This window comes from Bubalus kerabau, chromosome 14 (assembly GCF_029407905.1).
Source record: "Bubalus kerabau isolate K-KA32 ecotype Philippines breed swamp buffalo chromosome 14, PCC_UOA_SB_1v2, whole genome shotgun sequence".
NCBI lineage: Eukaryota > Metazoa > Chordata > Mammalia > Artiodactyla > Bovidae > Bubalus > Bubalus kerabau.
Genome location: NC_073637.1, coordinates 14,876,857 through 14,948,945, shown reverse-complemented (window position 1 = coordinate 14,948,945; position 72,089 = coordinate 14,876,857). Strand labels below are relative to the sequence as shown.

Here is a 72,089-nt window from a genome sequence, read left to right as displayed (position 1 = left end):
CCCATCTCAGAAATCATAGCCTCACTTCTTTTTTTTTTTTAAGTTATTTACTTTTTAACTGAGGGATAATTGCTTTCCAGAATTATGCTGTTTTCTGTCAAACATCAACATGAATCAGCCATCACAGCCTCACTTCTGATGCACTGTGTTGGTCAAAGCCCTTATCCAATTCATCCAAATTCAATTCCCCCAATTCAATTGAACTCTGCCCAAATTCAAAGGGAGGAGACACAGACCTCTCAAAGAACTTGCAGCCATGTTTTGAAATTACCATACTCTATTTTTGCAGAGGGAGGAGAATTAACACCAGGTGCTTAAGTAACTTGCCCAAGGTCATAGAGCTGGGTTAAGTCTATCTGAACTACGCACCGTACTCCTTCCTGATCTCCTCGTACAAAGCAGAAATCCCAGCCCTCTTCCCAAGATTTACCCTGGTTGCATCACTTTTTTTTTCTCCATAGCACTAATCACCCCAGACATGACCTATGATCACGGGGACTTTGTCTCATTTACTCTTACATTCCTGTCTACCAAGACAGTGTCTGGCATGTCTTTTAAAAATGATGCTTTAAAAAAAAGAGAGAGAAAAAAAATCTTTATATTTTACCAATACCAAATATTTAAGGAAACTCTAAAATTCCCAAGAGGTCAATCTTTCAAAAGTAAGTTTTGCTCAACCACAAGCCTTAAAGATAAAGATTATAAGCCCTTCAAACACTCTCAGCTTTATCTCTATAGACTCCTGGACTCATAATACTGGAAGGCTGCATATTTATGGGACATACTTTTTACTACTGATATAGAAACATAGTTAGTTCAGTCGCTCAGTCGTGTCTGACTCTTTGTGACCCCATGAATTGCAGCATGCCAGGCCTCCCTGTCCATCACCAACTCCCGGAGTTCACTCAGACTCACGTCCATCGAGTCAGTGATGCCATCCAGCCATCTCATCCTCTGTTGTCCCCTTCTCCTCCTGCCCCCAATCCCTCCCAGCATCAGAGTCTTTTCCAATGAGTCAACTCTTCACATGAGGTGGCCAAAGTACTGGAGTTTCAGCTTTAGCATCATTCCTCCTAATGAATACCCAGGACTGATCTCCTTTAGGATGGATCTTCTTGTAGTCCAGGGGACTCTCAAGAGTCTTCTCCAACACCACAGTTCAAAAGCATCAATTCTTTGGCACTCAGCCTTCTTCAAAGTCCAACTGTTACATCCATACATGACTACTGGAAAAACCATAGCCTTGACTAGATGGACCTTTGTTGGCAAAGTAATGTCTCTGCTTTTCAATATGCTATCTAGGTTGCTCATAACTTTCCTTCCAAGGAGTAAGCATCTTTTAATTTCATGGCTGCAGTCACCATCCGCAGTGATTTTGGAGCCCAAAAAAATAAAGTCTGACACTGTTTCCACTGTTTCCCCATTTATTTACCATGAAGTGATGGGACCAGATGCCATGCTCTTCATTTTCTGAATGTTGAGCTTTAAGCCAACCTTTTCACTCTCCTCTTTCACTTTCATCAAGAGGCTTTTTAGTTCTTCTTCACTTTCTGCCATAAGGGTGGTGTCATCTGCATAGCTGAGGTTATTGATATTTCTCCTGGCAATCTTGATTCCAGCCTGTGCTTCTTCATAGAAGCCACCAAAACAGAGACCAGTTTAGTTAGCCTTTCTAAGAGCCTGTGGTTCTATTCTACCTGCTAGATCATTTGCTGAGACCCTTTGATCTCTCATCCCTTCCCTGCATCCAGCATCAGTCTCTCATCTGTCCAACTCAGACCCAGTGATCCCCAAGTCCTTATAGTCCCCCAGAGATATCATGTTTCACCTTTACCAGAATGTGTTTCCCTCCACACTTCCTTGCTTTCCTGGCTCAAATGAAGCATAGTCTTCCACAGTGGGCTGAATGGTATCCCTCAAAAATGTTAGTTCTTAATCCCTGGAACCTGTGACTGTTACCTTGTCTGATTAAAAAAAAAAAAAAAATTTGCAAATGAGGATTAAAGGGAAGATTTGGAGACGAAAGGATTAGCCTGATTTATTCATGTGGGCTCTTCAATGCCATGACAAGTATGCTTATAAGAGAGAGACAGAGGGAGAACAGATACATAGAGAAGAGGAAGTGGCCACATGAGCCCAGAGGAGCAAATTGGAGTGATACGTTAACAGTAAAACAAACAAACAAATAAAATAGCAGCCACTAGAAGCTAAAAGAGGCAAGGAGGGATCCACCCCTGGAACCTCTGAAAGGAGCCTGGCTGACGACACCTTGATTCCAGCTCGGAGCACTTGATTTCCAACCTCTGGCTTCACAAACTGTGGACCTCCAACCACAGCTCTGCCAGCCCCCAGCGGCTAGAGTTACCTTCAGCTCAGACTCCAGACACTGAGGAGTGAAGACAAGCCATCCCTTCTGTGTTCCTGCTCCGATTCCTGACCTGCAAAATCTCTGAGCCTAGTGAGATGGTTGCTTTATCCCCCTAGGTCTGGAGACAATCTGTAACTCAGTTTATAAGTGAGAGAACATGCTGCTACTACTACTCAATGCCCTCTATTTCCCCCCAATGACATGAGTGCCTAGATTAGCTAAATATTCTTCTGTAAAAAATCCAGAGCTTTTCTTCTGATTTTTAAATTTTAGTGACTAGCCAAAACTTTTTCTAAAATTCAGCGGAAGGCAGAGACATTCCATCTGCACTTCCCAATTGGCCCATGAGTCACCAATTTTCGAACTCTTAAAGGAAATGACAATCCACTCCAGTGTTCTTGCCTGGAGAATCCCAGGGACGGGGGAGCCTGGTGGACTTCCATCTATGGGGTCGCACAGAGTCAGACACGACTGAAGCAACTTAGCAGCAGCAACAAACTGTAATTAAGTACTACCTGTCATTCCCCCAGAGATTTGTAAGCTCACGAATGTTTATCTTCATGTCCCTCCCACTTTACAGCCTGAAGATGAGGTTAACCAGGGACTTGACCTCCAAGCCCTGGATGATGTCAGGAGACCTAACCAGCAACCCAACCTAGGGCTTCCCTTCTCTTCCCTTAACTGACAAGTGGGGGCACAAGTATCGACCTTCACTGCTTTGTGGGCTGCTGTGAGGTTAGTTATAAACAAGCATGTGTGTATAAAGAAGCAATTTGTAATGGATGATGTGCTAAGTACTTTTAATGGGTGCATGGTGGATCCCAAAAAGACGTGTCCTAATCCCCAGAATCAGTAAATGTGACCTTGCTTGGAGAAAAGGTTTTGCAGAGATCAACCAGGCCCTAAATCTAATGAGAAGTGTCCTTATGAGAGACACAAAGGGAAACATATATGCGCACCGGAAAAGCCCACATGAAAATGAAGACAGAGATAAAACATGCAGCCACAAGCCAAGGAAAGAGAGTGACCACCGGAAACTGGAAGAGACAAGGAATGAAACCTCTCCCTGGAGGTTCCAGAAGGATCACAACCCTGCCGATATCCTGATTTAAAACTTCTGGGCTCCCGAGCTGTGAGAGAATAAATTTCTGTTGTTTTAAGTCACTGTTTGTGGTCATAATTACATCATCTTTTTAGAATACTAATACAGAACATAGCAGAATGGTCATGGCCTCACTATGGATTCCTTTGAGTGTTGCATCTTGTGGGCACTTTGTAATCCATTGGTCATTTGTCTGGCCACCCTAGCTCGAGGAGACTCCTCCCTGAAGTCACCCATCTGGTCATTAATCAGTAATGCCTTGTGAAATCACATCTGTTCTGGGAGGAATTACTCAAATCATGCATTGTTGTTCAGTATTGTATTTTCTCTCCTAGTGAGAAGCTCCTGGAGGTGGTGAGTCATATAACACAGGAGACATCCTAGAAAAGTGGTCCCCAAACCACGCTCATCAGAACTGCCTGGAACAGGTCCTAGAAATGCTGAACCTCAGACCCTGTCCTAGACTTAATGAGTCAACTGCCAGAGGTGGGTAGGATAAGAGAGGGGATTGCGAATCAGTAGTCTGAATAAGCTCCTTAAGTACGTGCTATGCTCACTAAAATTTGAAAAACACTAACATGGGAAGGCAGAGAAGGCAATGGCAACCTACTCCAGTACTCTTGCCTGGAAAATCCCATGGACGGAGCAGCCTGGTGGGCTGCAGCCCATGGGATCACTAAGAGTCGGACGCAACTGAGCGGCTTCACTTTCACTTTTCACTTTCATGCATTGGAGGAGGAAATGGCAACCCACTCCAGTGTTCTTGCCTGGAGAATCCCAGGGACGGGGGAGCCTGGTGGGCTGCCATCTATGGGGTCTCACAGAGTCAGACACGACTGAAGCGACTTAGCAGCAGCAGCAGGAACATGGGAAGGAGTTATCATGGCTTTCAGTCAGACAGCCTGGGGCTGATTTCTAGCCCTGCTCATCACTATCCATAAAAGCTTAGGCTCTCAGGGACTTCTCTGGTGGTCCAGTGGTTAAGACTCCATGCTTCCAATACAGGGAGTCCAGGTTCAATCCCTGGTTGATGAGTTAAGATCCCACCTACCTCATGGCCGGAAAAATAAAACTTAAAACGGAAGCAATATTGTAACAAATTCAACAAAGACTTTAAAAATGGCCTACAACAACCAAAAAAAAAAAAAAAATCTTAAAAAATAAAAGTCTAAGGGTCAGTTTACTCCTCTGTAAAATAGAGATAGCCAGGACGGCCCATCGAAGGCTTGTGCTTGCATAAATCATGCATGCAAATTTCCTAGTGCAGGTGTTTAATAAACTCCAGATATTGTTAGCCATGATGGGGGAGGGGGGGTGATGATGACCCTTCCCCCACTAAGCAAATAGTCTGAGGTCGCCCATATTTAACACCACGTGAGCCTCCTGAGTGGTCCCCTCTGTTCAAATCCACCATTCGCCATCATGAGTCATTCACTGAAAGTTCTAATCTGATCCCATTTAACTGATTAAATTCGTATCACATTCTCCAAGAAAGAGGATGAATATAGTGATGATTCAAATCTCTCTCTTTTTTTATATCTTCTAAGACTACTATAAGTCTTTGGCATATGTTGCTGTGCTTAGTCGCTCCAACTCTTTGCAACCTCAGGGACTGTAGCCTGCCAGACTCCTCTGTCCATGAAGAGTCTCCAGGCGAGGGTACTGGAGTGGGTTGGCATGCCCTCCTCCAGGGGATCTTCTCAACCCTCAGTATATGTTCTTAAGGGTAAAAGAAGAAAATCTTGACTTTGTCAGTCTTTTGCTTAAAGTCGTCTGTCTGAGCGTAGCACACAGTAGCCCATGTGACCCCTTCAAACCACTTCCCCCATCTCATCTCATTCTGCCTTCTTCCTTGAAACATTTGCAACTTCTAAACAACCTGCAACAGTTTCAACCCCCTGTGCCTTTCTGCCTTCTCTCCCCACTGCCTCCGATACCCTCCTCCTTCCCTAGCCCTCGTCCATTCATCTGTAGCATTCGTATTCACTTTGCAGGGCTCAGCTAAACCATCACCTCCTCTCTGAAGCCTTTCCTGATTCCCTTATATTACTCCAATGATCCCCATAACTGAGCTCTTCTTTCCTTCTCTGTTCCACCCTCTTTCCAGCACGCACACTACATAGAACCTAGGGTGTCGGTTCTATTGCATAGAACCTAGGATCCCAGGCTAAAACCACAGACTACCTGTCTTTAAATCCTAGGACCATGACTTAGTAGTTAGTTGTGTGACCTAATCTTTCTGGGCCTCTGTTCCCTGATCCATACAATCTGAATTGTTGCAAACCTTAAATGAAGTGACTCTTGGTAACCATTGAACATGGTGCCTGACACACAGTAAGTAACTAGAAATATTTACCACTCTGGCTATTATACTTTGGCCTCATCTAAAAATATAAGTAAAGTCACCTCTTTCTTTTGCTTTCCAGACACCCACAGAATAGTTTTAAAGACCATCAGTGATTCGATGTGGGAGTCATAGAAGCCTGGGCTTGGAAGGAACCTCAGGGATCATTTGCTCCAACTCACAGCATCACTGTCACTCAGGGTAGAAGCCAGAGGGCTCTGTTTACGTGACTAACAGGCCCAAGACAAAACAAAACACCCTGCAAACTTCACCATCACAACTTCCTTGAGAAACAGGTGTGGAGCAAGAACTCAGAGCCCCAATTTCTAAATGAAGAAACTGAGTCATGGTAAGGTGACCAGCAAAAGGTCACACAGTCAGCCAGGAGGGCCAGTTCCTAGAGAACCTCCTCCACCTATCAGTTGACAATCTCAAGACCAGGAAGTTGTTTGGGTCACAAATAATGTTCTTGTGGGAAACGAATGTGAGGAGATAAACATGAGGTTATGAGAACCAGAGCAATAAGGGAACATTCCGGGTTGTTCTTTATTGAACCTTGCTTTCATTCCAGAAAAGCCTTGTAATGAGAATAGGCGAGGAAGCATCTCAGAAAGCAGTGTGGGCTCAGAGAAAATAGGGAAGAGTTATCATTAGACAGAGCTCTGCCTCAATCCCCACACTGCCTGGCACTGGATGGATGGATTTGGCCCCATCCTGCACGCTCTTAGAGCTTCATCTTCATCTGTAGGATGGCAGTAACGGTAATGCCTCCCTTATGGGGTTGCCAGTAGAATCTTGGATGATATATCTAGAACCCTTGACACATAATAGGGGCTCTAAAAATAGCTACTATTGCTGTGATTGGGGGTGTTAGGACACCTGTAAATGTAAACTCTTTAGAAGGAGGTGGAAAGTGCTTGAAAAGACTGATGAGTGTTAGTGTTAGGGAGTTAGTACGTCCAGGAAGTAAATATTTGTGGAGCACCAGCTATGTGCCAGGAACTGTTCTAGAACCCTACAAGTGTGCCTTCACATTTGCAACCTTCTCCCCAGATACAGTGCCTAGGAAGCATTCAATAAATATTTGTTACTTATTGCATAAGCTGAAGGTATGAATTGAATGAACCATTCATTCATACAATCCTCACAGATCTACTAAATAAATATAATCATTTGCACCTTAAACGTTTAAAGAACAGAAGCCTGGAGCAGAGAACCCACTTCTCCAAAGTCAGATAGTAAGCAGAGGAATTGACCAGGTAAGGCCTCTTTCAAAAGTGTTTTTAACTAAAACCTCTGGTGGCTCAGACAGTAAACAATCTGTGTGCAATGTGAGAGACCCAGGTTTGATCCCTGGGTCAGGAAGATCCCCTGGAGAAGGGAATGGCTATCCATTCCCATATTCTTGCCTGGACAATTCCATGGACAGAGGATCCTGACAGGTTATCATCCATGGGATCGCACAGTTGAATACAACTGATCGACTTTCACCTTCAGAAGATGAGATGGATATAGCTAAGGCAAGAGTACAAGGAAAGAATTGTAGGTAGAGGAAACAGCCCATGCGAAGGCTGTGAGGTAAGCTGGAGACCAGCATGTTGGAGGAGCAAAGAAAATGCCAGTGCATTCTAAGCACTGTGGTCTAAGATGAGTTTGGAGGACTTCTCTCATGGTCCAGTGGTTAAAAATCTGCCTTGCAATGTAGGGGACACAGGTTCGATCCCTGGTGGGGGACTAAGATCCCACAGGCCACGGGGCAACTAAGCCCATGAACCACAACTACTGAGCCCTTGTGCTGCAGTCACTGTGGCCCAAGCGCCCTAGAGCCCAGGCGCCACAACAAGAGAATAGCCCCCGCTCACCATGACTAGAGAAAGCAATGTAGGAGCCCACGAGCCACTACAAAGACCCAGCATAGCCAAAAATAAAAAATAATAAGATGATTTGGGGGAACAAGGTGGAGGTCAGAGCAAGTAGGAGATTATGAGCTTCAGTCAAGACTTTTGGATTTCATTCTAGGCACAAAGGGAAGCCTTGTCTTTAAAGCAGAGAAGAGACATGATTCAAATCTCATCTTGGTGTTGATTAGAGAATGGCCAGGATGAGAGACAGGAATAGACTCCAACAAGTCGTCAGAGCAGAAGCCCAGCCAAGCACTGCTGTGGCTGGTCCCAGGTTGAAGGAGTAGAGATAAAGGGGACAATCGGGAGGAAGCTTTGGATAGTGTACCCAGTAGACCATGCTGATGGTTGGTGTGAATGGTTATGGGAAAGTGAAAAGGGAAACACAATTCTCTGGCCTAAGCCATTTTTTGAGACTCTAAAGTCTAAATGAAAAGCGGATGGAGGGAAGATTAAAAGCCTCATTGGGGCATGTTAGGTTGAAAGGTTTGTGAGACACCCAAGTGAAGGTGATGTGATGAAACCTAAGGGTTAGCTGGAGACATGCCTTAGAAAGTTCTTCACATAGGGATGATATTTAAAGCTGTGGCAATCCATGAAACCACCTGGGTTTGAAGTGGAGGACAGGGGAGTTCAATATAGCATAAGAAGTGGACCAAACCCTGGGGAGATTTCCTGGTGGCTCAGATGGTAAAGAATCTGCCCACAATGCAGGAGACCCAGGTTCAATCACTGGGTTGAGAAGGTACCATGGGGAAGGAAATGGCCACCCACTCCAGTATTCTCACCTGGAGAATTTCATGGACAGAGAAGCCTGGCAGGCTACAGTCCATGGGGTCACAAAGAGTTGAACTCGACTGAGCAACACTTTCACTTTCAAATCCTGGGGAACCCTAACAGGTAGAGGCTGGGAGGAGTGAGAGAAGGAAAATAAGAAGCAATTAATCACCAAGGAGGAAAACCAGAAGGGTCTGGGATGCTTCAGAAACCAGGGCCAGTAAGAACAGCCATCATCAAAAAGCCTACAAATAAATACTGGAGAGGATGTCGAGAAAAGGGAACCCTCCTGTACTGTTGGTGGGAATGTCAACTGGTGTAGCCGCTATGAAAGAGGATCTGAAAATTCCTTTTAAAAAATTAACAATAGAGTTACCAAATGATCCAGCAATCTCACCCCTGGGCATCTATCTGCAAAAGACAGAACTGTAATTCAAAAAGATTCATGCACCCCAATGGTCATAGTAGCAGCACTATTTACAATTGCCCAGACATGGAAGCAACCTAAATGTCCATCAACAGATGAATGGGTAAAGAACATGTGGCATGTGTATACAACGGAATATTAGTCATAAAAAAGGGGAATATTGCCATTTGCCACAATAAGGATGGACCTAGAAATATCGTACCAAGTGAAGTAAGTCAGAAAAACAAATGTTAGATGATATTACTTACTTATGAAATAAAAAAATAACAAATGAACTCATTAACAAAACAGAAGCAGACTCACAGACATAGAAAACAAACTTATGATTACCAAAGGGGAAAGGGTAGAAGGATAAACTAGGAGTGTGAGAGTAACAAGGAAAAACAAGAAAGAAACCAGGAGAAACACTTTCACGGACTCTAAGGACACAGAAGCCTAGAATCAGAAGGTCAGGTCAACTCGCTCAACTGCCTTGTTGTCATATGGGAATCTGCAGTACAGATAGGGGAAACGGCTTGTCTGAGATCACACAATTAGATAACCTCAGAAGAACTTTCTAACAATGATAACTATCACCCTGTAGTGAAATAGACTCGCTCTCCTCAGGCAGTGGACCCTTTGCCACAAAGAGAAGCTGGCTGGGACCACTCGGTGTGACAGAAGCGTCCCATGTCTTCAGGGTAAGAGGTGGTGGTGATTTCTCTCCATTTTAAGGTTGTAAAATAAGTGACTCTCAAGTATAACTGGAAACCCAGAGGTTTCTTGCAATGAATGAAAACTTCAAGATCCATAAATGCAAATAAATGACCTCTATTGATGAGCAATAGAATATTTGCCCAAATCTGTTTGCGAAAAGCATGTACCACAGAAGTTTCTGGCTGAGGCTAACAATGCCAGGAAAGAGATAAAAGCAGGCTTCCTTGTGGTTGTCATAGCAGAGATGGTTGGATGACATCACCAATTCAATGGACATGAACTCGGGCAAACTCCGGGAGATGGTGAGGGACAGGGAGGCCTGGTGTGCTGCAGCCCGTGGGGTCGCAAAGAGTTGGACACAACTTGGCAACTGAACAGCAACCATAGGATTGTCCCCTCTGTTGGGGAATCTCTCTGGACCTGTACTATGACTGAAAAGTATCAAGAGCTTAGACATGGAAGACTGTGCATCTCCAGTGTCCCATGAACTCCAGAGGGGAATCCCAGATCCCATCACTCCTGGGAGCCCTGGTGCACCCTCCCCACCAGGGTTCACAGGCTGGGGGCTCTGCAGGCATCTGGGGCAGAGAGCATGTTGCCTCTGTAAACCTTATCTTCCTAACTTCTTCGTCAGACAAGCTGGTGAAGCAACACCCAACGTTTGGAGGGAAGCAGGTGAAGATAAGGCCACTGAAAGAACCCTCAGAAGTAAATCCCTCAAAAAAACCTTAGAACATTTTAGCCAAGGGCTTGGGGGGTGGAGGGGACTAAGCACCTCTCTCACTCTTCTTGCTTTTGTCACCACGTCTCCAGCCTTCCAACGGGTTTTCTCTTTTGCTCCATCTCTTCTCTCTCCTCCTCTCCCCTTTCCTTCTCTTAGGATCCTGTGCTCATGTCATCTGGCTGCTCTGTTTAGTCCCAGGTGCTAGGAGTAGTAGTTTCTGATATGACAAAGGTGATTTGGTCCCTGAAACTTAAAATAACGAGGCAAAGGTGGGTGTGAATAAAACATATAAACACTCTTGACACTATGTATAAAATAGGTAACTGATGAGAACCTATTGTGTAGCTCAAGGAACTCTATTCAATGCCTTAACCTAAAGAGAAGAAAATTTTAAAAAGAGGGGATATAAGTTTAAGTATAGCTGATCTACTTGCTGAAGAGTAGAAAAGGACACAACATTGTAAAGCAACTCTCCTCCACTAAAAATTATTTTTTTAAAAAACTGTTTAACTGTGCAGGGGATGAAAGAACCAAAGAGAAACCACACTAGGGGCAGTGATTCTATTTTCTCACAAAGTAACAATACAGGATGAGGAAGCTGAATAAGAGCTACAGAGGAGAATAAGAGTGAGAGCGGGCCAAGGGTCACCACGAAGACTGTTAGAGGGCACCGGGCACCAGCTGAGTCACGATGCTGGGGAAGTATGGTGGCACCAATCAGCCTAGTCGTGTATTTTGCTCAATAGTGCTCAGAAGTCAGGGTACAGGAGGCTGTACCCTGATCACAAATGATCAGGCTGGGAGTTTCACTGAACGGTAGTGCCAGAAAACCAAGGAAGTAAAGGTGTTATGCAGAGAATCCTTCTTATAATCGACCAAGTGGTCCAGGTTGAGTGGGCAAGCAGTCAAGGTGGGAGCCACTGACTGACCGAGAGGAAAATGGAGGAGAAACCCAAAAGGGGCCAGACATTTGGAAGCCAGAATCAGAGGAAGAGGCTGATGGTGAAGGTTTCAGAGCTGGAGCCCTTTGGCACTAACATGAGATGAGGTACGACTATGGGGTTGGGATGGAGCAGGTGTGAAGGCCACTGAGGTCAACAAGGTCAAGGAATGAGGAAGCAATGATGCTGAAGGCATTGTTTCATTGCCGCTGAGGTCAGTTGTGATGATGGGAAAAGCGAGATGAAAGGAAAGACTCTGAGCCAGGACCAGTCACCAGTGAATGGGGGGAAGGGGAAACAGCAGATAAAGGCTGGTGTGAGCCTCCAAGGAGAAAGCAGTATGATAGGGGAAGGAGCAACAGAAGTCTGAAAGCAACAATGGGGAACAATGAGGGAGCTGGCCCACAGCTATGAACCCCCCCGGGTGATGGGTTCATGCAGGATCACTATGCGATTAGTCTCTCTGTTTCTGAATACATTGGAAGTCTTCCATAATAAAAAGTTGGTGGAAAATGGATTTTGATGGGATAAGACCAACAGGAAGATATTTTAATGGGCATACATAAATTCTATGTTTGGGCTCAGAATGGGGGAGGGAAACCAGGTTTCAAGAATTCCCATGACTATGGTCTGGAAATTATTTGGCCCCAAATCAAAGGGTCAGTAAAGCGAGGCATCTGTTACAAAAGTCAGTCCCCCTTTTGGCCAAGATCCCAACAGGATCCTCTGGGTCTAGGTTTGCTAAAGCGTGTTTGGGGTAGTGTGCTCAATTCTGGACCCAGAACTTACAGGGGACATTGTCAAACTCAAAGCTACTTACTGCTAAGTTCAGCCTGGAGAAAAGAAGACTTGGTTAAGGACACGTTAGGGCATAGTGGCAGAGGGAGGCAGCTTTGGGCTACGTAAAGGGATTTTTTTTTTCCACATCAGGAAGTAATCTGGGACATCACAGTGCTGCTTGACATTTTCCACTCTATCATCCCTAAGAACAGAGGAGAATAAATATATCCCTGGAGGTAGCAGCACAGACTAGAAATGTCTCAGAAATGTGTCTGGTCTTTAAAAACCATGTGGATTTGCATTCTATTCAATCTTGAAATGGCAAAGATGGTGATCTAGAACCTTGCCTTCACCATGCAGCTTCCTCTGCCACTGGCTCATGATCCCATAATGGGATCTAAGTGGTGATTTACCCCAGGGTTAGATTCATAGAAGTGTAGACAGAGCTCCTGCCCCTTCCCATCTCTGTGCTCTTGAGCACATGAGTTAACCTCTTTGAATCTCAGTTTTACTCTTCTGTAGATGAGATTCTTCACACAAATGTTACCGGGTTTAATGAATGGATGAAAGATACCCGATGGAACAATTACTAGGGTTCTTCATTGAGCACTTACTGTGAATTCTGTATAGTCAGTTCTGCTACAGCACTTTTTTGGAAACATGAATTTGTCTCAGCACAACTGATGTATCAGAGAACCACCAGAGCGTGGGGCAGAGTCTGTTTTCTTATGTGAGATTTAACATAAGCAGCTGGATACACCCAGCTGAACCAGGCTACGTTGGAGTGCGACAAACATCTGCCAGTGATCTCAGTTGCAAATGCAGGGTGTGTGTGATGAGCCACACCTGTGCACATCTGGTATAACAACTTTCCTCTTGACTTCAAATAAGCCTCCTATCGCTGCTCCATGGTAACTCACAAACGGCAGGGCTTCTGACACCCACTTAACCAAGTAAATTCTAGGTCTCTCTTAAGATAAAGTATCCTACTTATTGGGGCTTCCCAGGTTGCCCAGTGGTAGGGAATCTGCCTGCGAATGCAGGAGACACGCAGGAGACACAAGTTCGAAAACTGGGTCAGGAAGATCCCCTGGAGAAGGAAATGACAACTTGTTCTGTATTCTTGCTGGGATAATTCCATGGACAGCGGAGTCTGGCAGGCTACAGTCCATTGGGTCTCAGAGAGTCAGACATGACTGAGCACACACACCCTATTTATTTTTATTTTTTTACAGTATTTAAGCAGTTCTTAGCCATTTAACATGTAAAACTTTATTAACTGTTTTATTAGGTTTGTATATCTATCTATGTATTTTTGAGTGTTTTCCCTTAATCCTATTTTCCCACAGGCCCTGTGGTTTTCATTGTGTGATTTTTTGCATAGCACAGTGATTTTTAGGAATGCGTATGTCGTGTTACAACAAAGCTGGCTGTACTAAGCAATTTGCACGCTTTCCGTTTTCACTAACTCAACGAGATGGATGCTATTATTGTCTTCACATTGTAGGTACTCAGTAAATGACAGCTGCTGGTAGGACTAATAATAACATGAAGTGCATCCAAGACTGTTAAAAAGCGCCCTTGCCAGCTGTCATGGCACTTCCCCTTATTGATGGTCAAGCACTTGAATGATCAATGATGGATGATAATTTGGGTGTTGTGGGCTCTTCCATTGCTCATTCTCCAGTTTTGGAGCTCTCTAACCAAGGAGCCCTAATCAGAGGCCTCGCTGAGCCAGCCCCTTGGCTGCCACTCACCCAACAGACAGGTCAGGCAAGTCCATAGCCTGGCAGCTCTCTCTTGTTCAGGCCTGAGAAATGTCTTCCTAATCTATGCCTTCCTCTGTGATTCAGAACCTGAAAGATCAACTTGATCAATTTGTTGCAAGACCTTATTGCAAATCTGTCAAATACTTTCCATAAAATCTGCATGATTACTTGTTGCCCAGATGTCTGAAACATCTGTCACTTCCTGCCCTGTGTTCTCTGTGAAATGAAGACCCAAAGTGAGCCACTGGAAGATTCATGCAGGGGACCAGGGTCTGCTCCAGAAACCCGCCCAGGACCTGTAATTCTCAATGTCTATGTCTACCGGCCACCCTTCTGTATGGCTCTGTTGGAATAAGTAAACTCTTGAAATCAAAAGCTAAGAAGATCGTTTGTTCATCAGTCAACACATTTGATTGAGAGCCTCCTTCACGCCGGGCTCCATGCAGGGTCCTGGGAATAGAGCTCAAGCAGCACAGCTGACACTGTCTACCCACCTGCAGCATACAGTCTAAGGAGCTCATAGAAATAATTCAGCACAGTCTACATATGTTAGGCATGTTTTCAACTTACTCTGTGGGAAGGATGCCCACAACTCTTCTCTTCACTCAGATTTCTAGGGCAAAAAATTGCAAGTTTTAACTTTCAGATTTGTAGTTTTTCAGATTTATTACCTTGAATAAATATTTGGGTTATTCCATCTAACCCTCTGTTTTCTCATCTGTGAGATGAGCCTATAGTGAAATGCTGCTGTTTGAATTACAAAGTATATGGTATACAAAGCATCCCGCAGGGCTTCCCTGGGGGAATCCACTTGCAATGCAGGAGAGCCAGGTTCGATCCCTGGGAAGATTCCCTGGAGAAGGGAATGGCAGCCCACTCCAGTATTCTTGCCTGGAGAATCCCATGGACAGAGGAACCTGGTGGACTCAATGGAATTGCAGAGTCGGACATGAATGAGCGACTAAGCACGCAGGTGCAAAGCATCCAGCACCATTAGATGACATTGCAAACATGTTAGTTATCCTCCTCTTTCAACACAGTTGGCCCTCATCCTTTAGGGTAGCAGACAATTAGCACAGCGGCCTCCAAGCCGCATTTTCTGAATGTTCATCATGAAGGAGGGCTTCCCTTAGACGGGGAGCCTCAACCCAGCACTGTTTCTTGTGGATTGGGATTCAGAACAAGGAAGTAGCCTCAGATTACATTTAGGAAAAGCAATTGGCCAAAACATCATGGCCTGAGATAGCCTTCCCATTCTACAGCCTCCCCAGCTGGACCCCGGAAGAGCCTACAGTGTTCTGGACGTGATGAAAATCAACCAGTGGCTTGGACGGGAAACGAAGCAGCAGAGGGACTTCCCCAGTGGTTGGACCTCTGTGCTTCCACTGCAAGAGGGTGCAGGTTCCATCCCTGGTCAGGGAACTAAGATCCCGCATTCCACACAGCACAGCCACAAAGAAAAAAAAGAAAGAAAGAAAGAATTTCACGATGGTGACAGTAGAACATTAAATCAAGTGTGGGACTTCTTTTAAAAAAGAGAGAGAGAGAAAACAAATGAAAAGAAAGAAGTAACAGAAGCCATGGCTCTCCCCCTTCCCCATCCGCTTTTGTTCCTCTGAAACTTGAGTTCCCTTCACCCTTCTTAAATGGTTATTTTAACCTGTGAATCCACTTCTTACCTGTTTGCCACAGAAACATTTAGTTGTTGACTCATTTTTCGCCAGGGGCTAAAGAGAGAATGATTCTGATAGCCATCAAGTTCACAAAAGTTTTTGTTTTTCTTTTTCCCTTATTAAATAAATGATACCTTATTTTCCCAACATTGTCAGGAAATAAGTTGTGAGAAATTAACACCTGTTACTTACAAGCTGCGACTTTAGGTTTGGGTCTAGGTCCGCCAACATGCGAGAAAATTCTAACGGCAGCGTCATCCCACTTCAGTCAGTTTTCCTGAGGACTTACCAGTTCTGCATTAGAAGATACTGAGCGCACTATGTTCTAGAAACTTTCAGTACATTATCTGTAAGCTCTCCACAACCCTTGGGAATAAGAATGATTATTTTCAGCTTACAAACAAGGAAATTGAGGTCCAGAGAGGTTGAGATCAAAAAAGAAAAAAATGCTTACCAGCTCACTTCCTGGAACGAGTCAAGAAAGAGATGGCGTTTCTTGACTCTTTTGGGTCCCCAAAGAATTTGGGTCTAGCCCTCCCAAGTATGTTCATATAATTAAACTCATTGAAATTGTGTTCAACAATCCATTTCATCTCTTGTTAAATGCCCGTTTTTCTCCTAGTCAGCAATCTACATGGGTAAGGATGGTGTTTGTTTTGCTCATTTGGTCAACAACTATGTGAGCCCCCTGGACACCAAACTCTGGTCTCATTGCTGGGGGATCAGTGGTGACCATGGTGGGGTTATATCCTCGAGACATTGCAGTCCAGCACTGAATGCTGCAGCCCCAGCTCCCAGCCCAGAACCTGGCGCACTGTAGGCTTTCAGTAAATACCCTTCAATTCATAAATGCCTGGAAGTCAGGTTCCCTGCTAGAGTCCTCATGTGCACACACCTTCACCAACATGCCTCTTGGTGTGTCCTTCATAGTCTTTTGTGATCTGACTACTTCCTCCTGCTTCATTCTCACCCTTTACAGCCCAGTAGTGCCAAAGCAAACAAACCTTAATCAAACAAGTCTCACATCTCTCTGCCTTTGACCGTGCCATTCCCTCTGCATGGACTGCAAAACCCATCTGATCAAAAGTCCACCTAAAGCCACCTCGTCTCCGAAGCTTTCCCTGACCCTATGTTGCAGACCAAGCTTACTCCCCTTCGCCCTCCTGCAGCACCTGCTTTGCACCCGCATTCAGGTGTGTATCACACTGTGCTGGCATCAATTACTGCTTTGCTACTTTTGCAACCAGGCTGTGAGTTCTTGGTGGATAGAAGGGCTCCACATGTTCCTCACTTTTGCATCATCTTGCACGTATTAGAGATAGTGGTTCAGTTGTGTCTGACTTTGCGACCCATGGACTGTAGCCTGACGAGCTCCTCTGTCCATGGAATTCTCCAGGCCAGAATACTGGAGTGGGTAGCCTTGCCCTTCTCCAGAGAATCTTCCCAACCCAGGGATCAAACACAGGTCTCCTGCATTGCAGGCAGATTCCTTACTGTCTGAGCCCATGGAAACCCTGGATGTATTAGAGAGCTTCCAATTATAATAGCCAGTGCAACTAAGTGGTGGAAAAATAAAGACATTTCACAAAATAAGAAGCCTTGCAATAAGAGACAGCTTAATTCAAACTCTCAATGAACCCTTTAGGATCTTCTCCAAAGACCCTCTCTGTCTTCCGTGTCAGAAATAGATCTCCTTATCATTACAGGATGGTGGTCATAGCTTTGGCATCACACAAGAACACAGCAATGCCTGCAAGGGAAAATGTGGAGAAGGGGAAATACCACCCCCACACACCGATGTCTCTAAGACTGATAACTCTTTCTCAGTTATCCAAGCAAATTTCCCCTTATTTATAGGCCATAAATATGTTACATATCCATATCAAAACCAGTCTCTGGTCAGAACAAGACCACTCTGATGGCTGAAATAATTTTTTTCTCTCCTTCTGAAAGGTGAGTGAACAAGATTAGGGCTCTGCTAATAGGGAAGAAGGGATGGGAATGGATTAAGTTGACACACCAGTATGTGTCTGAAACACCCTTTATGACTTTTTACTATACAGATTCACTATTCTTTTAAATAACTCAGGTATGCTGGCTACAATGACTCTTGCTTATGGTGGCATTCATTTAGTCATGAAGTCGTGTCTGACTCTTTGCAACCCCATGGACTGCAGCCCACCAGGCTCCTCTGTCCATGGGATTTCCCAGGCAAGAATATTGGAGTGGGTTGCCATTTCCTTCTCCAGGGGATCTTCCTGACCCAGGGATGGAGCCTGCATCTACTGCACTGGCAGGAAGATTCTGAGCCATCAGGGAAGCCCATTTGCCTATGGTAGACCTAGGTAAGAACTGGCTGGTTTATTGGAGAAAGTTACCCAGTCCCTTCTAGCTAGCCTCCTGTATGCAGGCCCAACTCCATCTAGGTCCTATGGCTTGCTCTGGATTTGTGCTGTGAACTTATTTGTTTGTTAACAGAACTGTGTTGAGTTCCATCCTTGCTCATGAACAAGGTGTTGGGGACTCAGAAAATAAAGTCACAGACTTGTCCTCAAGTAGCTCTGTCTATTGCTCAGTCTCATTTGATTTTCCCTCCAAATTATGAGATAGGCAGTGGAGAAGGAAATGGCAACCCACATCAGTATTCTTAAGGGCAGGGAGTAATTGTGGCTGACAAGACGATGACTCGGAGAAGAGAATAACAGCAGTGTGTAGGGTTATAAGAATGGGCTCGGAAGCCAGATCAACCTGAATTTGAGTTCAGCTCTGCCAGTGATTAGCAGGGTGATCTTGGGGGTGTTAGATAAACTCTAATCCTCAGTCCTTTAATCTGTAAAATGGGAATAATGGTGTCTACCTCATCAGGTTCTGGCAAAGATTTAATGAGATAACTCTTAGATTCTTAGGACAATACTTGATATAGTCAAATCCACAGTGAATGGCACATATAATCACGCCAGAGTTTACTTTGCAAACTAAATCTCATGAGTGCTTCTGATTCTTACCCCTCCTCACACCATTCTGACCTTCTTTGGCAAGTCTGCATCTCCTGGCGTAAAAGAGGCCACTGGGTCCTCGGTGAAGTGAAGGAAGAAAAACAAAGGAAAAGATAACAAGCGACAGGTGTGACAAGCTGTTTCTTTGGGAGCTGCTTAATCATAGACAGGTCAACCCTAGTGACATATGCAAATGACATGCCCAGGACAAGTAAATATACCTTGGCCTCCTGGTATCCAAATCTGGCTTTGGAAGGAGAAAAAAATTCTTTCAGGATTCAAAAAAAAAAAAAAAAAAAATGAGGAAGTGAAGGCTTGCAAGGAGAAGGTTAGTATGGAAGCCTCCATATTCTCTGCTACCAGCCTAGGTTATGGGGAGGACAGGCCATTCTCACCCTCTCTACTCAAGGAGGAAAAGCAGCCTTGTTATCACAGTTCTAATTGTTAGGGGCCCCGGCTGTGTGCTTCTCCTTCCTCTTTGATGAGGGGGGCTGGTTTCAGCAACATGAAGTCATGCACTTGCAAACCACATCAAGGTCATTAGCAATGGAGAGGTTGTCTCACCATATTCAGTGATGACCCATTGAATCTTTGGGGTAATAAGCCATGTAAGAAGCATCTTAGGGAGCCCTGGGACTCAGAGAGAAAGAGCAGGAGGTTCAGAGGAGGGGCTCTGCTTCTCTTGAGAGTGTCTGCATGAGGTTCTGAGCATCAGGAGTCACTGAAGCCTCTGCAGAGCTATTTTTCTTTCTGTGCCCTGCTGCTATGTGTGTGCTCAGTCATGGCTGACCCTTTGAGACCCCATAGACTGTAGCCCACCAGGCTCTTTTGTCTAGGGGATTTTTCAGGCAAGAATACTTGAGTGGGTAGCCATTCCCTTCTTCGGGGGATCCTCCTGACCCAGGAATTGAACCCTTGCCTCCTGTGTCTCCTACATTGCAGGTGGATTCTTTATTCACTGAGCCATCAAGGAAGCCCCATATCCTGCTTCTGCTGCTGCTGCTGCTGCTGCTAAGTCACTTCAGTCATGTCCGACTCTGTGCAACCCCAGAGACAGCAGCCCGCCAGGCTCCCCCGCCCCTGGGATTCTCCAGGCAAGAACACTGGAGTGGGTTGCCATTTCCCTCTCCAATGCATGCAAGTGAAAAGTGAAAGTGAAGTCACTCAGTCGTGTCCGACCCTCAGCAACCCCATGGACCGCAGCTTTCCAGGCTCCCCCGTCCATGGGATTTTCCAGGCCTGCTTCTAATTCTGTCCAAATCCAGAAGACAAGTAATCTCTGCAACAGAGGCATTGCTTAAATGCTTACTGTGTGCAGAGCCCTGGGCTAAATGCTTAAAGTCTACTGTCTACCTGCAACCCCATGAGATGGCTGCTGCTATTGCTCCCATTTTCCAAATAAGGAATTGAGGTTTCAAGAGTTGAAATAATTTGCTCTAGAATGTATGTGTAGTGAGTATCAAAGCTATGATTCAAAGCCAGTCCATTTGACTCTTGCCTGGTGACTCAGACTGTAAAGAATCTGCCTGCAGTGTGGGACACCCGGGTTCAATCCCCGGGTCAGGAAGATCCCCTGGAGAAGGAAATGCAACCCACTCCAGTATTCTTGCCTGGAGAATCCCATGGACATAGGAGCCTGGGGGGTACAGTCCCTGGGGTTGCAAAGAGTTGGACGCGACTGAGCAACTAACACACATACTTGTTGCACTATAAGGACTTGTGTTGTGGAGCCAAGGAGAGCACCAGATGTGAAACCTGAGAAACTGTAGGAAATGCATCTCTTTCCCTGGGACCAGATAAGTCTGCAATCTGAAGGTAGCCCATCAAGTCACATGGCTCATATGAAGAGACCCAAATCACCAGCAAGAGGAACAGATGGATGAGAAGCAGCATCCTCCCAAGTCGTCCTCATCCCTGCTCTATTTGCCATCTTCTGCAGTATCACCTCTGTCCCTCGCCAGCAGCTACAGTTGATACCATAGCCGCAATAGCATCCATCAAGATCACTTAGGCAGGCCCCACCAGGACTGACCCAGATCATAAGAAATACAGAGTCTCAGGTTCTAGAAGAGGCAGGAGGGGTGGAATATAGGCAAACAAACACAGAGATGCTCAAAAGACAAAAGATAACCCTCTGGTTGCCATTCATCCCAATCTCTGTTCTTAACATGTGAACTTTCATCTGTATGAGATGTTCTTTTCACCTCCCCTTTATTACACTATACCTCTATCTCCCCCATTGGACTGAAAAAGTGTGTATTACAGGGAGTATGTTTTATTCATCTTCAGGTGCCTTGAACCCAACCCATTGTAGTACCTAGTGAGTGCTCTGAAACTACACAAATGAATACTATTGTTCAACAGAGTCCTGGAACTTCATATTTCTACAGCACTTTCCTGATGCAAAATGCATCTTTGTGCTTCTCAATAACTCTGCAAGTCAAGCAAGGCAGGTTGTATTCCGCTTTTTCAGAGGAGAAATCAAGCCTCCAAGATGTCAAGTGACTCGGCCAAGATCACCAGTCAGCAAGGTGTACAGCTGAAAACCAGGTCTTGTTAAACACACAGCAGGAGCATAATAAATACTTATTGGGGAGATAAGGAAGAGAAGAGGAAAAATCAACAGAAAGAGGAAACACAGGGGTGATTTGGATCCAACTCCAGTGCAATAGTCTGACCATCTGCCCATGATAATCTGGCAATATCCATGTTGAGAGACTGAATCAATGATTGTTTTTATAGCCGGAGATAAGTGGACACATTTTCACTTTGATGGATTATCAAACGGCAATTTTAGTAATGTCGTTAGACTGCAGTAGAGATAGAATGCAATTTAGATATGCATATCCTCTTTCTAATCATCATTTATCCATCAGCCTTGGAGGTCAAGTTGAGTTTAATCTTCCTCAATGGCCATACTTTCGGTTTCCGTCTCCCCATAGTCACAGAACCTCCTGTAACTTCCATTCCAGCACATAATGGGAAAGGCATGTGTCCAGAGTCTAGGAAGGTAGAATGATTCTTTAAAAAAAAAAAAAAAAAAAGGACAAGGAAGGGTTGTTTGTAACACTGGTTTTCCTCAGATACCCAGCCTTGTCCACACCTCCATAGATCTACCCACTTGAATCTACCACTGTATATTTTAGGAAACTCCTAATGGTTCTGCAAAAGGAGATGGCTGTTTGCATGGAGGTTTTCAGCAGCCTTGACAAGCGTGATGTTGAGAATCTTTGGAATCATCTATTTTTTATGTGTAAATAAAGAGTGGGAGGAAAGGAGAGGCATCCATACAATTTTAATGAACAAGATTCTCATTGGTCATCAAAAGAAAACAAAAGACAGCTTAATGGGCACAAGGAAGCTATTTTTCTCGTAATTTTGCTGCTCAGCTCTCCTGGGATGAGGAGTGGCTTCTAAACTAAAAAGAAAAAAGAATATATTTTTTTTCTGTCATTTCATTGTCTTTGATCTTGCATTTCCTAAGAAAGAGGCACTTAACCTCAAGTGTCAGATCAATGCCGGAAATGCATGCTTTATTTTAAGATCCTCTTCTAGTGCCTAGAGACTCTGTGAATTAGGCCAAATCTGTATCTTCACCTATGAGCTTAAACAAATTCAACAGTGGGTGGCATTCAAACAATCAGTATGCTTCAATCTATTGGCTGAATTCAGGCATATAGCTGGATTTTCCATCCACTCAATGAATTATTTTTGAGATAGTAACTATCTTTCAATAGGATGTATTTAACTAAATTTAACCAGTCAGAATGCTTTAAAACCAGTTCACATGTGAACACTAACCAAGTGGACTCTCTCTTCACCAAAATAGCGGATTCTCCACCGATTTCTCCTGAAGGGAGTGAAAGCCCCCTCCAGTTCCAGCAGTCTATCATGGATCTGTTTGAATTCCCTTTCCAAGTGAATGAAGTGTATTATGTTGCCAGAAGGATACTCCATCATCTATAATAAATATTCATCTGCATGTATCATGCACTTGAGCTGCATGACTGATGAACTCCAGCTCCGGAAATGAATGGGAAACTCACTAAGACAAATGTCACCTTTCAGTACTGTTCTTACAGATAAATTGCAGTTAGATTTAAACAAAGTCAGTAATTTCATGCTTTCCAACTGGTACCTGATTCAGTTCAGGCAGCCCCCAACGTGCTGTATAATGATGCTAACACACAATTTGATCTGTTGGGTTCTGGCAAGCTCTCCAGGGAATGGCCAACAATTTCTTCTCAGTGGTCTTATTATTGAAATACAATTATGTTAAGTACCCCTGTCCATGTACTTATGCAATTTGGCTAGTCTAAAATTTGGGCAGTTTTCATTTATGGCTGGAAGGCAATGACACCCCACTCCAGTACTCTTGCCTGGAAAATCCCATGGATGGAGGAGCCTGGTGGGCTACAGTCCATGGCGTCGCTAAGAGTCGGACATGACTGAGCGACTTCACTTTCGCTTTTCACTTTCATGCACTGGAGAAGGAAATGGCAACCCACTCCAGTATTCTTGCCTGGAGAATCCCAGGAACAGGGAAGCCGCCTGGTGGGCTGCAGAATGGGGTCGCGCAGAGTTGGACATGACTGAAGCAACTTAGCAGCAGCAGCAGCAGCAGCAAGAGTATACAGATGTGCAGCTCTCTTGGAAAGAAATTTGGTCACCATGCCATAAAATTACATTCACACTTTGACTCAGGAATCCCCCATGGGATTAAATCAAAGTATTTCTAATGGGGTCCACTTACTTCCCAGTCCTCTGGGTTCTTTTTATGGAAAGAAATTCTTACCCTAGAAGAATCAGCATCCTCTCCTTTCTCGTGCTCTTCTTCATGGAAGGAGAAGACTCAGTTGATGGGTGCATTTGGGAGGGCGGGTCCAATGAGACCCTTCTCACAAGTCACACTCCCTTTCTCCAGGCTGCCTTTCAGGAGGTTTGATTCATTTTATGCTGAGCAAGAATCTCGAGATGCGAAGTTCAACTCAGTGGGGAATGTCTTAGGAAATCCACATAGCTGATGTTTCTTCTTCTCTATTCATCTAACTCTAGCATCTCTCTCTCCTTGTGTTGAATCTTATGAAAGGAAGAGAAAAGTTTCACATATTAGTCTTCATCAAACACCAACAAGCATTAAACTCAAAGACATCCACTGTGGAGTTGTTTATTAACTAACAATGGAAAAAATGTAGGAGCATGATCCACTCCATGTAATGCACAATGTTAGGCAGCCATTGCAAATAATGTAAATACAATGTTTACAATTTGCTTTAAAATAATAAAGCAAAAATTGGAAGGATGGATAAAACAATACTGGCAAAACATCAGTAATTGTTAAAGCCATGCGATGAAAATGTTAGTGCTATCCTACTCCCTTCTAAAAATAATCAGTATACAAATGAGACAAGCATCATACTCATTTAACTTCTATGAAAACTATTTGAATATCTATTTTTAAATGAATTTTGGTTCATTTTTTATATACAGTAATAAGTGGTGTTCTTTACCTGAAGAGAAAGTTTTATAACTTGTAGTAGGGCAGAATGGGCAAAGTTCACTGATGTGATTTAGTTCAAAACAGTGTGTACTGAACCATTTAGATGTGGAGAGTGCTATGGAGTGTACGTGCCAAGGTGTTCACTTTATTTACTGTTTCAAGGAAGTAGGAATTGATACCTTCACCTCCAGGCACCTCCCATCCTGCCCCCATTGAAATGTTTCAGGTGTAATTGTCCTTCTATAAGTTTGTAGAGAACCCTTAAAAATAATGTGTATCTCAATTTAAGTTAACAAATATAAAAGCAAAAGCTTACACACAATTTAACAGTTGTGTTCCTTGTTATCTACCCAAGTTAGTTGACAATTTATTGCTCATAAAAGCTTGCTTGCAAATATTTATAAGCTGTATTCCAGCATGGAAGCAAACAAGATGTCGTTCAATAGATGAGTGGATAAATACACTGTGATACATTCAGACAGTGGACTATTATTCAGTGATAAAAATAACTGAGCTACCTACCTATGAAAAGACATAGATGAACCTTAAATATATATTGCTAAGTGAAAAAAGCCAATCTGAAAAGGCTATGTATCATTTTATTCCAACTATATGACATCCTGGAAAAGGCAAAACTGTGGAGAAGTGAAAAATCAGTGGTGTGGCCAGGGCCTCAGAGGGAGGGAGGAAGGGATGATTACAGGACCACACAGGATTTTTCAGGCAGTGAAATTATCCTGTTTAATACTGTAATAGTGGGTACGTGTCATCTGTTTGTCAAAACCTAAAATGTACAACACTAAGAGTGAACACTAATGTAGACTGTGAACTTCAGTTTATAATAACATACCAATATCCGTTCATCATCTGTAACAAATATACCATACAAAAGCAAGAAGTTAATAATACACTATGAATGGGAGTAGGGAGAAATAAGGAACTCTCTACTTTCTGCTCAGTTCCATAGACCTAAACATGTACTTGAAAACGGTTTAGTAATTTTTTTAAGTGATAATTCTACCATGATGGCTGTGGTATCAACTCTGCAACCAAACACAGAGAGGTGACATCAAGTAGTTAAGAGGATGATGGAGTCAACCAGCGTGACTGTCAGAGCATTGCTTCTCTGATACATCCCTTTCATGGCCAAGGCCAAAAGAAGTCCTCAGTGATATCTGAGATTTTGCCTCCTTGGATTCTGCCACCTCCTCCAGTTCCTTGAACTCTGGGGAAAACGTACACATTTGGGAAGAAGTCACAGTGCAAAGCATTCGAAAGACGTAAAACCAGACAACTCAGATTCAACAATAACATCTAATCGATGATACCAATATTACCTAGTAAGAATAAGCAGCGACATCAAACTGCTTACATAGTACTGAATTCATAAAGGGAAACACAAGGACAGAAAATCTTGTGGGCATGAAAAAATGATGAGAGTGTGTTCTGAATTGAGTGTTACAATTAATATCTTATTCAGGACACCTGTGGTCCTAAAAAAATCATTATGTGTGCAATTTAATGGCAATTACAGTTAAAACTGCACTTGAAAATGTAACAGGGGAAAAAAAAGAAGACAGGAAGAAAAATTCAAAATGAGGGTTGTGATGTCAAGATGCTGGGCTGAGTGTGATGGCAGCCTGTCAAGACCTGGTTTGATCCCTGGTTGGGAAGATCCCCTGGAGAAGGGAAAGGCTCCCCACTCCAGTATTCTGGCCTGGAGAATTCCAGGGACTGTATAGTTCATGGGGTCGTAGAGTTGGACACGACTGAGCGACCTTCATTTTCACTTTCATACAACTTGGACTATTTAAGTGTATTTTGGGGGGAAGTTGATCATCAGTCATTTGACTGTTAAACAATGATTCTATATAGGCACTATGCAGTCTTAAGAATTGAATCCTTTGTATGGCAAACATCTTCTATGTTTCAGGCTTAAATGTACCATGAGGAAATTAAGCCCAGAAGTTTGCTGAAGTCCTGTTGTTTGTAGAACCGGTACTAAACTGTAAAGCTCAGTTCTTAATGCTTTTCTTGGGAAAACATTTTTATGGACTGCGCTAGTCCTCGTGGAAACTCTTGTCTACGGACCCCACTAGATCGTTAGTCATGTTCTTCTGATTCATTTCTATGTCATAGTTCTTAACATGGTCCCTGATATATAACAGTTGCCCAGTAAATGAACAAATGATTTCTATTAGTAATACCCCTGTTTTGTCTTTGAGTCGATTCCTCACCAAGAACTGCCAATTCTTTGACATCTGGAATGATCTCATCTTATATTTTTTAGCATCTTCCCAAAAAACAAATACAAGCCAAGTAAACTGTCAATGAATTGGTTGGTGTTTGAAGAGAACTTTTAAAGCTGACCAACTTACCAATTCATTTGGCCTCATTGTCAATCACTGCCCTTGAACATTTTAAACCCTACAGAGTTATAATAATGCTTCACACTACTATGCTCCAGACTGGGGCATTTTATGTACAATTTCTTAATCATCACAGTCCCATGCAGTAAGTATCACTCATGCCTCTATTTCCTAGTTGAGTAAAATGAGGCACAAAAGAGCTAAATCCAAAGTTCACAGGAGCTAAGGTGTAAAAAAGCAATTCAAACACAGACCCCAGGGTCCAAGTTCATAGACATCCCTTTAGTCATACCTGCTCCTTACAAGTAAGATCTTGGGAGACACCCTGATGCTAGGAAAGATTGAAGGCACAAGGAGAAGAGGGCAGCAGAAGATGCGATGGTTAGATGGAGTCACTGACTCAATGGACATGAATTTGAGCAAACAGTGGGAGATAGTGGAGGACAGAGGAGCCTGGTGTGCTAAGGTCCAAGAGGTCTTAAAGTGTCTAGCGATTGAATAACCACACCAAGATCTTCCCTCTTGTAGAATTTTCAGGACAGGAGTAAGAATTTTATCCACAAAAGATCCTGGTATGTTTCTGTGATTACCAGATAAATTTAACTGGCATTCTAGTATATTTCATCCTGGTTTCCATACAGCATGAAATCTGCCAACGTGCTGCCATACTATTTGACTTAACATTGACACGGAGAGATGAGAAGTCAGATCACAGAGGTAACAGTCTTGATTTCCAGACAGATGAAGTCTGGCAAACAATATATTTTTCCACTCAACACTGACGCCAACTCCAAAAATTTCTGAAGCTGGCAGGAAAATGGCAAAACAAAATGTAAACATTGTCAGTGCTTTTAATAAATGATAGTTCATAAAACCTGAAAAGATTATAGCTCAGAAACTTAACCTCCTGTGTTTCCTATTATTTAATAATTTATTGTATGGAATCCATTGACCTTTCAGTGGGCTTTTTTTTTTAGAGGAAGCTGGAGCGTTAATTATGGTTTAGCTACTTTATCGAGCAACATTAGCATACAAATAGGACATCAATAACCAATTACAATCTCCATCTTGGCAAAGTAGGTCTCTTCCAGAGCCTCTGTGACTGCTAAGTCAGCCACTTAAAGGTCTCAGAGCTTAATGATAGTGGTGTTCAGGGCGCTTCTCAATCGACCCCCAGGGACTGTCTCCAACCTGATGTCTATAACATCCTGTTCCTCCCTCTGGCCAAACAGGTCCACCTGCTACAACCAAACAGAGTCTGTGCTCACCAGCCAGTTCCTTATCTCATGCTAACCCAGTTCATGCCATCTCTAACCCTTTGATTTTTTTGGCTCCATGCACCTCCTCTCCCATTCTTCATTCATTCAACAGATGTTTATTGGATCTTGGCTAATACCAGTCACTGGGTGACTTTGGGGAAACACCAGAAATGAAGTAGACATGAGCCCTCTCCCCACCCCAGGGCTACAGGTTCAGTGAAATTTCTCTCTAAAGGACTAGGTAGTGAATATTGCAGCCTCTGCAAGGCCATACAGGGTCTACCCCAACTACTCAGCTACGCTGTTGCAGTGAGGAAGTGACCGCTGACAACGCATAAATGAATGACTGCAGCTGTGTTCCAGTGAATCTTTAATCACAGACAACAGGTAGGATGCTGGACTTGGCCTCGAGGACACAGGTTGCTAGCCTCTGCCTTAAAACCTGGACTCTTGAGTCAGAGAGAGCTGGGTTAGAAGTCCAGCCACACTGCCCACCACTGTGTGACCTTCTACAAGCTGCTCTGTTTCTCTGCGTCTCAGTGTTCTCATCTGTGAAATGGGAATAATGAAACAATCCATCGCAAGGGCCTGGAACAATGTCTTTCACCTGTGTCTCTTAACCTGTTCATAACCAGTCTTCCGTCCCTGACTCTGTTTCTACCATGCTGATCTGCTTTCCCAGCCCAGGGCCATCCTGATGTGGTCCCCAATGCCCAGGATTCTCTCCTCCCTACTTAGCGCATGCTCAGCTCCCACCCACCAGAGTCCAATTCCCAGTTTCCTCTAAGGGGCCTGCTATGCCATCCCATCTAAAAGTCCCTCATGCACACAGGAAAATATGCCACCAGTCATCTGCTGTCTCTGCCCCTCATTTCTCTCTTTTGGAGCACTTAACACAACTTGTGTTTGCTTAATTCTTCATTTTATGTCCGCCCACTAAAGTGTCAGTACTTTGAGCACAGAGGCTTCACCATTGTGTCTCCAGCATCTAACCCAGGGAATACCATGAATCACCAATCAAATAAATATGTGTGTCACTAATAAATAAATCAATAAACATCAGTGGGTAAATGCATCTCGGTCAAGGAAGTGGCCTGGTGTTCTCCCTTTCCCACTGTGACATCAAGCATGGTAGACCACAACTCATGTTTCTTGAAAAACTCTATCTCCTTTAATATTGATTCTACCTTATTGCATGGCTATATTTTGATTTCTGGAATGATTAAATTACTGACTTGCAGCATTTAATTTGAGTGTGCCCTCAACATCCCATGCTGAGTTACCTCTAGTGTTCCTAGGGCTATCTACTTATTTATTTCTGGTGAGATTCAAGGACCAGAAGGATCAAGGCAAGAAAAGTGGAGAGCCCTAGGTTCTGCTACCAGCTCTCTCCAATTAGTTGCATGACCTTGGACAATTCAAGTTACCTCTCTGAGCTCTGCTTCTTCTACTCCAAAGGAAAACCATGGACAGTTTGGCAACAGTCTAATACTCTGAAGCATCCTTGAGCTGTAGAGCCACTGGTGTGGGCAGATAAAAGTAAATAAGAAGAATATTTGAACACCCCTGCTTCATAGGAACAAACTGATTCAAAACACTTATGCCAATGCTATTCATTCTTGTAGAGTTCTCAGCCAGAATGGACTTTCCGAGGCCAAGCCAGTCTCTGAAATGATTAATTATTGTAACAGCAGAAAGGTAGTTGAAGAAGCGACAGATGGCCTGCGTGAAATCGTCTAGAATCACCTGCTATGAAATTAATTCCACGTCTTGGAGGCTTGGGGCTCAGAACACTGTGCAAAAAACTGTGACTGTTGATAAATCGTGTGTGTTTGCGTGTCAGCCTCTCTGCAAACACCTAAATAATATATGTTGCGTCATGTTTCTTTCCCCCATCTCGTTTTAATACATTATCACTTATAGAAAACTGTGGGGAACTGTGGAACATCAATCAAGCCATTAATTCCTGAGATTATGCTAATGAGATGCCTGGAGTGTTTGTTTCCGAGAATAGCTGCTCCCCTGGGGGAAGGATGCTCTCCGCGTTTCCCAGCTCAAGCCTTCCTGCTTCGATCAGGAGCCTGAACCGGCGCCGTGGTGTTCTTCTTAAAAGGGCACCCAGCACGTCGGCGCTGGCATGGGAAGGGTTTACCCAGCCAGACAACAAAAGCCAACAGCTTCCCTGGCAAACTGCAGATGAAATGGGAACATTGGAAACACGAAGGGGAGAAAGATGTGAGAAACCAGCTAATGAGCTTAGAAAACCTCTGCCAGTTTTGCTGGGGAGCAGAGTGGAGGAGGAAGACAGAAATGAAAGAAAGCCTCCCCAGAGAGATGCTCCGTCAGCTGGGATGGCAAGAGGGGACCACAACAGCCGTGAATTCTATCCATGCAGAAGTGAGAGGGATGAGACTGAGGCCAAAGGAGAAAATCTCAATTATATTGATAGTAACTGCCACTCACTAGGCACTGATTGGCCGCTATACCACAAGGCTGCACGTCGCTGCAAGTGCATCACCCCTGCTTCTATCAATAGGGATTGCAGGGTAATACAAGGTTGCCCAGCTGTGAGGAGCTATGCTGTTCCTCAAACTCAGGGATGCTGGAGTCCAGAGTTTATGCTCATTCTGTTTTGTGTATCATATACATATTACAGATGTGAGAGATGGACCATAAAAAAGGTTGAGCACTGAAGAATTGATGCTTTTGACTTGTGGTGCTGGAGAAGATTCTTGAAAGTCCCTTCGACAGCAAGGAGATCAAGGCAGTCAATCCGAAAGGGAATCTACCCTAAATATCCATTGGAAAGACTGGTGCTGAAGGTGAACCTCCAGTACTTCAGCCACCATGAAGAGTTGACTTATTGGAAAAGACCCTGATGCTGGGAAAGATTGAGGGCAAAAGGAGAAGTGGGCGACAGAGGGTGAGATGGGTGGATGGCATCACTGACTCAACGGACGTGAGTTTGAGCAAGCTCTGGGAGATAATGGAGGACAGAGGATCCTTGTGTGCTGCAGTTCATGGAGTCACAAAGAGTTGGATATGGCTTAAAAACTGATCAAGAACAAGAGAAACAGAAAATGGATTTAATGATCAGCATCTTTAAAATGCTTCAAAAGGAAAATCACAGACTAGCTAAGAGTAGCAAAAGGGACCAATGTGGTGATGGGGCAGTTCTGTATCTTGACTGTGGTGGTGATAAATGAATGGAATCTACATATGTGATACAATTGCTCAGAACTGCAGACACACGTATACACTCAGGAAGGCAAGTAAAATGGGTGAAGTGCAAATAAACTGCAGATTGAACCAATGTCAACTTCCTGGCTTTGATATGGTATTTTAGCTGTGCAAAATGTTACCGTCGGGGGAAACTGGGTGTTGGGTATAGGAAATCTCATTTGTTACAGACTGAATGTTTGTATTCCTCAAAATTCATATGCTGAAGCCTTCAGCCCCAATTCAATAGCACCTGGAGGTGAGACCACGGAGACTTGATTGTGTTTTGATTAGGTCAGGAGGGTGGGGCCCTTGTGATGTGATTGGTGTCTTTATTAAAAGAGGAAGACACACCAGAGCTTCCTCTCTCTTTCTTTCTCCCTCCCCACTTCGTTCTTTCTCTCCCTGCTCCCCACACCTCCCACTATGTGAAGACACAGTGAGAAGGCAGCCACCTATAAGCCAGGAACCAAATTTCTCAGCCCCTTGATCTTGGGCTTCCAGAACTGTGAGAAATAAATGTTAAGTTTTCCTTTGCTTCAGCCTCCACTTGTTCCTGTCCCCACTACTGCCTTTGCTTCCCTCTTCTTATTGGTACATAGATCAGCAGTAAGAATCACAAGAAATTTAATCTATAAACGCAAAGATGGGAAATTTGACTCCATAAAATATATTTTTTTTACACAGACACCATAACCTATATGAAAAGATAATGCATACAGTAGAAGAAAAAGTTGCAATACATATAAACAGAACAAATAATCCAGAATGTATAATCATATATAGAAGACATGTGTATATCCAGAATATATGAGATACTCCTAGGTAATCAACAGGAAAATAATACACAACCCAATCAAAACTGAGCAAAGAATGAGAAAAGTCAATGGAAACACAATTGGTCAATAAACACAAATAAAGATGTTCACCCTGACTAACAATCTGTGAAATATGATTTTTTTTATTCAACTATAGTTGATTTACAATATTATATCAATTTCAGGTGTACAATATAATGATTCAATATTTTTATAGATTATATTCCATATAAAGTTATTACAAAACAAAGGCTGTATTTCCCTGTGCTATATATCATTTTAACTTATTTATTTTATACAGAGATTATAACTCTTAATTCCCTACTCCTATCTCATGCCTCCCTCCATCCTTCCCTCCAGTGGTAATTTCCCTCTAGTTTTTTGGTTATTATGTCACTTCCCTGATAGCTCAGTTGGTAAAGAATCCGCCTGCATTGCAGGAGACCCCAGCTCGATCCCTGGGTTGGGAAGATCCCCTGGAGAAGGGAAAGGCTACCCTACTCCAGTATTCTGGCCCAGAGAAATCCATGGACTGTATAGTCTATGGGGTCACAAAGAGTCAGACATGACTGAGCTGTTTTCACTTCACTTCACAGTCAATTAACATAGGGATATCAGACAGAAAAATGCCAGGGGCAAAAGCATCCCACAATTGTCAGGCTCAAACATATGCAATGTTTCATTTGACCTTGACTGTAACCATAACCAGTGAAGGTCATCGTTAGACCCACTGTACAGAAGGGGAAAAAGTAAGATAGCCAGAGGAATAGTCACATGACAAGATACAGACCCATGAAAGGGAAGAGGTGGAACATAAACTCAAGGCTACTGACTCCAAAACAAGAGTCATTTCTTAAACCTTATTACAGCAACTTCGTTTCCAAAAGCACCTCTCCTTTCTGATCAATGTCGCTTCCACTTTTTATAATTCAAACAGTTGATTCACTAGTAAGTTTCAACTTTTCCCCGAACCCAAGCAATGACTTTTCTCCTTCTTGACAGCAGCGTTCAGCCTAGCCCCCTCTGGCAAGCAAGATGCTTCTTTCTCCAGATCAATAGCACAAACACACCAGTTAGGAGGCAGGTACTGTAGACTCCAGTCAGAGTTCTCTTATTAATCTGATGGATGGCTCATTTCGTTCCGCCTTAGTTTCATCAGGAATCATCTCCAAACGGGAACTCCAGCCCTTAACCATCTCATCGGGTTGTTGTGAAGACAAACTGAGATAACATATGCAAAGCATTTTGTAAACATTACAAGCACTATACAAATTTAGGCGTCATTATTACAAAAGCAATAAAAGGATTGATCTGATAAATGGTGAGCATGTTTTCGTGCCTGCGTAGTTTCCAAGAATGGCAGTAATTGCACTTGGCAGACAAATCCGCGGCAGTTAACCAAAGCCGAGAGTATTGGAGAAAGGCACAAGTTGGCCAAATCCAAATGATTTTAAAAGACTCTATAAAAATAAACACGTATTCCAATATAATTAATTCCAGTTCCGTCAATCCTGCCTGCTACTTGCAGCAATGTAGCTTGTTATGAAGCAATTATCCTTTGAATCCTTTTAATCCCTTCTGACCATTTTCAGCTTTAATTGTCTTGCTGGGTTTGAACATTGTTATAGTTCAAATACAGCCGATTAGCACAGGCCTGGCCATCTCGTGATGATTCTCGTGCAAAGAACACTTCTTGAAATCCCTGGTGGACTTCGCTCCAGATTTATCCGAGTAGCCAGAGTTTACACTCTCAGGTGCTATTTGGGGGAGGAAGGGCCAGTACAGACTCGAGAAAGCACCAGGAGCAGCGGGCCATGTTCACTGGGGCTCAACAGAAGTGCACAAAATTCCTATCATGCCAGTGTCCCAGGGTATCTGGGCAGGATGCAGGCCCTTGTCACTGGAGATGTTTAAGCAGATGACAGGGGAAGGATCTGAGCATCTAGTTTGGGGTGTGGAGAAGCAGGAAGGTGCCCCTAATGATCACAAACATTTCTCCCTTCCCTTAGGGTCTATGATCCAATGTGATTTGGTGAGACAACAAATATAGCGGAGAAAAATGGTGGAGAGCTTAATAAGAGTCTCGGCGTCAGATCTGCCATCTACTAACTGAAAACGTAAGATTGGGAGCAAGAGGGTACATCTCTTCAAGGCTTGTTCCATTATGATAGGAACAGTTGGTATTTAACCTCTTCGTGCCTCAATTTCCTCATCTGGAAAGTGATAATAGTAGTATTCACGTCGTAAAGTGGACCTGAATATTGAATGAGTGAGAATATGTAATACATTTAGCACAGTATCTAGCTCCTAAGTGCCCAGTCCTGAAAGCATCTCATCGCCATCAATCTATTCTCTCTTTCAGTGGCATTATAATTGCTGGTCCTACTTCCTGCCCAGCCCCTGGCCCCCTGCCCTCTGTCCTCCACATTGTGCTGGATGCTCTAAGTACAAGTCCAATCCTCTTCTTCAGTTGAATAAAGCCCTTCTGTGGTTCCCCAGCACCTTCAGGATAAAGCCCATGTTCCTGCTGCTGTGGCTCATTTGCTGAATAGTTGTCCGACTCTTCAAGAACCCATGGACTGCAGCATGCCGGGCTTCCCTGTCCTTTACTATTTCTGGGAATTTGCTCATGTCCATTGAGTCAGTGATGCCATCCATGTTCCTGAGCCCAGTGGATAATGCTCTTGAGTAATGCCCCTCTCTCATCATCATCATTCCTTCCCTCCTTCCTCCCACCTCCCTTGCAGTGTTTTTTCCCAACCACTCATTGCTCTCCAAGTCTCCAGTGCCTGCCACACAGTAAGTGCTTAATGCATGCTAGCTGTCTGGTTTTTAAGTCAATAATCTTGGCACATCATTGGGATACTTACAGAAGGAGTTTAAGTATTAGGAAAAGTATGAGTCTAAATCTCAGTTCTTCTGGGTGGCACTGGAAAAGTGTCTTAACCATTTTGAGCTTTCATTTCTTCATTAGGAAGAGATGGGAATGATAATTCCTTTGTCGTAGACTAATGATGAAGAATATGTGGGATAACCTGTGTGTCGGTTCTACTGTGATGCCTGGCACACAATGGGAGCTCTGGAACTGCTGGCTTCCCTCCTTCCATCCAAGTCTTCCCTGGAGCCAATAAGCAGAGCATCACCAGGAAAGACCTAAATACCCAGAGCAGCTTCACTTGGCAACAGACTTGGCTGTAGAAATACTCAGTGGTCAATGACCGATAACAGGCACTGACGCAGATGAGGAGCACGGACGGGGCTCCCGTTTGGGGGCAGTTTAGTTGCACTTGAAAGACCTCGAGCCAGACCTGAAGCAGGTTATAAGGGAGTGCTACTCACTGGCAGGCTCTCTGAGGGCATGAGTTTGGAAATCTAATCCTTCCCCAAATTGGGGAGAATTACGCAAGCTTGCCATTTCCCTCACTAAAAGGCCATCAGGAATGAGCGAATGGAGATTTCCCTGGTGGGCTAGTGGCTAAGACTCCTCACTCCCAATGCAGGGGGCCTGTGTTCAATCCCTGGTTGGGGAACTAGATTCTACATGCTGGCACAGCCAAATAAATAAACATAAACAAACATTTTAAAAAAGAATGAGGGAATGATGTCAGTGACTCCTTCAGGGACTTCCTGATGAATGAAGAAATTCAGACCACATTGACAAAGGGCATACTCTAAGACACCACCCTACATGCCACCCTAGCCAGCTATCTTATTCAAATCTGGAATAAAGAGCAAATTATAAAAAGACTAATGCTAATGCTAAGTTACTTCAGTCATATCCACTCTTTGCAACCCTGTAGCCCGCCAGGCTCCTCTTTCCATTCGATTTTCCAGGGAAGAACACTGGAGTGGGTTGCCACGCCCTCCTCCAGCAGATCTTCCAGTCTCATGGATCAAACCTGAGTCTCCTGCATTGGTGCTAACCACTAGCACCACCTGGGAAGGTGATTATGCTACTTTAAGGCACCACCCTACATGCCACCCTACACAGCTATATTATTATTCAAATCTGGAATAAATAACAAATTATAAAAAGACTACTTGCCTCATACTTTTGGGATCACTCCAGGTTGGTGGAATCCAAGGGTGCTATGTGTTCTAAATCCATCGTCAGCCACAAACCCACCCTTACCATTGGGTGCACCCACTGCCCCACCCTCTTCCAGATCCTTCCCTCCCACTGTATGTATGTTGGATAGACTCCTTTTCCCTTCAAGGCTGATTTTGACATAGATTTTAATTTTATTTCACCTGGTCATAAGTATTATATGGGAAAGCATGAAGCTTGACTTACTTGTCTATATCACAATACTCCTGGGGGCTTATGTGGTACCTGAACTCCCATACCCTTTCCTGGGAAAAGCCTGGGATTTGGGGAAATGGAAGAGAGAATGGGTGAGAGTGTTAAGAAGAAAGGAAGAAATGAAAAGGACAAAGCAGGGAGGGAAGAAAGGGGAGGAGGGAAGGAAAAAGGGGAGGAAGTTCATCGAATTTTGACTCTGAGGCAAAGAGTACCACATGCACGTAAGTCATTGGAAGCTCTTTGCAATGGAAATTCTAATATTATTTGACTTTCATAAACAATGGCATATATTAATTGAACTAAACTAATATACGGTTTTAAGTGTCCAGACATGACCGTGCACCCATATACAGATGCAGACACTGAGACGAAGATGCAGTAACTTTCCTAACACTCCACCACTGGGTGGAGAAGCAGGGAATCTAACCCAAGTCTTCTGAGATCAGGATTTTAGCTCTTCCCTCACCTAGAAGAGGGTATTTGTGTGACTTCTTATTTGATCCGCTGCCTTGCTCCCAGAAGGATTTAATGCCCCTTCTATAACTTTTTCTCAGTCTCAGAATCCCAGATTTTCCCATTGCATCATCCCTGCAAGGAAGAGCATATGATTGCACTCAAGGTCAGACCACTTGATCCCTGTGTAGAAGGAGCACCCCCTGCTGAGGTCAAGGTTGCCGCCCTCAGACACTGAGTGGGGCCTGTGTCAATGTGACCATGAACATCAGAGTCTGGGGCAGAATTTCCTGAGTCCCTTTCTGAGCTATTTCCTCCCTGATTCTCCACCTGGACTCACCCAGAAGGTTTCCTCTCTGGAAATTAAGACTAAAATTTGGAAGAAAAAAAGATAGAGATTATCAGGAAGATCCACTGGCATAGAAAATAACACCTGCTCCAGTATTCTTGCCTGAGAAATCTCAAGGACTGAAGACCCTGATGGATCACAGTCCAGGGAGTCAAAAAGAGTTGGACATGACTGAGCGACTAAAATAACAACAACAGCAATTCAAAAATCTACACTGGTATTTCTGAAACACAAATATCCATACAAATACCTGACATCTTGATAAAATATAGGTTCTCATCCAGCCAATCTGGGATAAAGCCTGAGATTTTGCATTTCTAATAAGGCTTCTAGAGCTTGGATACTGAGCTGTGAGCCAAAATTTGAAAAGCAAAAGTCTACACAACTCATGATTATTTCAATTCAAAGATGCCCAGTAGACTTCCGTTTCTGGCCAGGGACCAGATTTACCTTCCAAATGTAAGTTAAAAGAAAATAGGCAAAGCAATAATTTTCAAAATGTTGGCTATCAGGCAGTGAAGGTCAGTGATTCCTGGGAGGTGCAAAATCAACAAGGTGAGCCCTTGTATTTGCCCCAGCTTATTGCCTGGAGAGAGCTTTCAGGTCCTAGTGCATGGAGGGACAAGCCAGGTGGAGCCTGGTGCCCCTCCAGAGTTGAAGAGATGGAGCCAAGAATCCAGAGAGAACAGGGTGGCTAGACTTTGTACGACTGAGGACCAGGGAGGAAAGATCTACACAGAATAAGAAACCCAAAGGACTGTACAGAATTCCCTGTGAGTATTCAGCAAAATACAATTCAGCTCTTGTTTGAGGAGACTGCCCAAGTCCAGGGGAAGAACCACCTGCAAAGACTGGTGGGAACAACCCACAGCACACAGCACTCTTACAGAATCAGAAAAAGTGCCCATTGGCACCAGCCAGACTAGAAAACTCCGTAACTCATGGGACATTGCGTGGAATACTCAGAAAGGTTTTGCTTCACTAGGGGAACATTAGCCCTTCACTAAATACAGCTCTAGTCCCACCTAAAAACTCTTAAAAGCTAGACCTAAAAGAATCAAATTATTTCCAAGGAGCTTAACTGCACCCCAGGACCACACTCAAGAGTATTTATAGTAAAACAAAACTATCCAACACAGAACAAGGTAATACTACATTCACTATGTCTGGCATGCGATCAAATATTATCAAAAATTACCAGTCAGACAAAGAAGCAGGAAAATATGACCTCTACTGAGGAGAGAAAGCATTAAGTTGAAGCAGACCCCAGGGACTTCCCTGATGGTCCGCCTACCAATGCAGGGAAAATGGGTTCAATCCCTGGTCGGGGAGGATCCCGCATGCCATGGAACAACTAACCCAGCTGTGCACTGCAATTGCACAGAAGCCTGGCTGCCCCAGGGCCCATGCTCCACAGCAAGAGAAGCCACCACAATGAGAACTGCCCACAGTGCAATTAGAGAGCAGTTCCCCTTTACCACAACTAGAGAAAGTCTGCATGCAACAACAAAGACCCAGCACAGACAAAAATGATTAGTAAATAAAGAGTTTTTAAAAAGCAGACCCCAAACTGACACAGATACTAGAATTAGCAAACAAGAATATGAAGGATTTCAGTAACTGCACTCCCCTTTATGTAAATTTTTAGAAAATGCAAACTAACACCAAGTAGAGCAGAGAGCAAAGAGAAGAGAGATTCCAAGGAGACAGAATATCTGGGGGAGTGATGGATATGTTCATTATCATAGCTGTGATGATGGTTTCATGGACGTATACATAAGTGAAAATGTAACAAACGTATAATCTAACTGGGCCGATGTATTGTGTATCAGTTATACCTCAATAGAGCTGATTGAAAAAGAAAAGATGCCTGACACACTGGAAATAGTGTCAGATGAGAAAAGAAACAAAAGCAAAGAGATACGTAAGATCGTGTAGGGGGAAACCTGAATCTTGGGTGCAGAATCCTGCTCCCCAAACCCTTTAGCCTTTATTGCCAGAATCAGACTTTGATCTGCCAGAGTTCAGCAGAGACAAAGCAGACTGAGAAAATGCTGAGAACAGATCAATGTGCTGTAGCCTCAGGTAAAATCCAAAGTATCCGGGCAGAGCTGGTCTCCTCAGAGACGTGTATGACCAAAAAATTTGGATGACTTATTTAGAAGAAATACATACACACACCATACACACACACACACACACACACACACGAGCTTAAAACAGTGCCAGCAACCAGTGTGAGAAGATGAGAATACATTTAAAACCAACCAATCATTCTGTGCCTCTGATCCTACTGATATGACAGCCAGTGGCAGCTGGAAGATAGAAATGTGGGTTGAGAAACCAAAGAGGTCTCAGTGAGTCAAAGGGTTGGACCAGAAAAAAGACAGAAGAGGAGGCTGAGCAGGGTAACAGCAAGGGAAAGACCGAGCAGACCTGAGTTCATTTCACTGCCCAGAGGTGCTGCTGAAATGACCAATGGACGAGCATCAGAGGACTTCCCTGGTTGCCCAGTGGTCAAGGTTCTACCCTTCCGCTGCAGGTAGGGCAGGTTCAATCCCTGATTAGGGAACAAAGATTCCACATGCCTCCCAGCCAAATGAAACAGAAGAAGAAGAAGGGTATAATTTGCAAAGCATTTTCACATCCATGGTGTCATTTGATTTTCATCTTTTGCCATGCTTAGTCATGTCCAACTCTTTGTGACCCCATGGACTGTGGCCTACCAGGCTCCTCTGTCCATGGGGATTCTCCAGGCAAGAATACTGGAGTCGGTTGCCATGCCCTCCTCCAGGGGATATTCCCAACCAAGGGATCGAACCTAGGTCTCCCACATTGCAGGCAGATTCGTTGCCGTCTGAGACAGCAGGGAAATCCAAAAATACTGGAGTGGGTAGCTTATCCCTTCTCCAGGGGCTCTTCCTGACTCAGGAATTGAACTAGGGTCTCCTGCATTGCAGACGGATTCTTTACCAGCTGAGCTACCAGAAAACCCCTTGGTAAAATGGTAGAAAACAAAGAAGAACTAAAGAGCCTCTTGATGAAAGTGAAAGAGGAGAGTGAATAAGTTGGCTTAAAACTCAACATTCAGAAAACTAAGATCATGGCATCTGGTCCCATCACTTCATGGCAAATAGATGTGGAAACAGTGACAGACTTTACTTTTGGGGGCTCCAAAATCACTGCAGATGGTGACTGCAACCATGAAATTAAAAGACACTTGCTCCTTGGAAGAAAAGCTATGACCAACCTAGACAGCATATTAAAAAGCAGAGACATTACTTTGCCAACAAAGGTCCGTCTAGTCCAAGCTACAGTTTTTCCAGTAGCCATGTATGGATGTGAGAGTTGAACTATAAACAAATCTGAGTGCCAAATAATTGATGCTTTTGAACTGTGGTGTTGGAGAAGACTCTTGACAGTCCCTTGGACTGCAAGGAGATCCAACCAGTCCATCCGAAAGGAAATCAGTCCTGAATATTCATTGGAAGGACTTATGCTGAAGCCGAAACTCCAATACTTTGGCCACATGATGCGAAGAACTGACTCATTTGAAAAGACCCTGATGCTGGGCAAGATTGAAGCTGGGAGGAGAAGGGACATCAGAGGATGAGATTGTTGGATGGCATCACCGACTCAATGGACATGAGTTTGAGCAGGCTCTGGGAGTTGATGATGGACAGGGAAGCCTGGCGTGCTATAGTCCATGGAGTCTCAAAGAGTTGGACATGACTGAGTGACTGAACTAAACTGAGAGGAAAAAAACACAGTCTTCTGGAAAAATGAAGCATGACCTTCATGTTAACATGCTTCATTTTTCTCAGAACTCTATGCTTTTTTCTCTACCATTTTACTAAGGTATATATTTCACAGGTAAGGAAAAAGAGGCACCGAAAGCTTTTGAGGTGTCTTAACCCAGGTCACTGGAAAAGGAAACAGCAACACACTCTAGGATTCTTGTTTGGGAAATCCCATGGACAGAGGAGCCTGGTGGGCTACAGTCCATGGGGTCACAAAGTGTCAGACGCGACTGAGCAACTGAACAACAGCAAGCCCAGTTCGGATGCCTAGTTAGCCACAGACCCAGGACTTGTGCCCCATTTTCCTGGGACAGCTCTTCCTTGCTTTCACTTATGTACAACCCTGTCTTCCTACCCACTGCCTTCACAGAAAGCTGAACTGCAGTTGTTTGCCACTTTACTAAGGTTGGTGAATACTGGAGCAATTGCCCAACTTAAAATAATCCCTATAACTATTTCCACCCCCTCCCATCCAAACAAAGGGTTCCCACCAACCATACTTGATGATATAATCCCTTGCCCCTGCCTTGGTGAAATGAACCGGCTATGTACTTCTGGCTCAAGCTGAGCTGATCAGATTCTCTGCCTTAATAATTTGGAGTTACAATGTGAGAACATCTTTCCTCCGTGTGGCCAGGGCTGTCACATGTCTACTTGGAAGCTTCGTCGTAGGTAATAATAATGTGGAAATCGTCACAGTGATGCTTGCCAAGTATTTCCAGCTCCCTGATTTTGGGGCAGGAGGCAGGATTGCGTTTTCTAGGCCCCTTGTGATTGGGTGGTTCCCTGTGCCTGGTGCTGCCGATGAGTCGTGAGTGGATTTGCCGCTTGTACTCCTGGGCAGGCTCATTTAATCACTGCTTCGGGACCTTCCAAATTTCTCTTTCCCTCTCCCTCAGAGGCCAGAAATATTTGGCTGCTTTTCCAGCCTGTGTTCCAAAGTGAGGAATTATGGGGTGGAGCTCCCAGCCAACTCACAGTGGATATGCAGTGTGAGCAAGTACAAAACCCTTCTACGGATAAATCACTAAAGTTTTGGAGCTGTTTGTTAATGCAGCATAACCTAGCCCATTGTGGTGGATAATTATAGAAATAAGAGTAACCCTCATAAACCAATAAGCTTTGGGGGTTGAAACTGCAGCATAACCTAGACCAAGGAATGGCAAAGTATAGCTTGCGGGTTGTAGTTTTAGAAATAAAGTTTATTGCAACCCAGCCATGCTGATTTATTTACATATTATCTATGACTTCCTTCTGGAGAAGGCAATGACCACCCACTCCAGTACTCGCCTGGAAAATCCCATGGACAGAGGAGCCTGGTAGGCTGCAGTCCATGGGGTTGCAAAGAGTCGGACACAACTGAGCGACTTCACTTTCACTTTTCCCTTTCATGCATTGGAGAAGGAAATGGCAACCTACTCCAGTGTTCTTGCCTGGAGAATCCCAGGGATGGTGGAACTTGGTGGGCTGCTGTCTATGGGGTCACACAGAGTGGGACACAACTGAAGTGACTTAGCAGCAGCAGCAGCATGGCTTCCTTCATGACATAACAAAAGAACTGAGGAATTGCAAAGTAGGCCTAATGGCATGGAAAGCCTAACAAATTTCCTACCTGGTTCTATCTAGAAAAAGTTGACTGACCTTTGACCTAGACCATCCTGATGACAACAATTTGCATGTGCTCAGTCACGTTCGACTCTTGGATCCCATGGACTGTAACCCGCCAGGCTCCTCTGTCTATGAAATTTCCCAGCCAAGAATACTGGAGAGGTTTGCCATTTCCTCTTCCAGGAGATCTTCCTGACCCAGGGATCAAATCTGTGTCTCCTGCATCTCCTGTGTTGGCGTGCGTGCTTAGTCACTCAGTCATGTCTGACTCTTCATGACCCCAAGGGCTGTAGTCTGCTAGACTCCTCTGTCCATGGGGATTGTCCAGGCAAGAGTACTGGAGTAGGTTGCCATGCTCTCCTCCAGGGGATCTTCCCAACTCTGAGATCGAACAGAGGTCTCCCACATTGCAGGCTGATTCTTTACAGTCTGAGCCACCAGGGAAGTCCCTACAACAACAATAGCAAATAGTTTATATGTGCTGTGACTATGACAGGTGCTCTTGTATGCATCTGACATGAATTAACTCATTCAATCCACACACTTACCCTGGCTTCCCTGCCCCCAGGCTTCCCTTCCTTGGCCTTCTAACATCCATTTATGGAAATCAAATCATGTGGCTTTAAATTCACTCAAGATCACCACCTTCTACCTGCTATTTAAAAAAAAAAGAAATCCTAACTCCTTCCGTTGCATACAAGAGCCTCCATAATCTGAGCCTCTTTTCTCTCTCCTGCTTCATTTTTACCACTCTTGTCATGAATTTTATCCTCAATACTTTATGTCCATTCTGTGGATTCTTCCCAGAGCATCTTTCCTTCCCCTCCTTCTTGGCATAATTAACTCCTCAAGTCTTGGATCAGATTCTACCTTCTACCTTAAAATCTTCCACACTGACCCCTCCAAGACTGGTCATGTGCCCACACTCCGGGCCCACATTGTTCTGTTTATCTTCATCTTGAACACTTAAAACATTCTTTTTAAAAAACTAGTTCTTTACCTAGCAACCACTTGGTGGACTGTGAGCCCCCTGAGGGCCAGCTGTGTCTTGTTCACATTTGTAACCTAGATCAGGCACAGGTTCTAGCTGGAAGTAAGTACCTACTGAAATAATATCCATTTTCTTAGAATCCATTTTGATATTTATTTCTATGATTATTGACTTGAGGAGGAGAGAGAGGCATTTCCTTTCCTAAGTTTAGAACCAATGGAGAAATAAGACATAGAAAACCCTGATGGAGATCAAACCATCTTCCAGATGGAGATGTGTTACCGATAAATCAAGTAGGAGATAAATTAAGCTTTGGAGCTATAGTGTTACAAGCCAGTGTGCCGCTTTAGTGCCCCGAGTTAGGCAGACTTACCACCCGTCCTGGCTGAGTTGGAAAGTTTGAGGTGTCCCTAGAGCAGGCAGAGTGTGCCCCAGTGAGCTTACAGAGTGGAGGACGGAGAAGGTGGGTGTCCTAGGCGGGCTGCCCCCAACAAGGCAGAAAGGTGCTAAGACAATGCTGCTCAGAACTTCTTCCAAACTGCCCTCTTTAGTGAGTGTGAGAGAGGTGTGTCCATGGAATTCCCTCGTCATGCAAACAGGAAGCCTGGGAAATGGGGATCCCCAGTGTTATTATTTGCATCTACAGAGAAATTTGCAAGTAATGCAGTGCTATGAAATACACGATCTCTTCTGCTCACAAACAGTATAAACTGGGGTGTGCCTGTAAGTGGATCCAACATAATTCTTCTTCCAACCATAGATGGGCTAGCTGAGGGGTGGCTCTGGCTCCTATGTGGCCTCCTGGCATGGATTTAGTAGACTTTTCCAAAGGTGGCGATGATGTCAGCTGGCATTCTAGCCTTCAGCATGACCAGGGGTAGATAGAGCAGGCAGGGGCCTTTGCAACCCTCCCTGTTCCCTGCTACCATGAGATCTGGACAAGATCTTCAAAGGCTGAGGAGCTGAGGGGTGGGATTTGGGAACACGAGAGAACCAAGATTAAATCATGGCACTACCTTTACTGGCAGTGTGTGCCTGGGCAATTGACATGCTCTCTCTGAGTCTGTTTTATTTTTAGCCAAACCATTTCACGGGCTACTATGATTGTTTCAGGCCGGAATAGTGGGAGTCAGAACTAGGACTGTGATAGAGAAGAGGGAAAAAGTTCAAAAAATACTTCAAAGTAAATTCCACAAGATTTTGGTGGTTATGGTGAAGGTGAGAGAAGAGAGAAGAGTCCAGACTTCAAATTGGGGGGATTGGACGGATGTGACTCTGTGCTTAATTAAGATCAGCAGACAAATTCAAACTGAGGTATAAAAAACGATTTGTTGTTGTTCAGTCAATAAGTTGTATCCAAGTCTTTGTGACCCCGTGGACTGCAGCACATCAGGCTCCTCTGTCCTCCACTGTCTCCCAGAGTTTGTGAAAATTCCTATCCATTGAGTCGGTGATGCTATTCAACCATCTTATCCTCTGTCGGCCCCTTCTATGAAGATTATTAATTCGGCTTGGAGCATGCAGAGTTTAAGGTGCCTGAGGACATCCAAGTAAAGGTGTCCAACAGACAGATGACCCTAAGGCTTAGGGAAAGAGGACTAGGCTGGATATGGGGGAAGGCGTCATCATCCCCATGTGGGATTTACAACAATAAGTTAAGTTTCGATAAAATATTTTAATACAGTCATCCCTCCCCCAGATCCCATTTTATTGTCTTCATAGCATTTTTTATCACTGATAGACTATATATTTTATTTGAGTGATATTATTTGTCATCCTCCACTATAGAATGGTTCAGACGGTAAAGTATCTGCCTGCAATGTGGGCAATCTGGGTTCTATCCCTGGCTCAGGAAGATCCCCTGGAGAAGGAAATTGCAACCCACTCCAGCACTCTTGCCTGGAAGATTCCATGGACAGAGGAGCCTTGTAGGCTACAGTCCATGGGGTCACAAAGAGTCAGACACGACTGAGAGACTTCACTTCACTTCACTATAGAATGCGACCTTCAATGGAGTGAAGATTTTTGCCCAAATTGTTCACTGCTACCTCCTAGTATCTGGAGAGTTACCTGGCACAGAGTAGATGCTCAAGACTTTGGGGTTTTTTAAGATTTTTTTTTTATGTGGACCATTTTTAAAGTCTTTATTGATATTGCTTCGGTTTTATGTTTTGGTTTTATGGCTCTGAGAAATGTGGGGTCTTAACTCCCTAACTAAGGACTGAACCCACACCCCCTGCATTGGAAGGCAAAGTCTTAACCACTGGACCATCAGGGAAGTCCCTCAAGACTTTGCTGAATGTATATATAAATGATCCTACCATGGAAGTTCACCACTGTGTTAGTTCAGGAATGTAACAATGTAGCTGCTGTAGTAATTCTCAAAGTCTCAGTGATCCTATTGACATTTCTGTCCATATGCTATTTTGGTTGTGGGGTGTATAGCTGTACCCCTAGCCTCTACATACTGGATGCCAGTAATACGTCCCGTCTCCCATTTGTGGCTCCAAAACGTCTCCAGACATTACCAAGTGACACAGTTTATTTTTCAGTCACACTTCAGTTCATTGTGTATGGTCCAGTAGACTCCAGGGTACCTATTTCAAGGACTAAGTCTCCTTCCATCCTGAGGCTCCACCATTCCCTAGGGCCTCACTCTTCCTTGTGGGATGCTCAACATTCAGCCAGAGAGGCGTAGAGGATTATGTGAAAGCTACGCCTAGAAGCAGCATCCGTCATACCACCCACACGCCCCACCTACCTGCAAAGAAGGCTGGGAAATGTGGTCTATCTCTGTCTGTAACGGAAAGCAAACGAACTTGACCAAAGAACACTTGTACGTTGTTAGTGGAAGTGTAAATATGTACAGTCACTATGGAGAACAATAAGGGGATTTCTCAGAAAATTAGCAATAAAGTTACAATATGATCTAGCCATTCCATTTCTGTGTATTCATCCAAAGAATGCAAAAACACTAATTCAAAAATTATAGATACACCCCTATGTTCATTGCAGCATTTTTTACAATAGCCACAACATGGAAACAACTTGTGTCCATCAATGGATGACTGGATGAAGATGTGTTATACACATATACATATATATACACACACAATGGAATACTACTCAGCCATAAAAAGTGCAGTCTTGCCACTTGTGACAACATGGATGGGCCCTTGAAGATTTTATGCTAAGTGAAATAAGTCAGAAAAACACAAATGCCGTATAATTTTGGTCGTTTCACTCATGTGTGGAATATAAAAACAAATAAACAATAAATGAATCAAACAAAAATAAAAACACAGATGACAGAGACTTGAGTAGTGGTTACCAGAGGAGATGGGCGAGTGGACACAATGGGTAAAAGGCGTCAAAGGATGGTGACGGATGGAAACTAGTGTTTTGTGGTGGGCACACTGCAGTGTATACAGAAGTAGAAACAGAATGTTATTACACACGAAACTCATATAATGTTATAAACCAGTGTTAGCTCAATCAACTAGGAGAAGGCGATGGCACCCCACTCCAGTACTCCTGCCTGGAAAATCCCATGGATGGAGGAGCCTGGTAGGCTGCAATCCATGGGGTTGCTAAAAGTCAGACTCAACTGAGCAACTTCACTTTCACTTTTCACTTTCATGCATTGGAGAAGGAAACGGCAACCCACTCCAGTGTTCTTGCCTGGAGAATCCCAGGGACGGGGGAGCCTGGTGGGTTGCCGTCTATGGAGTCGCACAGAGTCGGACTCGACTGAAGCGACTTAGCAGCAGCAGCAGCAGCTCAATCAATTAATCTATCTACCTATCTACAGTCCATGGAATCACAAGAGTCAGACGTGACTTAGAGACTAAACCACCACCAACCGTCTATCTATCCAGCTTTGAAATACTTGTTGCTGAAGAACTCAGCAAACACAAATCAAAGGATTCCTGAAGCCAGCCACTGTGTAAGGCATGGAGACCTTTCTGTCTCTAGAAGTATTCATTCTCCCTAGGTCCACTGCAGGCTGTTTTTAAATTAAGGTGGATCATACACATACAAGACCTACCTCAAAGTTCATTATTGGATTACCGCCCTTGGCATCAAGGGACGAACCACACTGGTTAAAATGATCTGGTTTGCTCCACCTAAGAATCTCCAGGGTTTTATAGTTGACCTCCAGGTACTATCTGACTTATCTTTAGAACCCTAGTGCTTCCTTCCCTAAATCCCTTTACATTTAACAAGTAAAAAAATACATACTGGTACAACATGCCAGTACATAGTAGGGCCTCAATAGATATTTATTAAATAAATGAATGTTTATTATTTTCATGCCTAATTCTGACTTCTGAAGACAGTGCTAGGTGTATGTCCTACTTCAGTCCATAAAGACATATTGAACATCTCCATTTGCTTCCCTAACCACATGAATGCCATCAAGCAATTCCCTCTGAAGCTGTTTCCACTGCTAGGATGCTATGAAAAGGCTTGTTCGGCTCACTATGTGGTGGCTGCTGTGTCATTTTTAAGCAACATATATTCTGAATTTCAAAGGAAACGTGTTATATAAAAAGGAACATTGGGTCGTGAATTTCTTCCAACACTATCTTATTTACCTTTAAACTGGGCTTATGTGTTTAAACTTGTCTCTGGAGTCTTAGTCACTCAAAACACCAACACATACTTTGCAGAGAGAGTTTGCCACTCATAAGATCCACAGGCATTTGATGATTTTTTTCTTTTTTTTTTTAACATGCACTTTCCTCTTCTGTCACTCTGAGCTTAGTTTAGTTGTACCTACACTCCCTTTTGAAATGCTATCTCCATGAATCTCATCCTGCTCATTCTTTCAAGCTGCTGTCTTTCAAGAAGCATCTCAAGGGAAATACACCCTGAACAGCCTCATCAGGCCTCAGCGATGTCTTCTGATTACATTTGATCAGTACGGACTCCATTTCTCTCTTCTGCTTTCCTCATCACAACAATTACAGTCTCTCCCAGATAGCATCAACACACCAGCCTCATAGGGCCGTAACGAGGAGTCCTTTCAGGAGATTAGACCAAGCATCTCTAGTTGGTCTGAATTTCATGACAAGAAGCAGAGGAGAGAAGAGGAGAGAGGGTAGGAGGCTGAAAGCACCCAGGACTCCTTTGAACACCAGCCTGGGGCATCACTAGGAACAGGACATGGTTGGCTAGAGAGCATGGGGTCCATCCCCAAAACACAATCTCTGTTATTGTCACTTGTAACCCATTTTGATGTATGTTCATTCCCACAAAACAACAGAAGCAGATGAAGTCTGAGGCTCAGAGGAACAGTAAGATAAGGGAAAGTCTAACTAGAAATGCAAAGGCAGACTTAGGGAGGCCAGTGGGAGCTGGTGAACACAAGTCATCAGGCCACAGAGAGCAGCAATATTACACAAGGCTCTGGAGTAGGGAGGGGTGGGGGGGGACAAAGTGAACAAGGATACCCAAGGGAACTTTGTGGTTTTGTAAAGATTTTTTGATGTGGATCATTTTTTTTTAAGTCTTCACTGAATTTATTACAATATTGCTTTGTGTTTTAAGATTTGGTTATTTGACTGCAAGTCATGTGGGATTTTAGTTCCCAGACCGGGAATCAAACCAGCACCCCCTACATTGAAACGCAAAGTCTTAACCACTGGACCACCAGGGAAGTGTCCCCCTTCGCCCCTCCCCCCTTCCCCCCGCTCCATGAGAACCTGTAAATCATGCAGAAATGTATATTGCTGGCCTGGGACACTTACGCAGTTTTAGCCTTCTCAAAGACAGTGCCCGTATGTCACAGGCATGAACAAGGATTCATTTGCCAAACTGGGAGAGAGCAGGAGCTGCTTCATCTAGGCAGTTGGGAGGCAGGGTCTTAGGATGAACATCCTGATATGAGTGGTAGAGAGATGAAGGACTCTTACCCATCTGGATTACAGTACACTGAAGGGACATCGAGGGCTTCCTGTGGGCCTCCATGCAGTAATTTTGTTCAGACCTTGCAGCGACCAGCTGAGGTTGGTGTCTTTATCCCCACTTGATAGATAGGAAGACTGACACTCAGCCAGGTTAAGTAGTGGCTGGAAGACCACCTAGCTAGTGAGTGGTTGCCTGTTCTCTCTTGCCCTGTGTCCTCCTCGGCTGCCTGTGACGCATGATGCGTAAGAAAACATTTTGATATGTGTTTCTTCTTCTTCAGTCCCTAAGTCATGTCTGACTTTTTGTAACCTCATGGACTGCAGCACGCCAGGTTCCCCTGTCCTTTACTATCTCCCAGAGTTTGCTCAAACTCATGTCCATTGAGTCAGAGATTGCATCCAACCATCTCATCCTCTGTCATTCCCTTCTCCTCCTGCCCTCAATCTTTCCCAGCATCACTGATATTTATTTAATGCCTTACAGGTGGAAACACAAGGATCAGTATTCAGAACTCCAATGTCCAGAGGGGTCCACAGTGAAAACGGCTGCCTCCAAAAGTTGCCTATTTGCCCGCCCCTCACTGACAGGTCACAATACGGAATATGACCTCCGGAGGTGGAGCAGGTACCTTCATAAACCCACCTCACTCCCCTGTTCCATCCAGAATGATTTGGCTTCACCTGTGGTTCCTTGCTCCTCACCTCCCCCCCCACCCACCCACCATGCCAAGTCTCACGTATCTCTTCCTTCTCTCTTCTTAGCCCCTCCACTTTCAATCACTCTGCCTGGAGTCTCCCCACTCACTCCTACTCTGGGCAACCTCCACGTATCCTTCTGGACTCAACTCAGAAGCCCAAAAACTCACCATGGCTTCCAACGGCAGTGTCACGCCCCCTCTACCCCTCTACCCGTATGTTGGCATCTCTCTCTCCCCGCCACTGAGCAGTGACTGGGGAAGCTGGGACCGCATCTCACAGGTGTATGCCCTAGTGTCCAGCACAGAGCCGGCCTCGTCAAGACTGACATGCTGATTTTACACTGAATGCACAATTACAGACAGAACTCAGGCAGTCCGTGCTCGCTCTGATGTCTCTTCTCCTCTCTCAACTCCACAATTCTACACCCAGACGTATTGATAAAGATGATGCCAACAGCAAACTGCAGATCTCTTCTCCTCGTCTGCCACTCTTCCAGAAAAGTTCACCCTCTGCAAAGTCCAACTTGCAGAGTGGTAGAAACAGGGAGATTCACAGCCGGTTCCTAGCTTTGGAAGGATCTGATGGAGCCTGAGGAGATGGTTGGGCTCTTTTTTCTTCCTTAAATAGAATTTTTTTTGTCTGAGGCCAGAAGTCTCCAGCTGGGCCCTGGTTTAGTCAGGCATCTCCCAGATTTCCTCTTGTCCCAGGGCCCTTTTGAGATTTCACATGCAGTCTGCATATACAGTCCTGGAGAACTTCAGTCGAAATGAAGCAAGCTGGAGAGTCCTTCCAAGGTGGTGGTGGTTTAGTCTCTCAGTCATGTCCTACTCTTTGCAACCCCATAGACTGTAGCCTGCCAGGTTCCTCTGTCCATGGGATTTCCCAAGCAAGAATACTGGAGTGGGCTGCCATTTCCTTCTCCAGGGGGTCCTTCCTACCCAGGGATTGAATCCACATCTCCTGCATTTCAGGGGGATTCTTTACCAACTGAGCCACCAGGGAAGCCTGTTCTTCCAGTTGGCTTAGCCAAATGATTAGAAAGGTTGGTCTGGAAACACTTTGAACATTCTGACCTTTATGTTATTGGAACAAGCAAGAAGGATCCAGACTTCTAAACCTGGAGTACCAGAGAAGGACATTCCCAAAAATGGAACATGAGCTATAGGTTCAGTATTCTACCTGGGAACAGAGACACAAGGAAAACCACAAGTATATTCCACATTTGTAAAGTGAGATGAGAGGCTTGGGCTGGCGTTGGAAGGCAGAGAAGTAAGAAACTGTCCTTTCCCTGGAGGAATTCATAGTAATTTTAAAAGAGGAAAGTCAGAGGAATTACATAACTTAACATCCTAACTCCAGGCCCAATAGACTTTCTCCAGCTTACATACTTATCAGATGTTCATTCACCCAGGGCCTTCCACATTTTCCACACTGTGGACCACTTCATAAAGGGCAAAGACCATGAACCCCATCAACAGAGCTATAGGAGAAAAAATTACTAAGAGGGCTGGGATAAACTTACTTGCAATGTTAGTGAATGCTTTCTTCTTTCTGTTCATGTTACAGTTGAATTAATTGTTCACACTCAAAGCCAGTATGACAAGAGGCCAACCCAGAGATCACCAAAAAGACTACAGTTGGAAAGCATTCATTTCCATTTATCCTTCCAGACTCATGGAGATTTCACTTCTTCCAGGAAGCCTTCCTTGATTCTCTGCTTTATTCAACAGAATGAATTCCTCCTTACCCTTTGACCATGCTGCACCATCATTTCTCTTTGTTTATTTGTGTGTAAGTCCAGCCTTGAACCGTGAGCTAACTTCCCAAGCGCAGGACTGTCTGCCCTTACCACATCCCCAGGATTTATCACTCTGACTAATGGCATCCATGAGGCCTAGTAATGCTCTGTTGAATCAAACTGACATGTGTATAGGAGAGAAACCCAGTTTACAGGTTGTCAGGTCTTACATATGAACCATTTGAATGCCTTACCTTCTTCCTCAGCACAAGTCAAGGTGCCTTGGAAAATCCATTAACCTGGAAAACATAGGCCACTTAGAGGGATATGTTGCCTTGCTGAGCCACCAGCTGAAATGCCACCCAGCCTTCACCCCTTTGAAATCACCTACCTGCGTGAAATTAAATTTTCCACTTTGTTGCTGTTGTTTAGTTGCTAAATCGTGTCTGACTCTTTTGTGACCCATAGACTACAGCTCTCCAGGCTCCTCAGTCCATGGGATTTCCCAGGCAAGAATACTGGGATGGGTTGCCATTTCCCCCAATCCAGGGATCAAACTTGCATCTCCTACATTGGCAGGTGGATTCTTTACCACTGCACCACCAGGGAAGCCCAAACTCTTCACGAAGAGCATGGAAATGTCTGCTGAGTCATTCTTGGCCAAAATGTGGTTTCCAGTAACCTAAACTTCTGCCACAAAGAGATGATCCATCACATACGCAGGTTCCTAATTCTCTCATGGGGAGTGTAAGAGATTGGCTATTAACCAGAGAAATCATCCAATTAACCCTCCCGCTCAGACCTGATTCATGCCCCATGACACCTGCCAGCGGGTCCCCTGACCTGGTTCCCAGGGGAGGACAGGGCAGCCTAAAAGAGCGAGGCAGGGAGGCAGGGCGGGGGCACCACTTGCCAGCGGGGAGGGAGGCTTCCCTTGAAGAGGGACATAAACCCGGCTCCTGGCACACACAGAGCCTGTGTACCTGGGAGCCTGACACTCTGTGTTGAAAGAGTTCCTCCACCAACAGATTGCAGCCTGCAGATTACTCAGCAGCAGCGTAGGGGAGCCTGAGGGGAAGCAACAGCCTTCACAAGGAAACCAGCCCACGCCCAGGTTGCACCTTTTACCCGGGGAACTTGCCCAGGGCCAGTTCCTATGCCCGCTGCCAAGACAGCCAGGTTGGCCTGTATGCGGAGAGGCGGGGCTGGCTGGCAGAGCTTCTGCAGGTTGGTGATTTATGGCTCATCCCTTCTCCATTCTCCCTCCACCAACTTCTCCTACGTATTCCTAAGGTCTCCCCTACTGAGAGCCCGGGATGAACCAACAGAGACAAGAATGGAGGTCCCCACATGGAACTGCTCAATGTTATGTGGTGGCCTGGATGGGAGGGGAGAATGGGAGGAGAATGGATATGTGTCTTTTGTTGTTGTTCAGTCACCAAGTCGAGTCCGACTCTTCTTGACCTCGTGGACTGCAGCATTCCAGGCTTCCCTGTACCTCACCATCTCCCAGAGTTTGCCCAAGTTCACGTCCATTGAATTGGTGATGATACGTGTATAGGTATGACTGAATCCTTTTGCTGCCTACCTGAAACTATCGCAACATTGTTAATTGGCTCTGTTAACATTGTTAATACAAAATAAAAAGTTTCAAAACAGGAAAGTGAAAGTGAAAGTTGCTCAGGTGTATCCAACTCTGTGACCCCATGGACTATACAGTCCATGGAATTCTCTAGGCCAGAATACTGGAGTGGGTAGCCTTTCCCTTCTCCAGGGGATCTTCTCAACCTAGGGATCGAACCCAGGTCTCCTGCATTGCAGGCGATTCTTTACCAGCTGGGCTATCAGGGAAGCCCTCAAAACAGGAAAGGTGGTCCCAAAGAATGTTTTCCCCAGGGAAGATCACAGCAGATGCTTGCAGCAGCCTTGACTGCCCTTGCCCTCAACCCCCATCTTGCATCATCCACTCCATCTTCCTCAAAGCTCCAGAGTGAATTCTCTAGAAGGCTCATCAGAACCTCTGGCTCATCTTCAAGGACAGCTTCAAAAGCTCCTTGTTTGCTCTCATCAGAGCTCATTAGCAAGACAGACACCGCCTCATCTGCCTTCAGTCTCCCCAGATTTGTCTCCAAGTTCAAAGGAAGCCCCGAGGAGCGAGGGGGAGCTGTGATCCCGGCGCTTCCATTAGTGGCACCCTATGTATGCATGTTTGGTCTTTCTCTAATCTCACGTAGAGGGCTGTGCCCACACAACTTCATGGTTCTCTCAGCTACCCCACAAAGCCCCTCAATACAGAGAATTTGGATCCCTAAAATGCCTCATCGCATTTTAGGCTCCAGTTAACAGTGACTCAGTCATGTCTGACTCTTTGTGACCCCGTAGACTATAATCCACCAGGCTCTTTTGTCCATGGGATTCTCCAGGCAAGAATACTGGAGTGTGTTGCCATTTCTTTCCCCAGGGGATCTTCCTAACCCAGGAATCGAACCTGCATTTCCTGTGTCTTCTACACTTGCAGGCGAATTCTTTACCACTGAGCCATCAGGGAAGCCCTTCAGGCTCCAGAATATAAGCCAATTTACAGTTTCCCAAACATACCATGCTGATTTTTAGCCATCAAATAGCAGTGTTTCTGGAGCGAGGCACTGGCAATACCATCAGGAACCACAAGCAGACCTGGTGTTCTCAGATTCTCCAGAAGGGAAGATGATGCTGAACAAGCAGCTATACCTTTGCCCTACCCTCTGGCTGGGGTGCCCTTTCTCCTCTGCTTCCTGGCCAGGTCACAAACTCCCACTCCTTCTTCAAGAGAGTCTAGAGACTTCCCTGGTGGTCCAATGGCTAAGGTTCTGGGTTCCCAATGCAGGGTTCGATCCCTGGTCAGGGAACTATTAATAAATTCCCACAAGCTACAATGGAGAGTTCACACGGCACAACTAAAGATCCTGAATACTGCAACCAAGACTGAAGATCCTGCATGCTTGCAGACCAGTCACAGGCAAATAAGGGCTTCCCGGGTGTCGCCAGTGGTAAAGAACCCACCTGCCAATGCAGGGGGTGTAAGACACATGGGTTTTATCCCTGGGTCAGTCCATGGGGTCAAAAAAGTCAGAAACCCTGGGTCAGTCTGTGGGCTCGAAAAAGTCAGACACACTTCACTGACTGAACACTCAGGCATGCACAGCCAAATGAATAAACATTAAAAAAGAAAGGAAGACTCAGCCTAAATGCCCTTCGGTGTAGGTCATTCTTAGCCTTCTGCCTTCAAGATTCTCATCCTATCTTGGTCCACTTTGCTGCGTGTCTCTCCCTGTTAAGAAGAATGCAACCTCCTTGGTGATAGAACCCACATGACCTCGTTTCTGCCTTCTCATGATACGTGCCCAAAAAATACTGGTGGGTTGACAGAGCACCATCTTGTAGCCCCCTGGATTATCTTCAAAATAAAACCCCGATCTGACCAGCTCACCCCTCCACCCCTCCTGCTAGTGTCCAAGGCCCCCTGGACCTCCTCAGCCACCACCTCCTGGTGTCTCTGCTTCCAGTCTTGATCCCTACAGATTCCCCATACAGAGGCCAGTTCAACCCCTTGCAGTATAAATCCCATCACATGGTTCCCAGTTCGAACTCCCCCACACTTAGTCTTACCCTGGTCGCCACCACCGTCCGCAAGACCCCACGTGAACAGGGCCCCAGGTTATTCAGGTACCTCCTCTCATGTTGCCCCCACTTCCTGTACCTTGTGGCAGCCACCCTGACCTGCTTCTGAAACCCCCCAAACCTGCCCCACCTCCCTGCCTTTGTCCTGCCATCTCCACTGCCCAGATACATTTCCTTTGACACCCTCACACCCTGCTATTTCCTTTCCCCAGTTCTCAGCAGGCTTCCCTGGCTTTGTATCTGAATCATCCCATCAGATGATGAGTGTCTCCATCATCCCACCACCCCGTCCCCTGCTTCACTGCTGTGTTTCTAGCACATCTCATCCTCATCACTAGCGCCAGCCTTGCTGCATGTGCTCATTGACTTGCTCTTGGCTGTTTCCCACACTCCATGCCCTTGGAGGCCTGAAGTTTGCCCCAGGTTATTCCTGCAGCAACACTCTGCTACATCCAATCACTGGACTCCCTCAGTTCCTCCCCCTGGGGGCAGACACTAGGGGATCTGAGGTGGGTGAGACCACCTTTTCCTTCTTCCCCGTTCTGAAGCCACGATCATGGAGCAGCAGAAAGGCTGGAGGAGGCCACCTGCAGCTTGCCGCTAGCCCTCTCTCACCCGGCGGGCCCACTCGGGAAGGGGGAGTGTAACCCAGATACCATCGGGCTTTCACAAAATCACACTCCTCAAACCATTTCCTGGCAGAATATGGGGCAACTTGAAAGGTAAGGACTACACAGATTCACCAGTGTCTACACAGCAGCCAGGGCCAGAATCTGGTCACCATCTTCCTCTGCTTGACAGCCCCAAAGAACCCCCGCCTTTGCTTCTTTTCTGGGGCTTCCTGGAGCTGACAAGACTTTCCAGATATGGCTCCTGACTTTCCACGCCCAGCTGTCCGCACACTCAGCAACTCTCCCCAGTTCTGACATTCACCCCTCCATGCTGTTTACTCCAGTTCTCCTAAGAACTACGGTTCCCTGAGGTTCCAAGCTCTCTCAAGCCTCCACACCTCGGCTTAAGCTGGTCCCACTGCCTGGATCACCCTTTCCTCTGTCTTTAGTGAATATGACCCATTCATCTTTCAAGCCTCAGCCCAAAGACCACCTCTATGAAGTGTGCTGATACCTCCTCCGAGTGTGCCCCGACCAGGCACAAATGCTGTCCTGGGTGCCTTCCTGGAGCTCCAGGAGAGCAAGATCAAGCAAGCAAATACAGTGCAACCAAAGTAGGCTTCACTGGGACTTCCCTGGTGGTGGAGTGGTAATGCATCTGCCTCCCAATGCAGGTATATGGGTTCAATTCCTGGTCGGGGAACTGAGTTTCCACATGCCACCAGGCAACTAAGTCCATGCACCACAGCTAAAGAGCCCTGGCACCGCAGCAAAGACCCAGCACAACCAAAAAAACAAACAAACAAAAAAACCTTAGGCATCATTGGCAACTGCCCCACAGCTAAAGACTGAAATGCTGTGGGTTTTTTATAAGCAGATTCAATTTAGTTCAACAGGCATTTATTGTATAACTGCTTAAGCCAAACACATTCACAAATAACTACTGCATTATAACTGGTCCCTATACTTATTACCTGGATAACCAAAAATTGGCTGCTTTTAAAGTTCAAGACATTTTTTAAAAATATTCTTCAGCTTCTATCATCTTTAGCCATGTTGCTGGAGTCTCATTGTCAGAACCTTTTGATGGAAGGAAGGCTAACAGACTTTTCTGGAGTCAAAGCACAGATGAGCTAATTTACATACTGCTTGAATATAGTTAGTGTTGGATGCAGGGCTGTAACTTTAAGCTCATAAGAAGATGGAAAGAAATTAAGTGAGAATCCACCCAATGCTATGGTGGACACAGCCACTGACACTTTAAGAAAGTGTGGGTTTTCATAATTGAAGAAGACACATGTACCCCAATGTCCATTGCAGCACTGCTTACAATAGCTAGGTCATGGAAGCAACCTAGACATCCATCAACAGATGAATGGATAAGGAAGTTGTGGTACATATACACAATGGAATATTACTCAGCTATAAAAAGTAATGCATTTGAGTCAATTCTAACCAGGTGAATGAACCTAGAGCCTATTATACAGAGTTAAGTTAGTAAGAAAAAGACAAGTATCGTATATCAGTGCATATATGTGGAATCTAGAAAGACGGTACTGATGATTGTAATGTGCGGCGGGAAAGGAAACACAGACATAAAAAACAAACTTTTGGACATGTTAGGGAAAGGAAAGGGTGGGATGATTTGCGAGAACAGTATTGAAACATACATATTACCATATGTAGAAGAGATTGCCAGTGGGAATTTGCCAAATGATGCAGGGATCCCAAAGCTGGTGTTCTGTGACCACCTAGAGGGGTGGGAGGGGCAGGAAGGTGGGAGAGGGATAAAAGAGGGAGGGAACATATGTATACCTACAGCCAATTTCATGCTGATGTATGCAAAAACCATCACAATATTTTAAAATAATTATCCTACAATTAAATTTTTTAAAAGGTGGGTTTTGACTGAGCTTACTGTGTACATTTGAGAGAGCATATGTTTATGGCTACCAACCTTCCAAGTAGAACCAAAACCCAAGGAGGGGAGTGACTTCCTTTGTGTTGTTCACTGTATCATCTCCAGTAACAAAAATAGTGCTGGACATGTGCTAGATGCTCAAGAGATATTTGTTAAACTGTTGAATTCATGATGACCCACTGGAAACCTGCTTAGGTCAAGTGAAAATCCTCATTTTCCTGCAGGAAATACCGCAGGCCCCTAGCTATTAGTATCAGAGCCCCGGTAAGGAACCTCTCACTTCATCATGAATAACCCAGTCCTTTTTCTTCTTATATGATGAGGGCCAGAGACGGGAAGCATAGTATCTAACATCATGCAGCTCCCCGGCAGCAGAGCTGAGAGGGGAGGGAACCAGTCAGGTTAGGCGTAATCTTCAGCGTACCACTTGTAAGCTTTCTGACTTCTAAATAACCAGTGCAAATTTCTTAACGTTTCTGAGTGTTTTTTCATCTGTAAAAAGAAGATGGTACGGCTATTTCAACAAATTTAGGTGGTTATATAAAATAACAAGTAGAAAGAAGTTTGGCAGATAGTATTCAATAGGAGCTCATCAAATCTCAGGAAACACTAAGAGACGCTCAGAAAAGATAACCTGCTGACAATAATCACAGTCACATTTTGTTGAGACTGACAATGTCCCAGGCACGATGGTGGGAGATTTCACCTGCAGGAGTTCATTTAATCCTTACAACACCCACTGAGGTTGGTACTGATGCTGTTCCACTTGACAGCTGAAGAAACTGAGGCTCAGAGTGGTTTCCTAGCTCACCCAAGATCACAAACTTGACCTCCCATTGGTCTGACCCTGGACTCTGGGCTCCCAACCATGAGGCCACATTGCTTGAAGAGCATGACCAGTGTGTCCTTGGAGCTCGCTTTAACATCAAAGATTTGTGAAGTAGAGAGGATGCAGGACCAGGCTAAAGGCATTTCCCAAGTCTGAGAATCGCTAACCCTCTGAAATCTCTGTGGAGATCTTTCAGCTGCATTAACTATATATTCCTGGACCTCCCAGTTTGAAAATAGGGAATAAAATTTGCTATCATTTAAGCCCATCTTTCAGGCTTCCCAGGTGGCTCAGTGGTAAAGAATCCCCCTGCCAATGCAGGAGACACAAGAGATGTGGGCTCGATCCCTGGGTCAGAAAGATCCCCTGGAGGAGGACGTGGCTACCCACTCCATTGTTCTTGCCTGGAAAATGCCATGAGCAGAAGAGCCTGGCAGGCTGCAGTCCATGGGGTCACAAAAGAGTCAGACACGACTTAGCAAATAAACAATTACCCTAGATGGGAAAATTTTCTTCAGAAAATAAAGTCTCTGTCTGATCTGTCTTTCCCTCTGTCTGTCTCTCTCACAGACACACCTATATGCTTATCTCTCCCTCACCTTACTGCACTAATCTCTGTAGCCCAGTAATTCTCAAAGTATAGTCCGTGGACCCATAGCAACAGCATCATCTGGGAATTCACTGGATGCATGGATTGTCAGACCTACAGAGTCAGGCGCTCTGGTCTCGCTGTTCCAACGAGCCCTCCAGAGGATCTACACACACTAGAGCCTGAGCACTGCCATGTTTGCCGAGGAAAATCAAACCTCTCCATCCTCCCCGCCCCTCTTCTCCGAACCGAGCTGGAGAATAAATCACGGCTCTTCTTGGCCTTTAAATGTCAAGGATCCTGAGCTCGGAGAACAAGGACTCAAAAAGGCCAAACCAAAGCCCTGGTCTGGGAGGGCCAGGCCTCGGGCTCAGCCAGGGCCCACTCCAGAGTCACAGCTTCTCCAAAGGCGCCTTCCTCTCCCTGAGAAAGACAATAAAATCCGCAGTTGGAAGGACAGTGTACAAAAACGGACCTGGGAGGGAGGCAGCAGCTGGCTGCAGGGAGGGGAGGGGTGGCTGAGATGAAGGGCCCCCGGGGGCCTGGCGGCCTCGCAGAGTTACCCGTAAACCTCCCTTCCCTCAGCCACCAAGATGGCCTCATTCCGCGCCGCTCGCCCACTTCAGTCACATAAAGAGCGATAAAGGAAGACAAGGGCGGAATAACCTCTAAATAAAAGATGAGGTAATTTTGAAGGCACATTAGGGTTTTATGTGTATTATGGCTTGTGGTTTTTTATTCAAACCCGGGGAGGGCCGGCCACTCCACCCCGCGCAGGGCAGTCACCCTCATAAAGCACCACGGCTGGGCCCGCAAATGGCCCAGAGCTGGGCTATGCGGCTCCAATGGCTTGGGGAAGGATGGGGGGAAAGGCGGAGAAGGCATAGAAGGCATTTTTCATCGCCTTAGCCTGAGTGTTATTGCAGCAGGCAATGCCGCTAGAATTAAAATGAAACCATTCTGGGCTCTGCCCCTCCTCTCGGGTTTGTCTCCCAAAAGGGAGAGTCCTAGGGAACCCTCCATAGTACAAGAGAGGCCAGTCCTGAAATGACTGGCTGGCTAACGGTGGCCTGGTGCAGCTTGCAAGTTCCAACAAAGGATAAAGAAAGGTACTACTTGACAATTCAGAGAGCATTGCATTTGTAGAATCAAAATGTTCAAATGCCCGGAGACCTGGAAGCGGACAAGAAACACCTTTTCCTCGGGGCCAAGAAGGTTCCGGGTAGGAAAGCTTGGGAGGGCAAGGTGGATGCCCTGATACAGGGTCTTTGTGCCTGCATGCATGCTAAGTCACTTCAGTTGTGTCTGACTCTTTTCAACCCCATGGACTGTAGCCTGCCAGGCTCCTCTGTCCATGGGATTCTCCAGGCAAGAACACTGGAGTGAGTTGCTATGCCCTCCTCCAGGGGATCTTCCTGACCCGGGGATCGAACTCATATATCTTATGTCTCCTGCATTGATAGGCACTCCACCAGTGCCACCTGGGAAGCCCACGGGGTTATTCACCATTTATTGTCAGGCTCCTCAATACAATTAGATTATAGCCAGAGGACAGTAGCCCTAAAACTAACCTCAGGCTTCTTTGGTCCCTGTTTAATCACATATGAAACGGACTGGGCCACAGACTCACAGCTTAATCATCATCCCCATGGGCCTCGTCAAGACCAAGGGTGTTCCCCGAGCACTTCTATGTGTCTGCCCAAAACTAAGGGCCTTACAGGCATATCTTCAGCATCCCATGGAGTAGAAACTTTATCCCCACTGTACAGATGTAGAAATCAAGGCTTACAGAGATGCAGTAAATCACCCAAGACACAGCAGAAGAGCTAGAACTCAAATCAGGGCCTCCTTGACCCCTAATATATGCAGCAAATGATTTGAAGATACTAACTTAATAATATTAAGGATAGTTAACACTAGCAGAAGACTTACCAAGTGCCAAGTATGCTTCTAAATTCTGTATGACCTCACTTAATTCTCATAACAGTAGGAATTGAGGCCCAGAAAGGCAGATTGAATAGTGGCATCCTCCCAACAAAAACACGGAGCATCCTGCCCATGAACCACAAGGGAATGTACATGAGAGTCACATGATGGTCATCACTTTTCACTTTATTAATGTGTTTACAGCACTTCCTATATACTGAGTGCCATGGGTAAGATGAGTAAGAGCTGGTCCCTGCCTTCAGAGCAGCTTCTAATCTAGTGAAGGGGAAACAGAGACATGCCAACAGGGAATGAAAGGGGCAGTTTCTACTCCCATCTTCTGTGAACCTGAGGTCTTCTGTTGACAGTGAGGTCTCCTACACCTGGCCTTCTAGAAGGCTTTGCTGGATTTGTTCCCATAGATACACGCAGATACAAGCAAGCTTAGAAAGTCCCCAATGTCAGCCAGCCTAATTCCCTGAGTCAGCAGCAGCAAAATACAGAGGCTTCCTGAATCTTTTCAAGGACAAGTCAGCCCAGTATTTTCCAAACCCAGGAGAGGGTATCCAGGTCTCCAGTCCCACCCTGAAGATGCAATAACTACTGCTTCAAGGTTGTCTTGGGCTTCCCTGGTGGCTCACATGCTAAAGAATCTGCCTGCAAATGCTGGAGACCTATGTTCAGTCCCTGTGTTGGGAAGATCCCCTGGAGGAGGCCATGACAACCCACTCCAGTATTCTTACCTGGAGAATCCGATGGACAGAGGAGTCTGGGGGGCTACAGTCCGTGAGGTCATAAAGTCGGACACGACTGAGCAACTAACCCTTTCTGTTCCCTCAGGAGACATGAGTTCAATCCCTGATCAGGAAGATCCCACACGCAGTGGGGCAATTGAGCCCATGTGCCACACCATTGAGCCTGTGCTCTGGAGCCCAGGAGCCGCAGCTACTGAGCTCATGCCCCCTAGAGCCTGGGCTACAAAACAAGAGAAACCATGGCAAAGAGAAGCCCAAGCTCTGCAACAAAGACTGGCTCCTGCTCTCTGCAACTAGAGAAAAGCCCGCATAGCAATGAAGACCCAGCACAGCCAGCAGTAAATAAAAAAATAAAACCTAAAAAAAATCATCCTACTCCCTCATAGGGTGTGAGGAATAAATGAGTTAATGCATGGTAAGCTCTTAAATGAGGGCCTACCATCTGGAAAGCACTCCACAGGCATCGCTCATTGCTATTCCATTTACAAACATCTATTGAGGACCAGCTAGGATTGGGATGACTGCTGTGCACACAATCCATACAAAGCACAAGCCACACACGTTCCAGGGATGCAGCAGTTCTGGGATGAGGAATCTCAGGATCTTCGCAGGAGAGAGTCCCAGCATGAAGAGGCCAGCACTTTCTCAGTGAAGCTCAGTTGTCCACGAGCACCAGACTGCCTAGGGTCACATCTTGATTCCTACCTACCAGCTCCGAGACCTTGGATGAACTAGTTTTCTGTTTCTTCATCCATAAAGGGAGGGATAATGACAGGACTGTCTCCTGGGGTATGTTTCACAGAAATGATCCATGAACAGTATATAGTACAGGACACAGAGCAAATGTTCAAACATAGGAGCTATTATCATTATATTATTGTTATCTGACCCATCTTTTCCAAGCCACCTTAAATGGCACCTCTTACAGGCAGCCTTCCAAACCTTCTCCTGTTAAAAGTTTTAATTCCTTCTGTCAATCTCCACCCCTCTCTAAGAGAATGTAAGACTTTTTATTTGACTTAAATTTTTATCTTTCTACTTTATCCACCCCACAGGACTATGGACTTCTTTTTTTTTTAAGATAATTGTTTTTGATTTTCTAAGTTTTCTAAGTTTTCACTCATGCAACATAGTAAAGGCAGATTAATGATATCACATTTAAAAAAAATATATTCCCCCAACGTCTGGGCAGTAGTATATAAATATTTGCAGTGAAAAAATAGGCAAGGAAAAAGTCAATCTTCATTATTCAAGACAGTTCTTTCCAAAGCTTATCAGAATCCTGAAAATAAAATACTTCATTAGCTTTCGAGGCATCTGTAATTACACAGTGATTCAGGGGGATGGTTCAAGAAATCTAGGCATAAGGATGCTTTGTTCTACATCATTCCTGCTCTTAGGACTGTGGGCTTCTTGAGGGCAGAGACTTTGTTGATTTGTTACAATATACTCTGACCAGTTTTTGGCAAATGTTTTTCAATCACTAAGTCATATCTGACTCTTTGTGACCCATGATGGACTATAGCCCACCAGGTTCCTCTGTCCATGGGGTTCTACAGACAAGAATACTGGAATGGGTTGCCATTTCCTTCTCCAGGGGATCTTCCCACACCAGGGATCAAATCTGTGTCTCCTGCATTGGCAGGTGGAGTCTTTACCGCTGAGCCATCAGGGAAGCCCTACCTCTCCTTCTAGACATAGCCTAATCACCTCTGTCATGGAATTATCTCTTCATTCATTTATTCAGCAAAACTTATTGGGTATCTGCTGCTTGCCAGAAGGGCTTCCCTTTTGGTTCAGTGGTAAAGAGTCTTCCTGCCAATGCAGGAGACATGGGTTCTATCCCTGGTCCGGGAAGATCCTCTGGACAGGGAAATGGCAACCCAGTCCACTATTCTTGCCTGGAGAATACCATGCACAGAGGGGCTTGGAGAGCTACAGTCCATGGGGTCGCAAAGAGTCGGATGCAACTTAGCGACTGAAAAACAACAGCAAAGAAGGAGAGGTAGAGTCATGGCAGGTCTGAACTGCGATAAGAATAAAGGTTTACAGACACGCAGGACATGTGGGGAAAGGCCCCAGGCAGATTTTTGTGTTTTACTTTGAACAGACATGTTGTGCCAGAAACTTGCCTAAGGTCTTTACCTGTATTAAGCCACTTCCCCCTCTCAGAAAACTGGTGAGCTGATTTCAGTTACCATCCTCGTTTTGCAGATGAGGAAACTGAGAAAGAAAGAATAATTTACCATCGCTACACAGCCAGCAGGAGACAGAGATGGGATTTGAACCCAAGCATTTGGGCTACGGGTACCATTCAGGTTGACCGTCATAAGACACAACAGCCTGTGAAATAAGCTGCTCAAGACCCCCCAGAGAGGGTGGCAGCCCCTCACTGCAACTCTAGCTCCCTCCTTCTCTGGCTCCTGGGGACCCAGCCCTTCCTGTTGCCACCTCCTCCTCCAGTGACAGAGTCAAGAGCCCTCATCAAAGGTCTCCCTGAAACAAGCCCCATCCAGGGCCAACCGCTCAGCAGGTATAGCCCTGCAGCAAATTTAGCAAACCCATCCAGAGTGGAAAAAGTGAGGAAAGAGCCAGCTTGGGGTTGCCAGACGAGTGAATGTGGCGGGAACACCCTTTGTGCCGGCTGGGTTGAGCTCTGCACACCTGGTCGTTGGCAGCTCCGGCACTTTTCACTGTGACAGCTGGAATCCTGGGAATGCGGTCTCTGCTCAGTCCAGGGCTCCCAGGCAGCTCAGGGGTAAAGAATCTGCCTCCGATGCAGGAGATGCAAGAGACACAGGTTTGATCCCTGGGTCAGGAAGATCCCCTGGAGGAGGGCATGGCAACCCACTCCAGTGTCTTGCCAGGAGAATCCTCTGAGCTTGGTGGGCTACAGTCCATGGGGTCACAAAGAGCTGGACGTGACTTAGCGACTGAGCACACTCAGTCCAGACAGAAACTCCTATTCCTTATTTGGTATCTCTACTTAGCTGTTGCAGACCTGCCTCTGGGTATGGCAGAGGGATGGAGGGTGGAGCCAGGGCAAAGCCACCACACCTACCTGGGGAGCTCCTGGGTGAAGGGGCATTTCATTTCTTCCTCTGAGCCAGACCTTCCGGGTGGATGTCCCATTCAAGCACCTTCTCTCCATCTAGCCCCAAATCTGTGAGCTCCTCTCCAGCCTCTGCCTGCACCCTACTACTCACCCAGGGAGCCCAGGTTCTCATCAGAGGCTGTCCATTTCCTTGAACCTCAAGCCAATCAGCCAGCCAGGAAATGTGCAGTGAAGATTCCCACCAGCCAGGGCCTCTGCTAGACACTGAGGGCCAGCCCCCAACTTCTGGCCCAACAAGCATTAAACCAGGGTTCCCAAATAGTTAACAACTATGTGATGAGCGTTGCAAGACACCAGACACAAAGGGAGAGTGGAGGGGGAAAGGCATTTGAAAGTGGAGGGCCGGCAGGGAATCATTAGCCGAAAGCTTCTAAGTTCTGGGAGGGACTGGTTTCCATCATTTTAAAAGGTTTGCCTGGTGGTGTATGTGGACAAAACACCCCGTGTGACCCACGTGTTGTGGAAGGCAGAGGAGATAAGGCCTCTGCCTCCAGGAACATAGCCTTTGATTACTCATTAACCAATATGAAGATGGTCAATGAAAGCTATCAGGAGGTTCATGTCCGCTTATCTGGGGGAGTTAGTCAATACTCACCTAGTGCTTCCGGAAAGGAGCCAGGATGCTTCGGCTCCAGCAGCCCAACACTTGGGAACAGAGGTGTCCGGTGCATGATTGACCAATAACTGAATAAGTACATGATTCAGAAGAAAGTGAGGACAGACAAAGAATCTGAATCCAATTAGGGAAAAGGATGGCTCGTGGGTAGGATGATGACACATCCCAGTCGGCCAGGGACAGTCCCAGCACATACCTGTCATCCTAATGTCATTATGAATCACACCCTTTTCACTCTCAAAAGGGTCCCAGGTTACATGATCGAGTAGATGGTCACCCAGTTTAAAGTATGCTTTGCAAAGAAATGCAGCTTTGCTCTTTTTTGATAGTAACTGTGGGTGCAAATAAACATTACCTTCTACAGGTGAGCTGCAAAGACAGGTCGGCCAGTGGCGGCTTGTGCCGAGGGCCTGGGGTGTGCACCACAGTCTAATCTCCAGCAGGGAACTTTGAAAAACTCTAAGCAGGATAGAGACTTGGGTAAAAACAACCCACAAGAAGCAAATTCTAAATGGATGGACCCAAGAGTGAGGTCTATTAATGTATCATCAACAATGGGCATTATGTCTCACAAAAAGCAAATCGTTCACTTATTTACTTTTCTTGAGCTTCAAGTTTGTGATCTTTAAAATGTGAGTGACGCTATAGTTGCTGTACCACCTCCTTGCAGAGCTGTTGTGACTATCCAGGGAGTTCATGCATATATTTTCTAAAGCTTGTAGTGCTAAACCAGCAAAAGGTGTTATTAGTTATCATTAGATATCATTATTAAGGCTGAACTATTCAATTACATCAGGGCTCCCCCCCATGGCTCAGCAGTGAAGACGCCACCCGCAGTATAGGAAACGTGGGTCCCATCCTGACATGGGTTTAATCCCTGGGTCAGGAAAAGCCCCTGGAAGAGGAGCAATCCCCTGGCAACCCACTCCAGTATTCTTGCCTGGAAAATCCCATGGACAGAGGAATCTGGTAGGCTACAGTACATGGGGTTGGACAGAGTCGTCCATAACTGAAGTGACTTAGTACACACACATTCAATTACACGGGGCCGTCGCTGATGGCTCAGTGGTGGAGTCCACCTTCAAGGCAGGAAATGTAGGTTGGATCCCTGGGTCGGGAAGATCTCCTGGAGAAGGACATGGCAATCCACTCCAGTATTCTTGCCTGGGGAATCCATGGACAGAGGAGCCTGATGGACCAAAGTCCGGGAGGTCACAGGAGTCAGACACAACTTAGTGACTAAACCACCAGCACCATATAAATACACACACACACACACACTCATTTAATCCTCCCAACACACACACACACACACACACACACACAGGCACACACATATATACATAAGACAACACACTGAAGAAAGATTTCTATTTTATAGATAAGAAATATGATCCAGAGTTCTTATATCTGACATATCAGAGAAACTCTTAGCAGAACAATTTTCTCTACCACATTGCCCACAAGTTCTTAAAAACTATGAAGAGACACATACACTTGAGAGTGCATTAAAAAAAACTGTAAGAAATAATATTTTATGATGAGTCTTACTTTTCTGTCCTACTTTTGTTTCTTATCCATATGAGGGTGCAGGAGGGAGAAAGCAAAGGGATCTGGTTTTGTTTTCCTGCTTTCTCCTAAAACTGTGTTCTGACTCTGGCTTGAAAGTCCAGAGGCAGGATGGGAAGGTACCCACCCAGGCACCACCCTGGGCAAATCATTTCTCTTGTGTCTGATTTCCACACCTACAAAAGGTGGATAAATAATACTTATCCCACTAGGGGTAAGTATGTGGGGTAAGACAATGGCACCCCACTCCAGTACTCTTGCCTGGAAAATCCCATGGATGGAGGAGCCTGGTAGGCTGCAGTCCATGGGGTCGCTAATAGTCAGATACGACTGAGTGACTTCACTTTCACTTTTCACTTTCAAGCATCGGAGAAGGAAATGGCAACCCATTCCAGAGTTCTTGCCTGGAAAATCCCAGGGACGGGGGAGCCTGGTGGGCTGCCGTCTATGGGGTTGCACAGAGTTGGACATGACTGAAGTGACTTAGCAATAGCAACAACCCCACTAGGAGTATGGAGATTTAATTAATGCTTGCAAAGCACTTTGAGATTGGAGATGAAAGGATCTTTTTAAGAAACTGTTAGTGTCAGCATCTAGGAGCACTTGGTCTCCCGGGAAATATAATTGGGGTGAGGGACCACAGTGCAGGCATCTCTTGGGCTACACTTTTCTCCTTAAGAAGCTGTACTGGGCTTTTCACTGTTTCCTAAACCTGGTGTTCTTGCCACCAGTTCCTGTCCTCAGTCCCCTCCCTTCCCTGCACATATTGCAGCTCTCCAGGAACACTTCACTCCCATCTGCTCTGCCATCCCCCCTAAGCAGCCATTCATTCATTCATTCAACAAGGTTTCATTGAGTGCCTACTATGGCACTGGGAACCCTGTTAAAGAATACTGTCCCCATACAACAGAAGTGGAGACTGAGGCTCAGATAGGTTATACAATCCATCCAAAATCACACAGTGAGTTAGTGACTAAACCAGGATTGAAACTCACATTTCCCAGGCTCCAAATCCCATAGCATTTCTTTTACTTTATGCCACCTCCTACTACAAATTAAAGTACATGGTCCAACAGGGAAAGAATTCTGACTCACCTAATTATAATTTGCAAGCTCAGTACAAACCAGGTGGCTAAATATCACACATGGGCTGTCCTTGACATTCCTTTCATAATTATCTAGGTCCCTCCCCATCATGTCACCAAGGGAGTGACTTGAGGTTGGAGACAGAGGAAAGCAAAGTACTCATTCTAAGAAAACAAAAAAACAAAAAACTGCTCACTCTACATGCTCCATTTCACAATCCCCCTGGCCAATGCTGCTTCCAATCAGATTGACACTGCTGAGTTCTTCTCAAATGAAAACTCCAGAGACTTCATGCTCTCTCATTTTTGATGCCAGAAAGAAAATACAGGGGTGTAGGTAGTGATGTGGGCTTCGAACAGACCAATAAGAGATTCCTGCCTTGTCTCTCAGAGAAGGCAATGGCACCCCACTCCAGTACTCTTGCCTGGAAAATCCATGGACAGAGGAGCCTGGTGGGCTGCCGTCTATGGGGTTGCACAGAGTCGGATCAGACTGAAGTGACTTAGCAGCAGCAGCCTTGTCTCTTACTGACTGCAAGATCTTGGGCAGATTAGTAAAATTCCTTGGGACTCAGTTTCCTCATCTGTCAAATGGGCACAATTATGGAGCTTAGCACCCTCCCATGGCCACACATCAAGTATCTCAAAAAGTCATATAAAGGAGCCAGGCCTTGAGTCTGACTACAGGCGTTGTCCTCAAAAATGCATGCAGGGCTTCCTGTCCAAAGTGTCCAACTACCTTGCACCGTACAACTTTGTTCTGACACTTCTGCCCTAAGAGTATTAGGCCACAGACAGCTTTGCCAAGGTGCTGCGGAATTCTGCATGTGGATTCATTCTGACTTCTCTTCCTCTCACTGGAGCTCAGTGGAGTTCAGGTGTTACCTATCATCTTTTAGAAAACCATTGAGACAGTTAATCATTGCACCAGTCACCTGGGACACAGGCTGTCCAGGAGGCAGAGGACAAAGTTTTGTGGCCAGCATGCAAGAGAAGCTAAGTTTTCCCCAGACTCATAAAGAGCTCTTGAACAAGAGGCTGCTAGTGAGGGGCATGTGGCCACTAAGAAGTTTGGGTTGGTCGCCTTTTGAAAATTAGATTGTACAATGAAAATTCAATTTCTGGCTTCTCTTGACAGGTTGGGAATATCTGGAAAATGTGGGTCTATATTCTGGCATGGCAGCATTCAGTGGGGGCTGAGGAACCTCGGCTGTCTACTTCTCCTGCTCCAACCTCAGGTAGAGCACACCACAATGGAAGCCGTCTGCCTCACTCGTGTGTATTTCTTGTTGTTGTTGTTGTGTTTTTTTTTGGTTTTGCATTCTTCTTGTCATGCAAAGTCTTTTAAGCCTGGTATGCAATGCAATGTATGGGGCCGAGCCAGTGCTAAAGAACCTGCCTGCCAATGCAGGAGACATAAGAGATGTGGGTTCAATCCCTGGGTAAGAAAGATCCCCTGGAGGAGGACATGGCAACCCCCTCCAGTGTTCTTGCCTAGAGAATCCCACGGACAGATAAGACTAGCAGGCTACAGTCCATACGGTCACAAAGAGTCGGACACAACTGAAGTGACTTAGCACACACAGCACGTGCAATGAACACTTACAGAGCATCGGATTAGTTGCATTTCAGACCCCTAGTAATCATCACACTGGGCCACAAGCCTCAGAAGTTCCCCGTCTTCTCCCCTCCACCCACCCAAGCAGCAAGACCAAAAGATGGCCAAGTGATAACCCTGCTATTTTGGTGCAGAGAAGCAAAATGCAGGAGGATGTGAGACTCTGGAATGCTGGGAGTTGAAACCTCCCCAACTGCATCCTGCACGGCCTCTACCCCAAGAGGGCACCCAGGACTCTGTGAGGCAATTCTGTAGACGGCGCACAGAAACCACCAGATCATGTTTATTTCTTGCCTAGGCTTGGCAGGCATTTGTTTTCTATGCCTAACTGAACAGTATCTGGGACTTAGAACATACTGTTGCTTCTGCCTGGAAGGCCCTTACCACCCTAACACTCTTTCTCAGCCACACTGACTCCTACTTAGGAGTCCTACTCACCCTTCAAGACAAACTCATTGATCACCTCCTCCAGGAAGCCTTTCCTGATGGCCACCTCCACTCTTCCCTGCCTGGGTTCCTGAGTGTTTCTGTTAACTACTGCTGCATAACTAATGCCTTGAAACAACAATAAACACTTAACTATCTCCCAGTTTTAACGGGTCAGGAATTTGGGAGCAGCTTGCCTAGATGATTCCGGATCAGAACCAGGCTGTAATCATCTGAAGGCTTGACTGGAACAAGGCTTGCTTTTCAGATGACTCATTCATGTTAGGCAAATTGGTACTGGCTGTTTATTGGAGAAGTCGATTCCTCACCATGTGAACTATCTATAGGACTATTTACGTGTCCTCATGACCATGACGTGGCAGCTGGTTTTTACTAGAGAGAGTGATTCCAAAAACAGGGCAAAAACCAGAGTTTTTTTCTGATCTTGCCTTGTAAGTCATGTGCCATCATTTCTACAATATCATGGGTTTTTTTGTGTGGGGGTTGTACCATGTAGCATGCGGTATCTTAGTTCCCTGACCAGGGAGTGAACCTGCACTCACTGCAATGGAAGAGTAGAGTTTTAACCACTGGACCACCAGAGAAGTCCCTACAATATCATTTATGCCTCTCGGGTCAGCCTTTTCACAGGAGAGGGGACCAGCTACATAAGGGTATCAAATATGAGGACCTCTTGGGGTTGTCATGGAGACTAGGTACCACACTGAGATCCAATTGGCTTTCTACCTCTGTCCCGGCATTTTTCATGTAGTATTAAAGTGTATTATTGCCTTATAGAGCTCTCCCCCAAAAACTATGACTTATTAAAGGATTATCTCTTTGAGCCTGATATTCCCTGTGCTGGTAAATAGTTACTATAAGCTTGCTGAGGAAAGAAGTCTTTGTCTCTCTTATTTCCTGATAAAGCTCTATCACCCATAACACTGTAGATGCTCAAAAAATTATCATTGATGTGAACAAATAGATGAACCAATTTACTGGTTACCCCCAAGTCTAGAGGTCAGAAAATCTGCCATGCTATTTTAAATCAGAGATGAAGAAAATTCAAGATTCTACTTCAGTTTCCAGAGAATGTTCTGGCGATGCTCAGAGCTGGATCAATGCATAAGCATTTGTTCAGGACACAAAATGAGGTCATGGATCAGAAACTTAGCTCTGTGTTCAGCATGCAGGGGGCATCTGCCCAGGCTAGGCTCCTTTCTGTCACCTGTCACCACCTGAACAGGGGTGACCCTCCACCCAGCTGCAGGAATCCCCATCAGGCCTACAGTGTGATGTTCAAGTGCACGAACTCACCGAGGATGACTGGGGATCAATCCCCGACTCCCCTCCTGATGATCTAAAGGAACTTCAGCAAATTATTGAGCCTCTCTGTACCTCGACTTTCTCATCTGTAAAATGGGAATTGAAACAGGTGTCTTCTCACACATTTGAGGTGAGGACTGAATGAGATCATGTGATCATGTGTTTTCTTTAGCACCGTGCCTGGCGCAATTAAAGGAAGCCTTTAATAAATGCCAAATATCATCTTTATTCAGCACTGACACAGCATGTGAAGGACTGTATTAAAAACATCAAAAAGATAGATTTAATAAACAAACAAGGTTTTTAATGGCCACATTAGTATGGATTAGAGGATTAAATCTATTCTAACTCCTGCTGACTGGTTAATATGCCAGCTGTGTGTGTGTGCTAAGTCACTTCAGTTGTGTCCAACTCTCTGTGACCCCAGAGACTGCAGCCCACCAGGCTCTTCTTGTCCATGAGATTCTCCAGGCAAGAAAATTGGAGTTGGTTGCCATTTCCTTCTCCAGGGGATCTTTGCGAACCAA

The 72,089-nt window shown here is 45.1% G+C and overlaps 1 long non-coding RNA gene across 1 annotated transcript; it reads left to right on the top strand.

Moving 5' to 3' along the window:
• The first annotated feature begins 37,433 nt into the window (after positions 1-37,433).
• LOC129627187 (uncharacterized) lies at positions 37,434-51,560 on the top strand. The gene is made up of 3 exons (XR_008702466.1): positions 37,434-37,541; positions 49,564-49,704; positions 51,345-51,560. It is a non-coding gene; the product is annotated as an uncharacterized LOC129627187 (long non-coding RNA).
• The last annotated feature ends 20,529 nt before the right edge of the window (positions 51,561-72,089 follow it).